Below are 72,089 nucleotides of genomic sequence, written 5' to 3'. Positions count from 1 at the left end.
GAAGACAGTTTCTACAGGAAGCCAGAAAACAGTCAGCACAGGACTTTCTACAGGAAGTCTAGAAATAGGGCAACAGAAGGAAAAATCACCTGAGGTTTTAGCCAGGGAGGTAGCAGCTGTGCTAGCCACCCTAAGCACATCTCCAAAGCAGAAAGGGAAGTGAAAGAGGGAGCCTTCCCTATATATTAAGGTAAGAAGGAGCGTGAGGATACAGACTGGCAGACCCCAGCCACTGTCAAAAGAACCAATCACGATTTTAGACACACTAGCTACAAAAAAGGAGAGGTCTCCCTCAAAGGCATCCATCACCTATGAACGGGGAAGCCCGAAGACATCCACCTGGAGAGAAAGAATGAAAATGTTGGACACAAAGGCCTCTCTACAGGATGCTGAGACAGTTCTATAGGAAGCTAAGAATTCTCTAGGAAAAGGAGCACAGGCAGTGGGAAGAAGCAGAGAGAAAAGCATGGTTTCATGACCGGGAATAGGAAATCACTTCAGAATCTTGGCATGATAGGGATGCCACTAGGGCCATCAAAGATGAGGAGATAGATTAGTTGCTCAGAGGATGAGCAACACTTTCAGTAGGGGGGTGATGATGAGCCCCAAAAATGGATAATTATATGGGCTCATTCAACCTCCTAATTCGACTTAATCCACCATTCTCATTAGTTTATTTCATGTTTTTGATTATATTTATGCTAATAGAGTGAATTGGGTTAGTCATTATGCCAACAAGTCTAATGGGTGCTTTGTGCAGATTTTTAGTCAATTTTGAGACAAAATCAAAGGTTTTAATGAGCACTTGGCAGCCAAATTCGTGGAAGAACAAGGGAGAGGATTTGTAGGAAGGTGTCCCCTTCATTTATGGGCCCTTACCTCGAATTCTCCACCATCAGCTCGGAGTTCAAGGGCCACCAAATCAATTATCACAAGGGCAGCCGAGCAAGTGCTAGTAAAAGTGTTGTTAACTACAAGTTTTGGCAGCCGAGTTCCTAAAGTTTAGGAGGGCTGTTGGGGTCCTCAATTTGTATAAATAAGAGGGCTTAGGGCCTCATTTGAGTTAGTCACTTTGTAGGCAGAAGTTAGCTAGTTTGTAGTTCGATTTTAGTCAGTAAATTAGCTTTGCATTTCAGCACATTTTCAAGCTTTCCCTTGTGGACAGTTTTGATGTAACTCTTCTTTTCTTGCTCAATAAAGATGAATCCAGCTTTGCACCAGCTCTAAATCTCTCTTAGGAGGCTGTAGCTCTTGGGGTTGGGCCCATCTCAAGTGCCTAGTACCTCCTTTGTTTACCTTTATGTGTTTTTGCTGCATTCTTAGAATAAAATATGCTATTTAGATTTAAATCTTGCTTTGTTATTTAGATTGCTTTTGATGATTAAAAAGGATTTTTATGTTTAGACTGAGTTGATAGGTTATTAACAAGGAATATCTTTAGAAAAAGGCCATCAAGCACCTCTGATTTCACCTCTCCCTCAGTGGGATCAGGAGCTGGGATCAAGGTGACCTTGCTACCAACAAAAACACAGTCTTTGCTTCGCCATGCAATCATTAGTGTTCGATTTTTATTTGTAGAAGATGGTTACATGTTTAGAGTCTTGATTTCTTAGTTTGCATAGCATTTCACATTATTTTGTTGCAAATAAACTGTTGTTCATTTTCCTTGCTGTTATTTAGGTCAAATTAGGTAAAGATAGCTAGATCTTGGGTTTGCATAGTCTTTGTTTGGTCAGTTTTAGAAAATTGTGTGCAGTTCACCTGTATTACCTCTCTATCTACCTTCCCTCCATCAGATAATCTGCTCCAACCCTTAATCGATGATTCCTACCCTTCATTTGCCATACTTTTCCCACCTTGCCCTAATTTCTACATTCTTGTGCATCATCGCTTCCTCCATCCTTGAACCAAATCCAATTGCTCCTTAGCCTCATGCGCTAGGTCCTAAACCCATTAACATCATTATCCAACCTCCATTTCCACTTTCCCACCATTTTTCCTCCATCAACCCTCCAAAATCCACTTTTCGGAACATCCTGTAGAAAATTACAGAACATCCTGTAGAAATTCCAGAACATCCTGTAGAACCCCTGCAGACTTCCTGTAGAAGCTCACAAATGAGGTTCCTTGATAGCCAAACTCTGTGAAACTCTATGGAAAGGTGTTAGGGACCCCTTAGGCCCTCTCTGAACCTTCCCGACTTCCTCCAAGCATTTCCTCTCGCCAATCCACCTCTGCACAGTAAAAAACAGTTAAAAGCACATGCATGATAATTCTGACAACTTATTCAAAAATACAAAAAGATGGTTTTTTTCAAATGTTACTATAGAAGTAGCTTAGACACATGAATTTTACCTTCCTAGAAGTCAATGGCATCTCTTTCAGTAGCTTGCATCCTCTTTCTTGCATCAGTAGGGCTAGCTGGTAAAATTAGGGTTTGCTAGGTTTGCATTTCCATTCAGCTTTTTAGTTTCTTCCTGCAAGTAGATTAGCCTTCTTTGAGTTAGCTTTCGTCCATCAGTTAAAAATCTTCTTATAAGAGCTCATAGAAGTTGGTTTAAGCTCCTAGTGGACTTGTGCCAGCTGATCAAGTGACAGCTGCGGCAAGAGCTAGTACTTGTGCATACAACACCGTCGCTTCCAAGTTTGTTACGAACTATCGAGTTGATAAAATTAAAGAAGGGAGTTCCAGGAGTTGCAGCATTATTGCTGCAATACTGGGGCTCACCACTTAACGTGAAATATAGATATCATTTTCCTACATATGTCGGAATATAGTTCAAAGTATATATAATATTTCGTTTTTTATAATGATTTAGAAACGTGTATAGAATATCTAAAGATATGTGAAATATGGATATGTAACATCATTTCCTTACATATGTCAATATAAAGTATTTATAATATTTTGTATGATTTAGTAATTTGTATAGAAAATCTAAAGGAAATTTCATGGTATCAATTATATTTATAATATAAAATTATTATTATTAAATTTTATTTGTGTGTTTATAAAAATATTTAAATAAAGTTTTAAGGGATAGTTTAATTGGCCGAGTTCCTATTGCTAAGTATCTTGCTTATTAGGAGGTCACAGGGTTAAATCTCCTTGATGCCCTTGGGGTTAGGCCTTGCTAGTTTGGCCAACGGGTAGATCCCCGTGGGTTGATCTACCTGGATTTAAAAAAAAGCTCTGAGGGATAACTTAATTGGTCGAGCCCTCGTTTCTAAGTACCTTGTCTATTGAGAAGTCACGAGGTCAAATCTCCTCGATTCCCTTGGGGTTAGGCTCGATATATTAGGCCACCTTTTATGGATCTGTGTGGATTACTGCCTGTGGACATAGCAACCACTCAGTGACCGCGAACCATGGTTGCCTTAGAAAAAAAAGAAAAAAAAAAGATTTAAATAAATTTTAAATTATTTTTTAATGGTTAAAATTATTAATATGAAATTGTTATGATTGACAAGGTGATCGAAAGGTGATTTTTGAAGGGTGGTCTGTTGAATATATATGGAATGGAGATAAGTCTAGGGTTAGTGTTCTATAACTGTAGCCATAGGCTGAAGGTTGCGACACTCTCCCCCCACCCTGACACCCCACACATTTTCCCATCCTCTTTCCATATTCTGCCATTGACATGGGACATATTGATTATTCAGAGGACCCACTTGAAGGAGTCCAAATTTGGGTCTCCCCCATCCATGTCAGATGGCGACAGGACTTACTGGTTCACTCTATTGACATTCTAACAACAATTGCCTGCTTGGTAGCGACAACAGTAACATCCTATCCTCGTATTTTGGATCAATCTGTATCTAATGTGGAATCTTGTGTCAGTACTACTATTTCTATTCTCAAGGAAGGGCTTGATCCCCATACAATTATTGTTTTTTACCCTTTCACTAGTAATTTCTCACATATTTTGACTCCTATTTACTCTTAGCGATCTCTGTTGGATACAATGACTTGGCACAATAATTATGTGGTGGAACCTATCGTTTCACTGACATATAGCTCAACACTTTCTCCCCCGATCACAATACAGTTTCCTACGTTTCCCGTTGACCATAGATATGTTAAAAAGTGGCAACAACCCAATCTGATGGTCTCCTCCTTTATATGAAAAATATGGACCTAGGTCACATAAAAAATGTGTCAAGGGAAAAGTTGAGGAGCCTTTCCTTGTTATGGGAGTAGATATCAAACTCTATGACATATCGAAGATGGAGCATTCAATGCCAGCTGATAGATTCACGAGCAAGAGATGCTTGATGGTGGCCCTCAAGAGCTAGAAAAACTAGCATTTCCTCCCTCTTTTGGGCTACTCTCCAAGGTGCATGATTCTATCAAAAGGATTGCTAGGGTGGATTAAATCCTCAATTATAAAAGATACAAAGAATATATTGAACACCTGTTGGGGTTGGGGCACACATAATATGTTTCTCAAAATAAATGGGTATTGGATTTCGACACCAGATTAGAGAAAATATTAGTTTTCCCAAATGGGTTCATTTTCCAGGTCTCCTGTCATTATTCTAGTCAGAGGATGTATTAAAGAGATAGGGAACATCTTTGGTTCTGTAATGAAGAAAATACGCCCTTTTAACAGATTGGCTATATGGAATTGGAAAGGATACTTGTGGGTGTAAATATTGTGTCTATTCTTCTTGATGTAAGGACAATCAAGCCTGGAAATAATTCTCATAGTAATGTTCTAGAATATGAAGGAATCTCCTTCAAATGTGGTTGGTGTCATGCTTGTGATCATATAGCAAAATAATGTAAAATGACCAAACATAAGTAAGTTTGGACAAAAAATACCCCTCATGTCCCTACAAAGCATAAGCTAGCTACTTTTCCTTCTCACAGTATCACATCAGGGCCTCACCCTCTTCCTTCAGTGAGAACCCCATGAGTAGATATTTTTGAGCCACCCCCAGTTCAAGAACATTGCCCTGCTAGCTCTTCTCTTCCTCATAATCTTAAACAACGATGGGTGCACTTGGAGGTCCCTAAACAATGTCGGTTATGGACTTAGATCGAAGGCTTCAATAAGTCCAAATATTTGGTATCTTCCCATTGTTTTGGAGGATCCCCCCTCCCCTCTTACTTTTCCTAATTTTCCTCTTCGCACTTTGGATTCCTCCCTCTTGGATTCAGATGACTATCTTCCCTCCCTATAAACTCTTCCAGTTGTTTTCTCCTTTGCGTCACCCCCTCTAATGTAAATTCTTTCTCCTCCCTTTTCCTCGATGGAGTTAAGCCTCTCCCTTTACTCCACTCTACTGTCCTTCACCCCCACAAAAGGATCTCTCAATGTAACCCCCCTATCACAATTGTCATTCTGCCTCGATATTCATTTCTTGGACCCCCCTTGCTCAGTCACTCCTATTCACTAACATCCCAATGAATCAAATTCACTGTTTCATCTCATTCTAGACTCAGGGGGAGGTCTCGGTGTTTTTTAGGAGGAATCTTCAAAACCTTCTAGAAGAGGAAGGAAATCTTTCCTCTTTATAGAACAAAAACAAGACAAATCCTAGATAATAATGGAAAAGAAAAAATTGATAATCATGGCCCTTAGAGAATCACCCTAGATATGTGTTATAGAATAAAATTCCTTTCTCTCAACTGCAGAGGGATTGCTAGTCCCCGCAAAATATTGGCTGTTAAAATACTTGTAGATTCTCTCCTCAAATTATCTTCATAGAAGAAACACTGATGAATGGATTTAAAGGTGCGTTGGTTTTGAAACAATCTCTCCCCTCTTGGTATTTTATATACACTAATGTAGTTGGGTACTCTAGAGGACATATTATAGGATGGAAAAACCTCCAGATTGAATACAATTATGCTTGGTCATTGAGATCTAATTTGGTGATGGAGGCACATGTTGCAAACTTTGATCAACTCTCTACTTGTATGAATGTCTACGAGCCGCATCTGGAAAGGAAAATATATTGAATTCCTTTTTTTTTCAAACTCCCATGTTTTTAGAAAAAAATATAATTGTAGGGGGTGAATTAAACTTCTCCCTAGGACACTCTAAAATCTGGGGGGCATGATCTCATGTAGACAACCTATCATAATTTTCCTAGATGCCTTGAACAAGATGACCTAGTGGATGTTCTTCCTGTAGAAATTCTTCCCACTCGAAGAAACAATAGAACTAACAGTTCCTGAATCACTACGATGTTGGATCATTTCTTGATTTTAGAAGAATTTTTTGAGAAAAAAAATAAGAATCTATTAATGGGTGAGCTCTGGGGGAGGATCAGACCACTCCCACATATTATTAGAAGTGGATTCCTTTGCAGCAAGACCAATTCGATCATTTAAATTTAATCCAGATTGGTTGTATGATCAATCGCTCATGTGTGACCTCAAGCAATCATGGATTCCCTTTAATTCTGCCACCAGGGAATCCCCCCTATGCAATTCCAAGAAAATGTAAGGAGGGTCAAATAGAGCATCTCAGAATGGGCCAGAGTTAAGAATGAAATAAATGCAAAACTTCTGGTGGAAATTGAATCACAACTAGAGACTATTCAAAGCTCCATTGACAAAACCAACTTCACTGAGAAAACAAAAGGGGATATCAAATCACTAGCAAAAAATAAAAAGAATCTTCTTCTAGACAAAGAAAGGGAATGACAACTAAAAATAATAAATTTCTCACTACAAGCAGGAGATGAAAACACTAAATTATTTCACATACTTGGAAATCAAAGGAAGGTATTAAAACCATATGGGAAATATCTAAATGAGATGGTTGAAAAGTTTCCTCTTTTGAGGATATTGCTTTGAAATGATGTAAATATTTTAAAGACATTTAGAATTAATGTCAAAGGACAAGCCATTGAAAAAATTATTAAAATTGCTAACTATTTCTTGAGATTTGTCTCTCCTGAGGAGAACTAGGATTTGATGAGTGAAATATTGAAAAGGGAGTTGGAAAATTCACTTCACAACTTTCAACAAGACAAGAGCCCGGGGCTGAATGGTCTAACTATTGAATTTTACATCAACTATTTTGACTTCATCAGGGATCATCTTCTTAGAGTAGTGGAATATCCTAGATCATCTGGTAGAATCTTGGTTCCTTTTAACTCCACTTTTCTTGCTCTCATACGTAAAGAGGGATCCCCATCCACATTTGACCTATTTAGGCCTATTTCAATTTGAAACTCTATTTACAAGATCTTTTCAAAAATAATAGCCCTTTGATTGAAGCTTATCCTTTCCAATCACATTTCTCTGGAGCAATTTGGTTTATTTGAAGGGAGACAAATCCATGAAGAAATTGGTCTCACTCAATAAGGGATCCACTCTATTCACATATCAAAACAAAAATATTTTAGCTTCAAATTTGATCTATATAAATCTTTCAACTGGGTCAATTGGCTATTTATTCATCTTCTCCTTATCCATTTGGGTTTTGAACGTTATTTTGTCTCCTATTTATATAACTACATTAATACTTCCTCCATGGCCCTGCGTATAAATGGAGTTTCGTAAATTTTTTTCAATTCTAATAGGGGACATAGATAAGGCTTTCCTCAATCCCATCTTATGTTCCTTGTTGTTGTATAATCTCTTAGCAGAGCTTTAAAGGATGTTAAAAGGAGGAAAATTTTTCATGGAATAAAGGTGGTAAACAACTATTATCTTAGCCACCTGATTTTTGTTCTAACACCCTCCTCCCACATTTACCCAAACTAATTGGAAAACTCGGGTAAACATGTGATGAAGAGTTACTATGTTATGATTCAACTCCCCATGTGAAATTAAGGAAGTGGAAATGAAAATAAAAGACCAATCTGACCTTTCTCAGGAGCTACATAACCTTCAGGAGACAACCAACCCTTCCAAGTGCCCAACCCCTGAGAAAACTTGATTTTTTTCTAAACTAGACCCCCAATCTCTTCCATGATAAGAATTCCATGTGACTGAGACCCTCTACTCACTCCCACATCAAGGAATCCATGCGGTTGTGCCATTTTTAGGCAGTTCTGTGCAAAAAAACTCGAATTCTAAGCCACTTTTTCAAGGTTAGGGCTCAGGCCTCTGCCCATAACTTCATGAAACTTCAAGAATTGATAAATAACATTGAAACAAGGCTATCAATTCAAAAGATTGAACAAATACTTACCTAGCCCCTACCAGCCATGATAGGAATTTCATAAACATATCAAAAACATTAAATCTACAAGTCATAACAACATATCTAAGCATAGGGGTGTCATACCTATCTAAGAATAATCAAGGAGAACTAATGTTTCCTCCCAATACCTGCATTTTTATATATTAGGTCATTCATTCATTAATATTTCATCTACTAACCAAAACATGATGAGAGGCATAGATCAAATTTATCATAAAACATGCTTATAACCAACAAATAACTAGAGATATATCAATGATGAAATAACCACTCAAGCCACATAATGACAAGCACATTTACTCATGATATACCAAAGCAAAAGAATCTTATATTAACATATGAAAATCCAACTAAGTCAGTGACTTCCACTTACCACCCGACCATAGATTGGGCTGAACCAAATCTCTATTTTAGCCAATCACACCCATGCCATATTCCAAACATGAACATAAGATATCATGGAAAAACCAAAACAAAACCAAACCAAGGCTTCCTAAGGCCAAACCACCTCAACCCTCAACCAATGATTCCACCTCATAGTCAGACATCACTAACAATAACCAGACCGATCTCTACCTAAGTTGTCTAGGGATCCAAAGTGTTTTTTCGAACTGAGCCTTCCAGGATTAGTAACTCAACCCACATCTACTGCCGGACTCCAGAGCATTTGTCCAACAAGGGCTTTCATGACTAGTAACTCAACTGACCAAGGTCTCTAGAGCATTTCTCCAACCAAGGCTTCTAGGACTAGTAACTCAACCCAAGCTATTATAGGGCTTCTAGAGCGTTTTTCCAATGAAGGCTCCAAGAACTAATAACTCAACCCACATCCATAGGGAACATGAGAAACAACCAGAAAATAAAAGGAAAAACTCATAATACCATGGCTATCTAGGAAATGGCAAGGCTAGGAAAAACCACTATCAATCTAGGCAATCTTCCATGCCAATGATAGATCATAACCAATAAACCACTTGCATGTGCCATGCATGCCAAAACTAGCAAGGAAATCATACATGAAATTTGGTACCTGTAAAGCAATCTAGCTCTAGCTACCGATCCCACTATCCCCTTGCGCTTTCCTTCTTTTCCTTTTCATTCTTGCTCCAAATCCAAGTATGCCACAATCCTCCAAGACTACTGTAAGAAAACTCTAAGTGTCCAAGAGTATGAAAGAGAGAGAATAGAAGGGAGAGATCTAATCTAAAACTGACAAATGATATGTACTAATCCTCAGAATCCTATTTATTAATGAGGCCTCTATTTTCTTAATTTTCCATTATTTTCCTTCAATTTCCTCCTCACATGCAACCTATGACCTTTCACCTTCCTTTTCTCCTATTTTCCATTATTTTTCATAATGAAAATGACAATTAATGGCTCATGCCTTTCCAAAGCCTTTTCCATTACCTTTGCCAATTTCCATAGCCATTTATTAATCACAAGTGATCCCCATCACTATGTTTTTTTTCAACATTCATCTTGGAATACGTGTCCCATGACCTTGGTTATTATTTTACCTTTACTAACTTTATTACATGTATTTTTTACTAGGTATGTTGCAAAACCCTTCCCCTTGGGGGAACAACGTCCTCGGTGTTCAGTGACACCTACAACTAGCAAGAACACTGAAAAGAAAAACATACTATCCATGGAGATTTATAACTTAGATCATTGCAGTATTTACAATGAACAACATGTTGGAAAGAAAACCAACATGAAAACCATACCACTTATTGGAGCTTTACAACACAACTCATGGAGATATTTACATCCATATACATATATACATATACCAAAACACCACACCAACGCATATACTAAAATACATCTGCTCAACTAGTGAATAGAGAAGGATATATAGCCCAAATCTAATCATTCATCTCCCATGTAGCTTCATTAGTCTGAAAGTGCTTCCACTGCACTTTAACCTACTCAATTGCTCGATTCCGGAGCATGAGCATATTTCTATGCAAAATGTACTGAGGTTCCGATTGGAATTCTCCTTTTGGCTCCACATGAAATATAGACCAGTCAATCACATGATCAACATATCTAACATACTTCTTAAGAAATGACACATGGAATACATCATGGACTTTTAGTGTCGGAGGCAGTGTAAGATGGTAGGCTACTAGTCCAATCCTCTCAAGAATATCGAAAGGTCCACAATACCAAGGTGCCATCTTGGCACATGATTCAATCCTCAAGGATCTATTTTTGAGATTGATGCACAAGTACACTTGTTCCCCAACCTGAAACTCCTTAAACATCCTGTTCTGATATGCATAACTCTTTTTTCTATCCTGTGCTGCCTTTAGATTCTTCTTGATTACTTGCATTTCCTATTCCACCTCTTCCAACATGTCCATTCCTATCAACACCCTATTCATTAGATCACTCCAACTGATGAGTGTATTACAAAACTGCCCATAGAGTGCCTAAAATAGACTCATTCTTAGAGACTCCTAATACCCATTGTTATAAGCGAACTCAACCAGTGGAAGATACTCTTCCCACTTTCGCTGTTGATGCATGAGATACATTCTCAACATGTCCTCCAAAATACTATTGACCCTCTCTGTTTCTCCATCTATCTGTGGATGATAAGTTGTATTAGAAGGCCAAATCTATACCCAAACCTGCAAACAACTCTTTCCAAAACCTAGAAGTGAACTTGGAATATCTATGCCATACGATCTTCTTTGGTACACTATGAAACCTCACTATACATCTGTGGAGGACCTATGCTACATCATTAGCTAAATAAGTAGAATTCACTAGAATGAAGTGCGCTACCTCTATCAACTTGTCCACCATAACCATGATAGAATCATGTTGTCTAGATTTCATCAGCAAACCTGTAATAAATTCCATTGAAATGACCTCCCATTTCCACTCTAGAATGAGAATCAGATGTAGTAATCCACCTGGATTCTTACACTCTTCTTTTACCTGTTGAAAATCCAAGCACCTAGCCACAAACTTTGCCATTTCCTTCTTTAAATTCAACCAATAATAGAACTTCTTCACTGCTGTCAATGTCTTCTGATATCCTGGGTGACCTAAATACAATTTAACATGAAATTCCCTCAAGATACACTTGTTGAGCTCACTGTTGTTTGACACATAGATCCTGTCCCTAAATCTAACCAAACCATCTACTGTGAGATGATAGTCCACATCCTGATCACCTGTACCTTGCTGTAACCTGTGCATAATCTCCCTATACCTGTCATATTGTTTCCCTTCGTGGAAGATCCGATCTTGTAAATATGTCCCATAGAAGCTCATAAGTGCTATGTGAATTACCTATATTGTCCTTCTAAAATTATCTTCCACCCTATTCTCTTTCTTTTTAATGTACTTGATCTCAAAGTCAAATTCATTGATCATGTCAAACCATCTAGCTTGCCTGACATTCAAATTCGGTTGGTCAAAAAAGTATCTCAATGCACTATGGTCACTCATTAGTACAAAACTTTTGCCAAGAAGGTAGTGCCTCCACATCTTCAAAACATAGATTATCACAGCCAACTCAAGATCATGTGTAACATAATTCTTCTCGTGCTCATTTAGTTTCCTTGATTCATAACATACAACTTGTACCTCTTGCATCAAGACCCCATAAAGTCCTTTCTTGCAAGCATCTGTACACACCACAAAATCTTTATCCGTATTTGCAATTTATAAAACTAGAGCATTGGTCAACAACTGCTTCAATTGCTCAAAACTAATTGCACATTCCTTTGTCCATTCAAATTTCTTACCTTTCCCATACAATGATGTAATGGGATAAGAAATTTGGGAGAAATTCCCAATGAACCTCCTATAATAACCTGCTAACCCCATGAATGATCTTACCTCATCCACATTTCTAGGAGCTGCCCATTCCATGATAACTTTTATCTTTTCTGGATCCACTGCTAAGCTTTCCTTGGAAACAACAAGCCCCAAGCAATGTACCTTTGTCTGAAAGAAATTGCATTTACTAATCTTGGCATACAACTGATGCTCTCTTAGTAATATCTGTACTACTGCTAAGTCTTCGACATGATCTTCCTCATTCTTGGAATATAGAAATATATCATCAATGAATACAATAACAAACTTATCCAGATAAGGACGCAATACACTATTCAACAAGCACATAAAAGTAGCTGGAGAATTAGTCAAACAAAATGGAGCTACAACAAACTCATAATGCCCATACCTGATCCAGAAAGAAGTCTTGTAGATGCCGTCTTCTTTAATGCGTACCTGATGATATCTGTATCCCAAGTCAATCTTCGAGAACACTGTTGCTCTCTTCAAGTGGTCAAATAAGTCATCAATCCTTGGAAACAAATATTTTTTCTTGATGGTAACCTTATTCAACTACCTGTAATTGATGAACAATATGAGAGTACCATCCTTCTTCTTCACAAACAACATTGGTGCACCCCAAGGTGATACACTTGGCCTAATGTATCCCTTATCTAGAATTTCCTTTAGTTGCAACTTCAATTCCACTAACTTTGGTGTACTCATCCTATATGGTTCCTTTTACATCAGTGCTTCTGTTGGTACTAAATCAATAGAAATGTCCACTTCTCTATGAGGCAACAATTATGGAATCTTTACGGGAAATTAATCCTAAAACTGCTCTTGAATTGGGTACTTGCTAAAAACTGACGCATCCTCAACGTCCTTACCTTTATCGTTGGAAATATGTACTACGAATAACACACACCCTTTCCTATGAATGCACTTTGCCTGCATAAATGTAACCATTTTGACTGTCATTTCCTTCTTACCCTGCAATATTCTTTGTTCCTCATTGTCATCCAAGAACTCAATGGCCTTGTCATAACAATCCACTTTGGTCCCGTGAATATAGAACCAATTCATACCCAAAACCATACTATGTGATCCGAATGGAAGAAAATTCAAATGCATTGATGTAGGCATACCATTCAACTCAAATGCACAAGCTGTTACCTAGTGATGAACTCTTTTCTTAGTACCTATGGCCAAATGCACTAACCAAGACTTTTCATGCACTTCTTTATTCAAACCACACTTATCCACCATGTTAGGATTAACATAACTATAATTAGATCCAGGGTCAATCAAAATAGAAACAAATTGATCACAAAGATTACCATCACTCTCAATAATAGATGCCTCGTGATTTTCCTACCTATTATCCAATATTGCATAGATCCGTGGAGTATTCTATCCAACATCCTCCACTATCTGTGCTTCCTATGCACTGTAGTTCTGAGGCCTACCACCCTAATGCTATGGACAATCTATCCTATGATGCTCTCCACCACAAGTACAACACTATAAAGGTTTCCTACCATTACCATTATTCATCTCCTCAAAGAAAATTCCCTGTCCTCTGTTAGGTGCATTGAACTTCTTAGGCAGTGCCCCATTCTCTTTATTACTCATGTCCTGAGGCCTTGTTCGCTTCTTATCCCATTTCCCTTTATTCTTATCATTACCTTTCCAATCTTGTTTAGTCTCAGATCTGTGCTTTGATTTCTCATAACAATGCTTTAGCTTCCTGATGGCTTCCTCCAATGATCTAGGCTCATCAAACTCAATCCTGTCCTTGAATGCTACCGACAACCCACTAATGAATCTCTGAATCTTCACTTTCTCCTCCTTAAGATAAGGCACATACCTCAATAGATCCAAGAATCTGCTAGTGTACTCCTCATCGGTCATGGATCCCATCTTCAACTCATAGAATTATTTTTCCCTATCATCATAGTATCTCTTCGATAGATACTTCTTCTTGAAAAGTCTCTCGAACTCACTCCAAGTCAACTCCTCTTCCTGAATTCCCCTGAAATTATTTACATCTTCCCACCAAATGTCTGCTTTACCTTTAAGACTGAAAGTTTCTATCCCAACCTTCATGTTCTCTGAGTAATCATGTAATCTGAATAAATTATTCATCCCAAGCAACCATGCTTATGTATCCCGTTACTTCTTCATTTCTCCATCAAATCTAGGTGGCTTTTATTTCTTGAAATCATCTAGAAAATATTCCCTGTCACTCCTCCTATAAAGATGATAGCGATGATGACCATTATACCCTTTTAAACCAGAACTAGAGTAAATCCCATGTCCACTTCCTCATCTATCAAGTGTATCTAGGAACCTTCCATCTCTCATCGTGTCATCTCTATCCGATATGTGCCCACCATGTGACCTGCTACCATATGCTCCATTAGTCCTGTCCTCTTGTCCATGACTAATTCTAAGCAGTCCTTGTCTCTGCAAGTCTGACAAGCTTTGAAGGATAACTGCATTGACCTCTGCTTGTTTCTCCTATGCTCGAATGATTATGTCATTATCTGCTTTGCAACTCCTTATTTCTACCTTCAAACTTCTCAATGTGTCTACTATGTCATGAGAATACCCATCACAATGCTGCTCATATGATTGGTAGGGAGAGTCTCTTGAACTGTAGACTACCATCTTTCTGTTCATATTGGATCTTCTCTTCCTACAAATATATCATGTCAGCTAAACCAAAATATAAACATAACCAACATACCTCAGTATAGTTTAGGGGAGGATGTCTCATCTACAAGACCAACCAAATTAGCACAATACATGTATAATCATAATCATCACAGTATATAGACATCGTCTCAATCATTATCCTAGTTACCATGCATAATGCCACCACCATGCATACCTAACAAGCACATAGGCCACAAGCATAATAAATATATATGAAATTGACATGTATGCATGACAACACATTCATCCAAAGAGAAAGAGAAACCAGACATCACCCAAGGAGAACATAAATTGGCTCTGATACCAATCTATAACACCCTCCTCCAACATTTACCCAATCTAAGTGGCCAACCGGGGTAAACATGTGACTAAGAGTTACTATGATATGATTCAGGTCCCCATGTATAGTTAAGGAAGTGGAACCAATAAGACGAGACCAATCTGACCTTCCTCAGGAGATACAAAACCTTTAGGAGACAACCAACCCTTCCAGGTGCCCAACCCCTGAGAGAACTTGATGTTTTTCTGAACTAGACCCCCATTCACTCCCATGAAAAGCCTTCCATGTGACAGGGACCCTCCAGTCTCTCCCATAATAAGGCATCAAAGCGAATGTGGCATTTTTTAGGCAATTCTGTGCCAACGGCCTCGAATTCTGAGCCACTTTTTCATGGCTAGGGCTCAGGTCTGTGTCCAAAACTTCATGAAACTTCCAAAATTGATAAATAACATTGAAACAAGGATACTAATGAAAAAAATTGAACAAGTACTTGACCTAACCTGTACCAGCCATGAAATAAATTTCATCAAACATATCATAAACATGAAATCTATAGGTCATAACAACAAATCGATAGGTCATAAGGGTCTCATACTTACCTGAGAATCATCAAGGGGGATTGATGTCTCCTCCCAATAGCTACATTTTTATCTATTAGGTAATTCATTCATTAATATTTCATCTACTAACCAAAACATGATGAGAGCCATACATCATGTTTATCATAAAACATGCTTATAATGAACAAGTAACCATAGATATATCAATGACGAAACAACCACTAAAGCCACATAATGACAAGCACATTTACTCATGAGATACCAAAGGAAAAGGAGCTTATATTAACATATGAAAATCCAACCAAGTCAGGGACTTACACGTAACACTCGACCGTAGATTGGGCTGAACCAAATATCTCTTTTAGCCAATCACCCTCGTTCCATATTTTAAGCATGAATGTGGGATCTCATGGAATAACAAAAAAAAAACCAAACTAGTGCTTCCACAGGCCAAACCACCTCAAACCTCAACTAGTGATTCCACCTCACAGTTGGACATCACTAACCATCACCAGGTCAGTCTTTACCCAAGCTGTCCAAAGCTCTAGAGCATTTGTTCCAACCAAGGATTCCAGGACTAGTAACTCAACCCACAACTCCTACCGGGCTCTAGAGAATTTGTCCAACTAGGGATTCCAGGACTAGTAATTCATCCCACCAAGGTCTCCAAAGCATTTGTCCAACCAAGGCTTCCAGGACTAGTAACTCAACCCAAGTTGTTACAGGGCTTCCAGAGAATTTGTCCAACCAAGGCTACAGGAAATAATAACTCAACCCACAACCATAAGGAACATGAGCAATAACCAGAAAAAAAAGGAAAAGCCCACAACACCATGGATATCAAGGAAATGGCAAGGCTAGGAAAAACCACTGTCAATCTAGGCAATCCTCCATTCTAATGATAAATCATAACCAAGAAACCAGATGCATGTGCCATGCATTCCAAAACTAGAAAGGAAATCATTCATGCAATTTAGTACCTGCAAAGCAATCCAAATGTAGATGTTGATCCCGCTATCCCCTTGCGCTTTTCTACTTTTCCTTTGCCTTCTTGCTCCAAATCCCAAGTATGCCACACTCCTCTAAGAGTGCTCCAAGAAAAATATAATTGTCCAAGAGTATGAGAGAGAGAATAGAAGAGAGAGCTCCAAGCTAAAACCGACAAAAGATGTGTACTGATCCTTAAAAGCCTTTTTATTAATGAGGCCTCTATTTTCTTCATTTTCCATTATTTTCCTTTAATTTCCGCCTCACATGCAACCTATGACCTTTCACCTTCCTTTTCTCCTATTTTTCCATTATTTTTCATAAATAAAATGCCAATTAATGCCTCATGGCTTTCAAAATCCTTTTCCATTGCCTTTGCCATTTTCCATAGCCATTTTTAATCACAAGTGATCCCCATCACTATTTTTTTTTCCCAACATTCAACTTGGAATACATGTCCCATGACCTTGGTTATTATTTTGCATTTACTAACTCTATTACAGGGATTTTTAACTAGGGATGTTACATTTGTGGATGATATCATCAATTTTTGAAATGGGTAGTTAGAGGATTTTAGAATTTTAAGAGAAATATTAGAGCTCTTCTTAAAATCTATTGGGAGGGTGCTTAATTTATCAAAATCTTCTCTTTTTGAAAATGGGTTATTGAAGGAGGAAAAAATCAATATTTCCCAAAATTTCCACCTTCATATAGAAGCTATGGGAAAATCCAAATATCTGGGAATTTTTACAAATCGCATAAACCACTCTAAATCATATTGGAACTGGCTATTGGTCAAGATTAATAAATGAATTCAAACATGGTGCAATATGTGGCTGAGTCTAGAGCTAGAAGACTTATCCTCTGTAAGGTAGTTATAGAAACCATCCCTATATGTTGGGCATCTCTATCCTATATTCCCTTGGGCATACTTCACAAAATTAAAAAAGGTTCATTACAATTTTGTTGGGATAGAAATAAGGATAAAATACCTTTTTCTTTCACTACTTTGTCCTCTATCACTTCTCCAAAGCTCCTAGGTAGTTGGGAACTAAAAAAGTTGTTATGGTTTTCAAAAGCCATAATAACAAAAGGTGTTTGAAGAGTTCTCCAAGGGGATAGAATCTGGGAGAAAATTATGTACAATAAGCATATTTATCCCTCATCCATTATATATTGGGTTAGGAATATGATTAAATCTCACAAAAATGGATCCATAGTTTGGAAAACAACCATATGTGCATTCACTATTATCGATGGATTCCGATGGAAAATTGACATTGGTATTCAATTTCTGATAGGAAAAGATCCATGGATTGACTCTCATAAAAACCATCTCTTATCATGTCATCTTATTCATCTATTGAATTATCAATGAATATTCACTCTACATCAAGCACCCATTGATTGCTAATTTCCTTCACAAGATGAATGGCTCTCGTCAGCTGATTTAAACTTGGAAGGTGAATAAGTAGAGGAAAGGTAAATTTGTATTAGTGATATACGTAGATCTCTAATTTTTCTAACTCAAGATGATAATCGTATAATATGGTCCTAGATTCCATTTGGAGACTATTCTCCAAAATATGGTTATCTATACTTGGCTCGAAAAATGGACCTTAAGGTCCTCCATGGTAGGTAGGAAATTATGGAAAATGGGTTTCATTCCAAAGGCCAAATTTTTCATGTGGCTTCTTTTAAAGAAAAAGGCCCCTACTTCGGGCATGCTGCAGAAACATGAATTTAATGACTCAACACTCACTACAATTGGTAGAAACCATAGGGTTATAGAACGATGATAACATAGTTGTTCTAATCTCTAATGTATCCACAAGGAGTCAATCCCAAGAGAATATTTAATAACTTAAAAAGGATTTAAAATCCACTTATTTGAAGTGAATATGAGAGTAATTTACTAAGAAGTAGCTTTGGTGGATAAGATCAAATAGTGGCCTAAACCCTAGGTTCAAGAGTTTGCAAGAAAGATAATATATTTTTTAAAGAAAACAAAAAAAAAACCCACTTGGAGTGCTTCAACACAATTTCAAAGGATTGATAGAGAGATGCAATGCTTTGTGAAGTCTTGGATATGGATTTGAAAAAGGATATAATGCTTTATCAAGGTTGGAAAAGACTATTGAAGTAGTTTTAGACCCCGATCCTTATTTTTTGGGCATAAAATGTTTAAGCCTAATCTTCCTAGAATTCCTAATAAAGACTTAGAAGCAATAAAAATGAAATAAAGAAAACAAATAATATAGTAAAGGGTCAAAATAAACCTAGTTTGGTGATCCTCAATATGGTTTCTAGTTTTATTTACCTAGAATTTCTTCTATTTCCAGAGTACTAATTCTCATAGGCTTGCCAAAGACATATAACAAACCATTCTTATGACCTTCTTAACCCTCTTGACATGCATGCAAAACAATCTAAAATAGAAAAATATATGGATGGATGACATACCTTATGGTGGAAGGTGGATGACTGATTACTCCTACTGGTTGGAGTCTTTGAGATTGAGCTGTTTACTCCATGCACTTGTAACTTGCAAAATAAACAATGAAAGTATACAAAACTCTACAACCTATAGAAATGTTACTATTAGAACAACCAAAACTAAACATGCACTTATTCAAATCATACAAATAAAAAATAAATGGGGTAGGGGGAGAGGGAATATTGTTTCTTATTATACCAAGATGATTACATAAATGTAACTCATTGAGGTGTTTTTCCTCAATGCCTCCTCTCACAAAAATTGATAATCATGATTACTATTAGGCTTATCTTATCTCAAGGTGGAATTGAGTTCTCAATACAATATCATTTACCCATGTTCACTTCCTTATTTTCCTTCATGGAGAGCTTTGTGTCATAACTCAAAATGACACCCTGTTGGGTCTACTATGGATGCAACATAGAATGAAGGTTGAAATACAAGAAAAATTCTATGGAAACCCTAGAAAAACTCAAATTTTCCTCTTCAACACCCCTTAGATACCATTAAGGAGAGTTGCAGTGTCCTAGATAGCTTATCAAGGAGAGTTGAATGCTATGAAACATCAACAATAAAGAATTGAAGTGGCTAGGATTTCCAGAACACATGGATAATGGTTGACATAGTCAAAACTAATTAGAATTATAAGACAAGGATGAAAGGAATGAATTAAAATCAAACAAGAAAGTGTCTAGATTCATATAATCACTCTTTTTAACTCATTTATAAAAGAAAGGCTCTCCATGGAGGAAAGGGAGAGAAGTCAATGTAGGCGAATGCTGTCGAAATGAGAATTCATATATAAAAGCAATGTTTTCCATGGAGGATAGGCAGAGAAGTGAATGCACATGAATTCCATTGAAATGAGAACCTAGTCCTTCCTTGTGATAAAACTACAAGAAAAAGGAGCTTGGTTGTGAGTTTAGGTGATAATAGGATTTGGGGAAAAATACCATAAGGAGTGCAACTATTGAAAGCAACTTTGGTATAATAAGAAAAATTACTTTTCCACTCATTTACAGATGTTTTTCATTTCCTTTTGATCATATATTTTGGAATTATTTATGCTAATGCTAACATTTCTTGCATGAGTTTGGATATAGTAGATTTAGTTGGATGTTTTATAGGTTATAGGTGAAAGGAGCTAGGAATTGGATATCAAAATATTCAATTCCCAACGACATCAATTATCCACCTTCGAAGCTAAGGTATATATACCATAATTTCCCATGAATATTTTAGTTGAGCATTACATGTGTGTTAATAGGGTATAAGTAGGTCTGTAGTATTATTTTTCATAGGTTTTGGGCAGGACTATGGTCATTAGTACTCTGTTCCTGTAGAGGAGTATCCGTATAAGCAATTTTCTTTTATAGATGAGTTAAAAAATTTATTAGATGAATATGTACATATTTTTGATTGTGTTTAATTTATCCATTTAATCCTTATCTTTGAGTTTTTGATCACTTTTTGACCTTGTAAGCCCTTATCCAAGTGCTTTAACAAATTTGACCATTTTATGATTGAGGTATTAGAGTATTCAGATCTCATTAATAAGCCATGCAGGGTGTTGTAACTCTCCTTTCTAGTGTTCAAGGGGAGTTTAAGAGGAAAAACTTGGTTTTCTTAGGGTTTCCATGAATATTTTTCCTCATTCCAACCTTCTTCCTCTGCTGCTTCTCTAATAGACTTAGAGGAGTTTCATTTTGATCTATAACATATGTGTAAAATGAAAATACATGAGTTAGAAGGCTTTGGTTTTAGTTCTAGGATAGGTGAGCTAGATGGTTAGGGATTGGTGCCTGGAAGAGAAAGGATTAGGGATGTTGTAAAGGATGGGATATTAAGTGAGTTGATGAACTTGTTTGTGATGAGTGAATGGCATGGGAATTTATGCATAAATAAACCAAGGTAATAAGAAAGGTGTAAAGTTTACATGAATTATTTTATAGAATATTTAACGTTGCCTCGTCACATTAGTGGAAGGGTAGGTGGTACATGGTGCTCGTAGATAGATGGGTCTAAGAGAAGACTTTATTGGTAAAATAAATCCATATTTTTGAAGGGTATGGTTTAGGATTGTTGAGTGGATGAGTAGGAAGTCACAATCCTACAAATTAGGTTAGTATTGCAATACGAGTAAAAGATATCATGGGTAATGTTATAAACATGTGGATATGAAGGTATGTAGGGAATACCTAAAGGTACCCCGAGTGCCTTGTATGATGTATAAAATATATACATGGAATTGGTATGAATGTTGACCTTTCTAAAGACTTATGCCTAATGGAGATTAGGATCTCCATGGGTAAGTTGGTGCAAGTGCTCACTTGGAAAGTAAGTAAGATTATTATATGTATATCATATTTATTTTATGAGAGGAAGGCCTCTTGGTTAGAGTGCCTATGGTAATTGTCATTAGGATATTAGTAAGGCCATGAAGAGGCTTTGAAATTAAAAAAGAAATTGCATGGCAAGGCTATAATAACAAGGTTAGATATTGGAATGCCATGTTGATGTTATCCTTGATATGAGAAAAAACTTGAAATATGGATGTAAAATAAGTTCTTTCATGTCAAGTGGATGTAGCTCAGGTGGTAGGGAGGAGTCACTGTTATCCTCCCCACTCGGATTCCAGTCGCACTGAGATTGACATGCTAACTCCTTAGGAGTAATTTCTACATGAAAGATAACTGGATCACCTAGACACGTGGGTTTTCTATGGAATTAGCCAAGTATTGATCTTTGGTACAATGAACCACACTAAAATAAAATTTTCTTTCACATAAATGATCATGGATACCAACAGAGTAAGTGTCGGCAAGGATAAGTGTTGAATGCCCTAATATTGTGTGAGAAAAAGAGAAAATATCTCAGTAGAGGAGCTAAATTTTATGAGCTTATAATGAAGCTATAACAATTAATTCTTATCCATTTAAAGAAATGAAATATACATATTATTTTCTTCCTTAAGGAAAAAAGTGGCAACTTAATATTTTAAAGCTAGTTGAATTTTTTAAGAAGTGAAAGTTGTGCATATTTTTATGTGAAGAATAGTTGAGTTAAGTGTTGTTTAAATCAAGAGACTAAGAGTTTTGATCCTATTGGATCAATAAAAATATAACAAAGTGAGATTACATAGAAGATGGTTCCCTAGGTGAACTATGGAAACATTTGTCGAGAGGATATAGTTATAAGAAAAGATATAAGTAATAGATGATCAAATAAAGACCAATTGTATCTTGAATGATCATAAAATTAAAAGATAATGGTAATGATATAATTTATGGTATATAAGGGGGAGCAACAATTAGATTGTTAAAACGAAATAATTGGGATATTGAACCTGTTTGTAATCATAAGAATTTAATAAAATAAAAGAAAATAAAAAAATTATTGCATATGATTGATATGCTAAAATTTTGTGCTGAACTTATAAATTCCCATGATAAGCTAAATGAGAGCACAAATTTGGATAAATAATCAATCATGGAGGATTTGACTAAGTCAATGTGGATAGTTGTATAGTGAAGTCACAACTATGAGAATTGTTAGGAATGGAGTCTTCCTTGAATGCTATTTATGTACTCACTGATAGGATTTAATAAAAACAAAAAATGTTACTTTGTGAAATAAATTAATTGTGATATCCCTCAACTTAAGTATTTTTTTTGTAATTAAATGTGTATAAGCATAAATCTAGTGTGCTTTTTTAAAAGACAGATAAACATTTAAATTATCAACAATTTTGCTGATAATAACTGTTATAAAGTTTTTGTAAATTTGTAATTATGTTTTTATTGAAGTACAAATGGTTGAAAGAGGGAAAATACCACAATTTAATTATAAAAAAATATTATCTATCAACAAGTCCTCGACATCTAATCTGGGTGATTAGATCTAATTATGGAATTATTATATTGACCAATTAAATGTTTCCTAGAAGACGGGGAGTTGTCTTCAAAAGTGGGAAACAAAATCTCATTAATGAGAAGTTAATTATCTTCCACTTGTTGGTGAGGTATAGGAAGTTAATAACCACCCAAAGAGTGGTAGATGGATAATATCTTTGTAATTTCTAGATTTTGTCTCAGAATTCAGGGAAAAGTGAATGAGAGAGACTATAGAGAAGTAGGAAAGAAGAGACAAAGAAAATAAAGTGCAGGCCTAGTTGCTTGGGGGGACTAGAAAAGGTTGAGTCAAGGTTGGGAGGATCCAAGTACTTGACTCTTAGTTTCCCAGAAAATTTCTTTAAGTTTGTATTTCTAACTTCATTATTTTCTCATTAAGATTTGGAATGTAGAATTGTCCATTCTGTTCTTGTTTGATTTACATTGGTACGAAGAATGAAAATAATATTTTGTTATATTGTTACAACTAAAAATGAGATATTTTGTCATATTTTATTCCTGTGTTTAGATTATTAAAGGAAAGTAAATCACAAATTAGGAGGATGAAATTTATCTAAGAAAATTACATTGCCACTTTAACAAAGGAGTGTTGAAGGTAGTACAAACAAAAGTAGACTGTGTATACGAATATAATTGCATATTATTTAAAACTATAAATACAAATTATAGATAGAGTGAAAAACGATACAGAGGAAAATGTAAGAGAAAGTGAGTATTAATATTTATTAACTAGGAAAGTAAATCATGAAACAAAGGAGAATTTACTTCTTTAACTATTCGAATAAGTTCAATAGCTATTTCTTTCTATTAATGTACAATTAATAATAACCAGTTTATATATATATATATATATATATATATATATATATATATATATATATATATATATATACAATCAAAACTATGTATATGTGCCACTGTATGTGTGAGGCGTGCTATAAAAGTAATTTATTTTAAGTATCATAATACGAACACTTGGAGAAAAGAAACACAAATCATTGTGACTTCGATTATATATATATATCTATAGTCATTGTCAGCAAAAGAGGAAGCTCTCACTGTAGAGTTATATTAAGTAAAATGTGGAAATAGTTGCAGGTAGATATGCGACAATATAGTGTAACTTAAAGAAAATAACAAGAGAGAAAAACTATAGAACATAAAGCGTATATATACTCAGTTATTAACCCTGTTGTAAACAAATTTGAAACAAAATGATAATGAAATTCAAGAAAATAATATTCTCTATAATATTTACTCAATTGACATATACTATTTTCTATTGAAATAAAATAGTAACATCGTTCCATCAAAATAAAATATTACATGTGTAACACATTACAAATATATTCAGTAAAAGAATAATATTTAAGAAATACTAAATTAACTTTATAAACCATTACATGGTCTAAAAATAAGTAGTTTTTTTTTAAACAACATTTCCCTTAGGGAATTAAAACTCCCGTAAATGTCTAATAAGAAGCCTAACTAACAACAATGTAAAACTATAATGGTTTTGTAAAACTATAAAATATGGTGTGTTTTTTGAGATTCTGGATTCAGATATTCCACAGTCTTCATTTTCATGTTATCTACGTTTCAAGTCTAGAACAAGACTCATCCTCAGGACTCTTAGTAAATATCTCCCTAGGAACGAGTATCTTATCCTTTTTTCCAATGAAATCCAAAAAGGTTTGAAGGGTTTCTAACCTAGAGAGGATCCATCCCTCAAATTAGAAATTCGAGAACCCAGATAAAACTTTAATAAATAACACTATATCTTGAAATAGTTTATGAAGTATATACCTATTACAGTAGAGCATAAATATAATATCAGAAACGACTTGGGAAATAATTTGAGTAAATTTAGAAATTAACAAATTAGAGTTTTATTCCCACAACTAAGCAATCATATTACCTTGCGTGGCTAGAAGGTCTTTGTGGAATATACTTTTGTATAGAGAAGTGAAGAAAACTAGTCAAACATATATAAATATATATTGTAGTAATTAAATAATTGGAAAAGTGAACAACAAACTATGATGGTGAGAAAAATTGTTATGACATATAGATAACTATAAACTTGGAAGCCTACGGATAATTGGAACAAACTGTAAGATGGAAAAGGAAAGAAGTTTCACAGAGAAAAATCCATACAACTCAGAAAATTTGAGAAAGATAAATATCAACGAAGTAGAATAATTAATAAAGCCTAGTATCCTTACTACAAAATTTTAACATATGCATTATAAATGAAAAATAATTCTTCGTGAAGCGAAAAACCCTAGTGTACAAAAGGGAATAATAACCCTCTTTGAAAGCCATAGAAATAACGAGAAATATTCCGTAATTTATGAGCTAGTCGCTTGAGAAAAAAATAAACATATATGCCTCATCATTTTATAAGTAAGAATGAGAGAGAATTCAACCATTAAAATTACTTGTTTTGGAACCCCATCTTATACTGGGAGAGAGCTCATTCATTCCTCTCAAAAATCAGTGAGAACACAGAGACTTGTGGTTCAAAGTCTCAAGAAAAGCTCATGAAAAATCCCCATTAGAAACACTGGCAATAATACCGGATCCTTCATTAGAGCACTCAAATGCAATGACAGAAGACCATTACCTCTAGTTTGAAGGGAATGGTGCTGTATACCTACAAAAGGAAATAACAATGAGTATTAAAGTATTTGCTCCATGGGGTCGACTTACCTATAGACTCCAATGAGATTAATTGGTTTTTGGTTCCCCACAAAAAGCTCTCCACGCCTACCCTACCATTGACACTCAGGCAGTCTACTATTATCCAGTAAGGTGGTTCCCCCCCTCTCTCAGGTAGGTAAAGACCGTCCCGTCACACTATGGGAGATGGCCATGCCCCAAGTCGCTACCTTAACCGCAAGGAGGGGATGCCGAAGGCTGTCAGGACTAGGTGGTGGTGAATAACCAAAAGCATAGGTAGCTGGAGCAAAGCAAGCATCAAAGTAAGCGCATTGTTCAGACCGCTTTATATATAGAATCGAGTGAGTGTTCATATAGTTCCGACAGACCAATTCATTCCTCTCACTTTGCAATGAATCTATCTATGGTGAACTGATATACATGAAGAGATCGAACCTCATCCAGAGGGAAAGCCACACGGATAGAACCTCCCCGGATAGATACATACCCAGAGCGAGGGAGGGGGAAGCACCTACTAAAGAGAGCAGAGGGCCTTATCTGTGGATGTAACCTCTTATTGGGCCATGAGAAGGGGAGCTTATCGGGACGAGAGCTGGGAATGCTGGGGCCTTGAGAGGGGGAGTTTCTCCAAATCATCATTCTTTCTCTCCCATCAAAGAAAGAATGACCTTCCCTATAGGGAAGGTCATTCTTTCAATTAGTCCTTGTGATCGTCAAAAGGATCCCTAAGTAACAAATGCATTTTCAAACAATAATGGAAACCATAAGTGAAAAAAGAGGTCAAATATAAAAACCATTACCTCTGGTGCAACCTTTGACATGTTCCAAGCGAGAACATAAAAATTTGATAAACATTAAGTCAACTAACTTTTTTTCTATAGGTGGAATTATCATGTCAAAGTAGAGATAGTTAGATTAAATCTGGAGGGTGTGCACTGATGATAATGGCAGATTATTGTTAAGAAAGAAAAACTTGGCACAAAGCGCCATCACAAAGAAATTCAAGTGAGAAATGATCCATAAAACCCTAGCAAGGTCAAAACCCAGTGATCAAAGCCCTAAAGCTTTCCTCGCCATTGATTTTATCATCGTTAATCCAAACCATTGGATGGGTAGGTGTAGTGGAGTAGATGTGGTGGAAGGGAGGAACCTCTCACCTTCACAAATAACTCTCCAAGATAACTCCATCATCTTAAGTGCCCTAGGATGGTTAATAAAAGGATTTATACCACATTGATATATATATATAGATATATATCTATATATATATAGATATATATAGATATATATCTATATATATCTATATATATAGATATATATATATCTATATCTATCTATCTATCTATATATATATATATATATATATATATATATATAAAAGACTGTATACCATTGCAACCAAGTTGGGAAAGCACTCAAACAAGGTGTATCATATATAACAATAATATGTTATGTAATGTTAGGTTTTGATTAATTGAAAATAAAAATTGGAAAGCCAAGACTGTATCCCGTTGCAACCAAGTTGGGAAAGCACTCAAACAAGGTGTATCATATATAACAATAATATGTTATGTAATGTTAGGTTTTGATTAATTGAAAATAAAAATTGGAAAGCCATGGATATACTTTGAAGTAATATTATAATAACACGCAATAATGTGAAATAGTGTGGTTAGACTAAAGTTCAATAATGTGGTTGGATTTAAGACCAATTCTTTTATACGAGGACCACATGAATATACTAAAGGTACTCAAATTATTAGTTATGTAATATGTAAAGATACTCAATGTCAAAAACATTTAAGGAATATCTATAAAGGTAGTGGAATATACAAGTGATGCATTCATTCAAACAAAGTAAAAAATGCACAGTTAAGGCATAGTTTTGAAGATATAAAAGACTGTATACCGTTGCAACCAAGTTGGGAAAGCACTCAAACAAGGTGTATCATATATAACAATAACATGTTATGTAATGTTAGGTTTTGATTAATTGAAAATAAAAATTGGAAAGCCAAGACTGTATCCCGTTGCAACCAAGTTGGGAAAGCACTCAAACAAGGTGTATCATATATAACAATAATATGTTATGTAATGTTAGGTTTTGATTAATTGAAAATAAAAATTGGAAAGCCATGGATATACTTTGAAGTAATATTATAATAACACACAATAATGTGAAATAGTGTGGTTAGACTAAAGTTCAATAATGTGGTTGGATTTAAGACCAATTCTTTTATATGAGGACCACATGAATATACTAAAGGTACTCAAATTATTAGTTATGTAATATGTAAAGATACTCAATGTCAAAAACATTTAAGGAATATAAATAAAGGTAGTGGAATATACAAGTGATGCATTCATTCAAACAAAGTAAAAAATGCACAGTTAAGGAATAGTTTTGAAGACTGTGTTGGAAGGAAATCGCTATTAAAAACTCATCATAGATACAAACCATAGCAGAAATAATATACTGTGAAGATGGCAGTAAATTATTTAAATATAAACACTATAGTGTACAAAAAAAAGTGAAGAAATGTGGTGTGAAATAAAAACATTCATTACATGAAGAGCTATAAGAATTACTATTTTCTGTATAGATGAACATGAGGAAATCTAATGAGAATTTTAAACAATGATTAATAGAACTAGAATTATAGACAATATAATATTGCTATTGTTTCTATATATTAAAAAAATGGTTAGTGTTAGATAGGGTCTTTACGAATGGTATCTAAGCTATAGTTACAACATTGGGCCTCCTTTGGGTCCTAAAAACTAAAAACATTTATACTTTTCGCTAACAGATTACACAAAAGAAGTAAAAAGATGAAAGATGGTAGAGGAATTTAATGGAAAAACTTCTGTAGGATCACCAAGAGGTGATGCAGAACATGACACTGAATTAAGAATGGTTCGAGGTGAAACTAGTAATGCAAAAAAACAAGATTTTGAACTGTTGCAAGTAATAAGGAGTCTGAAAAACTGATCTAGATGATATTAAGGCTAATCAGGAGAGGTTAGTCAAAAATAGAGAAGAACAAAAGGAAATCAATGAATACATGTTAAGGAAATTGTAGGATGAGAGAGTCAGCAAAAAGACTCATAAAAAAAGGCCTAGAAGTAAATTTGTTAACACCACAAGTTGAAGTAGTTTAATAACTTCTAGTGACCATCAATCAAATGAATCTAGTGATCAAGAATAACAAAAATAAAGTAGTAGCACTCCCTTACCCAGAAAAGGAATATGATTGTCTTAGTTGCAGGGAGAGTTTAAGAAAATCAAACATCCCAATTTCGATGGTCAATCTGAAGAAAGAGTAGAGGCATGGATCCTCAATATGTCAAAATACTTTGAGGTAAGGAATACCGATATCCAACTAATCTTAAGGCAAGGTTGGCCACCTACCAGTTGAATGGTAAGGCAACCTTATGTTGGGAAGAAAATAAAAAGGCAAAAAGAATCAGAAGCAAGAATTTAACTTGGAAATTCTTCAAGGAAGAATTTAAAAAGAAATACTTGACTGAAAGGTATTTTGATGAAAAGGCTAGGGATTTTCATGAGCTAAAGTTGGGGAAACTTACCATGGATGGGTTTGTTAAGGTATGTTCCATACTTGAAAGAGGAGAAGGAAAAAATCCAAAGATTTGACAACTGTTTACCTTTCTCTTATGTAGAAAGAATTAAGTTTGATCAACCAAAAAGTTAGATGAAACCATTAGAAAGGATAAATGATGCTCTAAATAGAGAAAACAAAAAGGGGGAAGTTATAAAGGATGGGTGTCAAAGAAATATAAAAAATTCAACAACAAAAGAAAGGGGTTTAAAAATCCCACTTTTACTAAAAGTGTACAAGCAAGAAATTACAATAGAAATTTCAATCAATAGAAAAGTATTGGGAAGAAGGGAGGATCTATTACAGGAAGCAATAATTTCAATGATATTATAAACCCACCTATAAAATGATAGGGCAGTGGTGAAAATAAACTGTGGAGAGACTATCCATAGAATCCATTAAAGAATAATACAATATTAAATCAGATTCAGGAAGCATCAACAATAAATGATGTAGCCTATAATATACCCAAAATCAGTGTTGCATTGGATGGGAGGCAGGTAGATCATCAATCAACTATGGTTGAAGTCCAAGGTAAGATCTTGGACAAAAATGTATATGTACTTATACATCCAGGATCTATCTTGAGTTATGTTTCCCTTCCTGTAGTTGAGAAGTTTAAACTTAGAAAGGAAAAGTAGCATAAGCCTTAGTTAGTACAGTTGGCCACAAGAACCAAAATAAAAGTAACTAAAATTAGTAAGAAATGCACCATGGATCTTAATGGAATGTAAATTTTTCTCAATTTTCATATTTTACCATTAGGATCTTATGATATCGTTATATGAATGGACTGGTTAGAAGCACTTAAAGTGATATTAAACTATTTATAAAAGTCCTTTACCTATGTTGATGATGAAGGAGAAGCTTGTATGGTTCAAGGAATCCCAAGAGAAATTTATGTTAGAAAAATTTTTGTTGTACAAATGAATAAATATGCTAGGAAAGGTTGTCAGTTGTTCACTATTAAAGTACAATATTTTTCTGAAAATAAACAACAACCATCATTAGAGGAATATCCTATACTAGAATAGTTTAACGATGTATTTCCAGAAGAAATACCAAGACTTCCTCCAAGGATAGATATTAACTTTACCATTGATCTTATACATGGTACTGTTCTAGTTTCCAAGGTCCCATACAGAATGAGTATTTCTGAACTAATGGAGTTAAAGATTCAATTGTAGGAATTGTTGGACAAAAAGTATATAAGACCAAATGTGTCCCCTTAGGGAGAACCTATTTTATTTGTGAAAAATAAAGATGGAACATTGAGACTCTGCATAGATTATGGACAACTGAACAAGATGACCATTGGAAATAAATATACCCTGCCAAGAATAGATGACTTATTTGATCAAGTTAGAGGAGCTTCCATATTCTCTAAAATTGATTTAAGGTCAGAATATCATCAAACCAGGATTAAAGATGAAGACATCCTTTCACACATGCTATGGGTGCTTTGAGTTTGTAATGCTTTCGTTTGGGCTGACTAATGCACCTACTACATTCATGTGCCTCATGAATAGTGTATTAAGGCCATTCCTAGACAATTTTGTAATTGTCTTTATAGAAAATATTATGGTATATTCAAAGAGTAAGGAAGACCATGACCAACATCTGAAGATGGTCTTCTAAATTCTAACATATAAAGAACTATATGCTAAATTTAGCAAATGTTCATTCTACCAACAATAAATTCATTATCTAGGACATGTAATATCAAAAGAAAGAATTATTGTAGATCTTGAGAAGATAAAAGCAATTATGGAATGGAAAATACCCAAGAATGTGGAAAAATTTAGATCCTTTATGGGCATCACAGGCTATTATAGGAGATTCATAGAGGGGTTTTCTAAAGTTGCTTATTCAATCACTAATCTACAAAAGAAAAGAATCAAATTTGAATGGAGTAAAAAATTCCAAGCTAGTTTTGACAAACTAAAAAAACTTTTAACTACAACTCCAATTCTAAAACTAGATGATCCTAGTAAGGAATTTGTGGTTTGTAAAATGCAAGTAAAGAAGGTCTAGGGGGGGTTTTAATGTAGGATGATCATGATATTTTTTATGAATCTAGAAAATTGAAAGAACATGAGAAGAATTATGCTACTCATGATTTAGAATTGGCAACAATTATTCATGCATTCAAGATGTGGAGACATTATCTAGTAGGGAGAATATTTCAGCTATGGACAAACCATGTTAGTCTCAAATACTTATTTGAATAACCTAATTTAAATGCTAGACACACAATATGGTTAACATTTATTAATGAATATGATTTTGAGATAACACACATCAAAGGGAAATAAAACAAGATAGATGATGCCTTAAGTAGAAAAATTAATCAGATTTGTGCTACATCAGTAATCAATTGGTCAACATTTTGATAGAAAAAGTCAAAATAGTTGAGAAATATGATTTATAATATCTTAAAATTAAAGAAAAAGTGCAGAAAATTGACAAACTAGAAGAGGGGGAAGATTATTTTTTCAGTTATCAACCAAGATTTATGGTTGTTTAAAGGCATAATTTACATACCTTATGACATAAATTTAGAAAAAATTGTCCTAGATGAGATGCATAAAAGACCAACAACTGGTCATCTTAGTTATAAAAAGTTGATCATTGTGTTAAGAAACGATTTTTATTGGCCAAATATGAAAAATGTGATAGTTGAATATCTAATAAGATGTATTCAATGCCAAGAGGTTAAGACATCTCATGAACACCCTGCATGATTGTTTCAACCACTACCCATCCTAGAATGGAAATGGGAGACCATTTTAATGGATTTCATCACCAAATTTCCAAAACCAAGAAAACAACATGATTCCATTATGGTTGTGGTTGACAAGATTAATAAAGAAACATATTTAATTCCAGTCAAATCTACTTTTAAGGACATAAATATTGCAAAAATCTTTATGAGAAATTTTCATATTTCATGGGATACCTAAGGTTGTGATTTCAAATAGAGATGCAAAGTTTACCTCTAAATTTTGAAAAGGTTTATTTGAAAATATGGGAACTAAGTTAAAATTTATTACATCCTATCATCCTCAAACTGATGTTCAAATAGAAAGGACCAATTATATATTAGAGGACATGTTAAGGATGTATGTGAAAAATAAGCAAACTAAATAGGAGGACTATTTGCATTTAACTAAATTTGCCTACAACAATTACTATCAAACCTTTTTAAAGACGAGTCATTTTGAATTTATACGTGGAAGAAGATGCAAGCTACCATTATGTTGGGATCACCTTGAAGACAAATTGATATTAGGTCCAGACGTGTTAAAATAAATGGAAGAAACAGTCAAGCAAGTCAAACAAAAGTTAAAAATAGCCCAAGATCATCAGCAAAGTTATGGAGATCTGTAAATAACTAAAAAGGAATTGAATGTGGGGGATCATGTTTACTTGAAAGTCAAACCTAAAAAAAGTACACTCAATCTTGGTATTTGTGCTAAATACTCCTAGATATTATGGACCCTTTGAAGTGTTAGCCAAAGTTAGACCTGTTGCTTATCAACTAGCTCTACCAACCAATATTGAGATTCATAATGTGTTTCATGTTTATTTATTGCAAAAGTATGTACATGATCCATCTCATGTAATTGATTGGCATGTTGTATAGGTGGAACCAAAGGGAGAGTTCCTAGTAGAACCACTATGTATTCTAGACCAGAGGGTGGTTACACTCTGGAATAGAGATGTAGTGCAGTTGAAGGTTCAATGGAAACATTTCACTCTAGAGGAAGAAACCTAAGAGTTGGAGGATGATTTCAAGGAAGCTTATCCTTATATGGTTTAAATTCTGAAATGATTTAGAAAAAGAAAGCACTGATTAGGACACTAGGACAATGCCAAATTCAAGTGGGGGAGGATGTAATATCCCTCAGATTAAGGATTTATTGTAATTAAATGTGTATAAGGTTAAATTTAGTGTGCTATTTTAAACGACAGATAGGCATTTAAAGTATCAGTAACTTTGATGATAATAACTATTATAAAGTTGTTGTTGTAAATTTGTAATTATATTTTTATATTATTAATAAAGACAACTAGGAAATTAATTATTGAAGTATAGATGGATGAAAGAAGAAAATGATGCAATTTAATGATAAAAAAAGATTATCCATCAATAAGTACTAGAAATCTAATATGGTTGATTAGATTTAATTTAGGAATTATTATATTGGCCAATTAAATGTTTCTTAGAAGACAAGGAGTTGTCTTCAGAGGTGGGAAATAAGCGCTCATTAATGAATAGTTAACTACCTACTACCTGTTGATGAGGTGGAGGCAGTTAATAACCACCCAAAGAGTGGTAGATGGATAATATCTCTGTAATTTCTGGATTTTTTTCTGAGAATTTAGGGAGAAGTGAATGAGAGAAACTACATAAAATCAAAAAGGAAGAGACAAAGAAAATAAATTGTAGGCCTAGTTGCTTGGGGGACCAATAGAGGCTGAGTTAAGGTTTGGAGGAGCCAAGTACTTGAATCTTAGTTTCCCATAAAATTTCTTCAATTCAGTAGCTCTAACTTCATTATTTTCTCATTAATATTTGGAATATAGAATTTTCCATTATGTTCTTGTTTGATTTATATTGGTATTTATCTAAATGGAAAGTGGCATCTACCCATGGTATTCACCTAAATGGAAAGTGGCATCTACCCATGGTATTCATCCTCCCATGGTATTTATCTACCCATGGAATTTACCCATGGTATTGTAAATGGTATCCACCCATGTTATTCATCTACCCATGGTATTTATATACCCATGGAATTTACCCATGGTATTGTAAGTGACATCTACCCATGGTATTCATTCACCATGATATTTACCCATGGTATTGCAAGTGTCATCCACCCATGGTATTCATCCATCCATGGTATTTATCCACCCAAAATATTTACCCATGGGATTGTAAGTGGCCTCCACCCATGGTATTTACCCACCAATGGAATTTACCTATGGTATTACAACTAAAAAAGACTATAAGTAACAATTCACATATTGTAAAAGGATAGATTATCCATCACAATGTAGCTTTTACAATGATTCTCTATTTTAATAAAAAAGTTTCTTGGTGGTTTTGTTTACTATGTATTCTCATTTTTTTGGGCATTTCAATTTTTCAGACCTTGGGGGCCTACCCACAAGATCTAGATTAGTGGTATCAAAACAGGTTATGACTCCATGGGAATGATGGTTTGAAGGATATTAAAGTTTCAACATTTTGCAACAGTATTAAAAAAGATTCATGCAAGTGCTATGACCTCCACAAATCATTTTAGAAGGTGCAAAATATATCATTTGAAAGGATTTTTTGTTAGCTCAAATGGTTTTTTATAGAATTTGATTTTGTTTCATAGTTTGAGAGATATGAATAATTGAAGTTGCATACGTCTAGACCATTACACGGCTACACGCACCATGGGTTTCAAGAATAATTTTATCAATCCACAGGTCATAAAATTTCAAATATCTTATATCAATGGAAATATCTATTCAATACCTCAAATGGGTCTTTGACAGAATTTGATTTCATCACCTGTAGTAGAAGTTATCAACAAATTTGCAGCAATAGGTCTATTGCTAAATAACAATAATAATAATAATGTGAAAAAAGCCTTTACAACATCTCACTGGATATGAGAATCTACCAGACAAACCACTACACTTTTACCAAGAAGGATGACAAGCATCATGGTTATGGGTCACTCCCAAACCCAATGTTATGGGTCCACTGCACAAAACCCTTGTCATCGAAGTCCATTTTCTAGGCCGCACACTGTTGGTATCATAGTTTGACACAAGCATTACATGATATCTCTATCATCGGATCTTCATTTTTCATGGCTATGGGTCATCCACAAACCCACACTTCATCGGAGTCCATTTGCTAGGATGCACATTGTTAGTATCACAGTTGTTCACAAGTATTACATGGTATCTCTATCCTCATATCTTCATTCATCATGGCTATGGATTAACCACACAAAACCCAAGTTTTCTTCAGTGGCTCTTCATATTCAACAAAGGCTTCTCAGGAGGGAACTTCACGCAATGGGGACCACTGCTTCTTAAGGAGGGAGGAATGATCTGAATGGAAAGTGACATCCACCCATGATATTTATCCACCCATGGTATTGTATGTGGTATCCACCCATGGAATTTACCCATGGTATTGTAAGTGACATCCACCCATGGTATTCATTCACCCATGATATTTATCCATGGTATTATAAGTGGCATCCACTCATGGTATTCATCCAACCATGGTATTTATCCACCCATAGAATTTACCCATGGTATTGTAAGTGGCATCCACCCATGGTATTTATCCACCCATGGAATTTATCTGTGGTATTGTAACTAAAAAAGGCTAGAAGTAACAAGTCACATTTTGTAAAAGGATAGATTTTCCACCACAATATAGCTTTTACAATGATTCTCTATTTTAATAAAAAGGTTTCTTGGTGGTTTTGTTTACTATGTGTTCTCATTTTTTTCTGGCATTTCAAATTTTTAGATCTTGAGGGCCTCCCCACAAGATCCGGATCAGTTGGAAAATATTTCTTTTTACAAAATGTGACTTGTTACTTATAACATTTTTTAGTTACAATACCATAGGTAAAATCCATGGGTAGGTAAATGCCATGGGTGGATGCCACTTACAATACATGGGTAAAATCCATGGGTGGATACCACTTACAATACCATAGGTGGATGTCACTTAATACCATAGGTAAATTCCACAGACGGATAAATACCATGGGTGGATGCCACTTTCCATTCGAATCATTTATGAAGAATGAAAATAATATTTTGTTATACTGATAGAATTGAAAATGAAATATTCTGTCATATTTTATTCTTGTGTCTCGAAATTGTTAAAGGAAAGTAAATTGCAAATTAGGAGGATGAAATTTATCTTAGAAAATTACAACTCGACTTTAACAAAGGGGAGATGAAGGTAGTGCAAGAAAAAGTAGCCCGTGTACAAGAATAGAATTACATATTATTTAAAACTATAACTACAAATTATAGATAGAACGAAAAACAATATAAAGGAAGATTTAGGAGAAAGTGAGTATTAATATTTATTAAGTAGGGAAGTAAATCATGAAAGAAATGAGAATTTACTCTAGCTATTCAAATAAGTTCAATAGCTATTTCTTTCTATTCATGTACGGTCAATAATCACAAGTGTTTTTATATGTGTGTGTGTGTGCGCGCACCACAGTATGTGTGAACTATGCTATAGAAGCAATTTTTTTAAAGTATCTTAATACGAAAACTTGGAGAAAAGAAAAATAAACTATTGTGACTTCAATTATATACAAATATACAATCATTGTCAACAAAAGAGGAAGCTCTCATTGTAGAGTTATATTAAGTAAAATGTGGAAATAGTTGCAAGTAGATATGCAACAATATAGCGTAACTTAAAGAAAATAGCAAGAGAGAAAAACTCTAGAACAAAAAGCATATATTTACTTAATTATTAATCCTGATGTAAACACCTTTGAAACAAAATGATTGAATTTGACAAAATAATCTTCTCTATAATATTTACTCAATTGACATAGAGTATTTTCTCTTGAAATAAAATATTAACATTGTTAAGTCAAAATAAAAGATTACATGTGTAACACATTACAAATATTTAGTACATGAATAATCTCTAAGAAATACTAAATGCAATTTATAAACCATTACATGGTCTTTAAAAAAAAGTCCCTTAGGGAATTGCAAATTTTGGTAAATGTCTAATAAAAATCATAAATAAAAACAATGTAAAAATTTTAATCACTGTCTCCCTAGGAACAAGTATCTCATCCTTTTTTCCAATGAAATCCAAGAAGGTTTGAAGGGTTTCTAACTTCGAGAAGATACATCCCTAAAATTAGAGTTTTGAGAACCGAGATAAAAATTCAATAAATAATAATATATCTCGAAATAGTTAATGAAGTATATACCTCTTACAAGAGAGCATAAATATAATATCAGAAACTGCTTGGGAAATAATCTGAGTAAATTAAGAAATTAATAAATTGGAGTTTTATTCCAACAACTGAACAAGCATATTACCTTGTGTGGCCAGTAGGTCTTCGTAGAGGATACTTCTGTACAAAGAAGATAAGAAAACCAGTCAAACAAATATAAATATGTAGTATTTAAATAATCAGAAAAGTGAACAACAAACTATGAAGGCGAGAAAAACTGTTATGGTGTATAAATAACTAAAAACCCGGAACCCTACGGATAATTGGAACAAACTGTAAGATGGAAAAATAAATAATTTCCACATAGAAAACTCCATATGGCCTAGAAAATTCGAGAAAGACAAATAGCAACAGAGTGGAATAATTAATAAAGCCCAGTATCCTTACTACATAATTTTGACACAAGAATTATAAATGAAAAATAATTCTTCACGAAGTGAGAAAACCTAGCATACAAAAGGGAATAAAAACCATCTTCGAAAAACCTAGTAATTACAAGAAATCTTCTGTAATTTATGAGCTAGTCAATTGAGAAAAAAATAAACATATATGCCTCATCATTTTACAAGTAAGAATGAGAGAGAATTCGATCATTAAAATTACTTGGTTTGGAACCCAACTTATACTGAGAGAGAGGTCATTCATAGTTCCTTTCGAAAATCGGTGAGAACACAGTTACTTGTGGTTTGGAGTTTCAGGAAAAACTCATGAAAAATCCCCACAAGAAACATTGCTAATAATACCAGATCTTTCATTAGAGAACTTAAATGCAATCACAAAATACCACTACCTCCAGTTCGAAGGGAATGATACTATATACCTACAAAAGGAAATAAAAATGAGTACTAAAACAAGTGATTGTTCAACTGTAACATAAAAAAATACATTTTCCAATAATAATGGAAGCCATAAGTGAGAAAAGAGGTTAAATATAAAAACCCTTACTTCTGGTGCGACCTTTAACGTGTCCCAGGTGAAAACATAAAAACTTGACAGATAATAAGTCAGCTACCTTTTTTAATAGGTGGAGTTATCATGTAAAAGTAGAGCTAGTTAGATTACATATGTAGGGTGTGCACCGACGATAATGGTAGATTATTGTTGAGAAAGCAAACCTAGCCACATTACCTAGCAAGGTCAAAGCATGGTGAATGAAACCCTGAAGCTTTCATGGACATAGATTTTATCATCATTTGTTGAAAATAAGAAGAAGAAATGTTAAAAATAACATCTAGAAATTCCAATTTAATTTGTCCTTGAATTAAGATGTGAATTAAATTGTAATTCTTTTCTCATAGCAATTTGTAATAGTTAACCAAGTTAAGTTCACTTAGTTAAATTAGTAATTTTACGTTGGAAGTCTATCTGGAGTCATGTAAGTGTGATCCCTAAGTTTTAGTGGTCCAGATTGAGTTTATTGGATTTGTAATTAGATAACTCAGTTCAACTGAGTTATATTCAGTTTAACTAGTTCTAACTGTTGGAGGAACTAATAGTGAGTTGGTGCAATAGTGCATCCTTACTGCCACACCTGCTAAGTAAAGATTTACTAAAGAATAAATCATGCATGTCGGTTAAGAGGAAGACCCAGTTGAGATTAGAGTGTAGTGACAATGTATTATTAGTTGTATAATTTTCCGAGTTCTACAAATGGTGCATGCAATCAGTTGAGGACCTATGTTTTGATTGCATAGTTATAGTGTGAGGATTTCCCTTTAAATACAGGCTAATTCTCCCAGGAATTGTGCAAAGAATTATATGCTTAGGGCCTTGGAAATTTGGCTAAGTATTGGCGGTGAGCGCTAGTATTGCAGCAAGAATGCTGCAACTCCTGGGCTGCCAACTTTACTTTTATCAACTCGGTAGTTTGTAACAAACTTGGAAGCGTCGGTGCTGTATACACAAGTACTAGTTTTCACTGCAAGTTGTCACTTGGTCAGCTGGCGCGACATCACTAGGAGCTCAAGCCAACTTCTATAGATTTCAGAAGAAGCTCTATGTGTGATGAAAGAAAGAAAGATTACTCTATAGAAGCTATTCTAATTGCAGAAAGGAAAAAGACTGGAATGTAAAGCAAAACCTAGTAAAGCCTACTTAACAAGCTAATTCTACTTTTGCCAAAAACACTATGAAAACCATGAAAGAAATGCCATTACCTACTCAAGGAAGTAAACAATATCTAACCATGCTATTTCTGGAAGTAAATAAGCAAAAAACATATTTTTGGATTTTTATGTGTTTTTATGTGAATTTCACATGCATCTAATTTATTGTGTATGAGTGTGGTAGCGAACAGGTGGTGTTGGAGGGTGGTTTTGGAGCTTGGGAGGATGTAGGATGGTGTGGATGGGTCCTAGGAGGTCTTAGGTGGCCTTCTGGAGGCTTTTCCCACACTCGGCCTTCAAAAGAGAGCCTACAGGAAAAACTACAGGAGGACACACGGAAACTACAAGAGGAAAACAGGGAAGCTACAGGAGGCCTACAGGAGGAGGCTAAGAGCAATTTCTGCTATTTTGAGGGTGTGAGAGTGGGTGGAAAAGGTGGCTGAAGGTTGGGGTGAGGTATTAGGGTGCCTAAGGTCTACCATGAACCACTAGGAGAGAGAAAGATGATTGGGTTTGCTCAAGGAGAGAGGAAGAAGTTATATGAAAAATGAAGGGAACTAAGGCAGAATGGAGGTGAAATTTGGGAGACCTATAGGGCATGGATAAGATAAAGGATGTGATTGCTGATAAGCTAGCCTGTTGCTGGAATAGATTTGCAGCAAAGGAACTGACAGTCAACCAAGAAAATCAAGCAACAAATGAAATGAATGCATTTAGGAAAAACAGAGTTTTGCATTAAAATGGTCTAAACTATGATCTATGAAAGGAAACGCTGAGAAATGTTGTAGGAAAGGAAAGCATGAAAGAGGACTATTGAAAATCAGGAAGTGAACATGATAAAGGAGTTTTGGAGCAAAGAAAAACTGGACTATTAACCTACTAAAGAGCTACAAACACTAGAAGTCCTACAAATGAGGAAGATCTGTGTTTTTGGGGCAGAAAGAGAGTCTTTGCCTCAAATCATGGTCCAAAGGGAAGAAGAGAGGCCGAGGCACTATTGCTAGCCTTTTGAATATTTTTTGATCGCTGCTTAACCTGTTACAGAAAGCACAAATGGAAGCAAACTACTAAATCATCAAAAGCAACCTATTCTTAACCATAAAAGAAATACATCTAACAACAAATTAATCTACAAACTGAAGTAAAGAATACAAATACAAGTAAAGAGAAGCTTGGATACTTGGATTGGGCCCTAACCCAAGAGTTTCAGCCCTCTGAGGTAACTCAGTGCTAGCTCAAAAAGGATTCCATCTTCATTATCAAAAAATAGCAAGATTACATAAAACTGTCACAAAATAGTAAGCTCGAAATTTGAGCAGAGTTTACATAAGCAAAAAATCTGACCCTAGTGAGGCCCTAGGCCTCTCTACTTATACATATGAAGCTACCAATAGCTTCCTTAAAATCAGGGAGGCTTGGCTCCCAAAACTCGAGATAACTATCAATCATCCTCCACTTGCTCAGCTTCCTTCTAGTGCATGATTCAGTTGCCTGTACTCTGAGTTGAATGAAGGGGAATTCGAAGTGAGGAGTAATAAATGAGGGGGATTCCCTCCTATAAGTCCTCTCCTCTGTCTACTTCGAGTTATTGCTGCCATTTAACCACTGGATCCTTGATTTTGACCTCAAAATCCATCAATAATCTGCATTAAATACATGTTAGACCACATGGCATCATAACTAACTCAACTCACTCTATACACATAAATATAATAAGAAAATCATACAATAAGCTAAGAGAATGGTTGATTTGACTAGGTTAGGAGGTAGAATGAGCCCATATAATTACCCATTATGAGGCTCATCATCACCCCCTACTGAAGGTGTTTCTCATCCTTTGAGCAACTTAGTCAATATCGTCATCTTTTATGGCCCTGGTGGCCTCCCTAGCATCCCAGGCTTCTGATGTGGTCTCCTCATTTTGGTCATAAAACCCTATTGTTCTGTCTATGTCCTTCCACTACTCCTTCTCTTCTTCTTCTCTTCTACCTTATAACATGCCTAATGGGAGTGGAGGACTCAGTTTGAGGCCAATCCAGTTGACCTTCAGCCTTTGCATGGAGTGCTTGTACATTGACACTCCTTTCAATGCCTCCCTCAGCCTCATTGGGGAATGGTATTATCTGATTTGCAAGCTATGAGGTAGGGTGTTCCATCTTCTCATGCATGCATGCACACAATCATCCCCAAGTAGACTTTGCATATCTTCAAAATGTGCAATGGCTTGTGCCTAATTGGCTAGATATTTAGGGGCAATATGAGGGTCATTAGCAAGCAGGTTGTGTGTGCTGATGAGTGCCATAGGATATGATGGCTCAGCTCTTATCATCAATGGTTCATTTTGCTATTTTATTTTCAATCTCTTCATTTTTGCTGCCCTCAATTCTTCATGGTTCATCCATGAAGCCTTGGCCATTAATTGTAGATCCCTTAGCTTGGAATTGGGGTCCCACACATTCATGTCTGTGAGGGCCATGTTGTGTAGGTAGAACTCTGCCATCTTTGACTTATCCTCTGAGGTGCTTTGGTCACACAAATCCATGAACTGCCTGTAGTCTTTGAAAGTCATTGTGCCTCTTTGTGCCAAAGTCTTTATTTGGAATTGAAGCCATTGATCCTTCAAATAGAGGCCATAAGATTTGGTTGGTGTTTTGAATTGTAATGCTTCCATGGATAAGCTAGCCATGTATGCCAGTTGAGTCTCTTTCTCTTGCAGCTGCCTCCTTAGTAGTTCATTCTCATTTTCAAGGTGGCTTCTTGTAATGGCCTCTCTGTCTCTAAGAGCACTCAATTCTCTGCCCATTTCCCTGAGTTTGTTTTTGATATGGACAATATCCTCAACTCCTTTGGATTTGGCTATCTGCATCCACCTATGTGTTCTCACTCTTTCTTTATCCAATTAGAAAAACAATGGAATTGCAAACTTCTGTGGGACTATTTTGCCTCCCTCAAGTTGATTGTAATAGGAGGCAAGACTACGCTGGGGGTTAGGTTCTTGTAGCTCTTGTGCTTCCCCCTTCACCTCTGGCTATTCCTCTATCTTTTTTTAAAGCTTTTGGGTTTCCTGTAGTTTGGACATTGTCTCCTATAGGACTGTCTGAGCCTCCTATAGGTCTAGTTTTGGGTCCTGTAAAATTGCCTTTCCCTTCCATGTAGAAGATCTTGGAGTCCCCCTCTCGTAGGTTATAGGTGTCTTGGAAGGAGATTCTTTCACCTTGGTAGATGGTGAATCTTCAATGGTAATGGGAACTTTTGAAGAGGGTTGAGGCTTGCTTGTTTTAATTCTTGTGCTCTTCCTTGCCCTGAAATACATGGAGGTATTTCTTTTCCTGTTTTGCTTTGGCTTGACTGGTGTACTTAGGGTAGTGAGGGCAATTGCTGCTTCTCTTTCCAAAGTCTCAGGGGACTCTTCTCCTTGCTTTGCCTTCTCTGCCTCCTTTTCTCCCTCTTCTGTCTCTTTTTCTATCTCTTCAACTTTTCCCTCCTCTGTTTCTTTTCCTTCCTCCTTCCTTTCTTACTCTGCTATGTCACCACTGGCTTCATCTTCTCCTCCTTGCTGTTCTTCCTCCTCACTGCCAGTAGGACTGACATCATAGGTTAATGCCTTTATGTCATCCTCAGCTGTCATATTTCAGAAAACTTCCCATGCTATAGGGAGTGTAAAGTTATGGAGGGATTCCTCTACTAGGATTTTGATTAAGCCATGGTGAGCCAACTGCCCTGAATTTCCTACTTGTACCTTAGTGCTAGAGTCAATAAGGGACTGAAGGAGGAAGTAAGGGATACTGAGATTTTGAGGTGCTGGGGTATCTATGCCATATATTAAGTCATGGAGGATTTTGAAATGATATTCATAGACAATGTTGTGCCTCCCCTCACAGGAAATGTATTTGATGACTTGGTAGTTAACCTCATCCCAGAGATATGGTATATTAGCCCTTTTAATTCCTTTTTTATCTTCCACGGGGGTTTCATTATTTTGGAAAAATTTCTTCATGGCAGCTTGGCCAATTGGTTTCTCATCATTACTCCAAGGTAGCCTAAGAGGAAGAGTAGTGACCCTACTAATGAATTCAAGGGTTATTTCAATGTAGAGGCCTCTAATGGTTATAGTGGCATGTGTTCTTGTGTGAGGGACCAGAGAGAGAGAGCAAATTCTTGGGCAATTTCATCATCAAAACCTCTAAATTTCTCAAAGAAATTCATCTAGTTTTCCCTTGTGAATATGTCTACCACTTGAGGATGTGCATGGAGCCTAGTGGAATTAGTGGGTTCATTTCTCATAAACCCTCCTGTCATAGTGCCTATACTTTTTTTTTAAAACCCAAATATGGAGGTGGAGACAAAGAGTTTTGAGAAAAATAAAAAAACAGAGGAGACTGTGTTTTTTTAAATAAACAGAAAATTTTTATGTATTTTTTGCCCTCCTAAAGACTTATTTCACCCTCAAATTGAGACCACTTCTTTCATATATTGATATTCAACAGGGGGCATGCATGAACCCTACCTCTTTAGACTAAAATTTGTGCAAAAAATCGTGGTTTCTCCCTTCAAAATGACTCACTGCCCCTCCTGTAGAAGCCCGCTGTCCCTCCTGTAGATTTCCTGTAGGTGCTCCTGTAGAAAATGCCAAGAGCAAAGATAGGGAGGAAATCGATGGAGGATGGTGGTTATGAGGCTGTGGGGGCACAAGAGGACTGCTGTGACTGAGTTACGAGGAGGAAATGAAGAAAAGGTGGTGAGAATACACGGGGAAGAGTGCTCATTACTCTTTATGGATATTTTTGGTTATGAGTGTTGAGTTGGCAAGGTGTACGTTGGCCATATTCAGACCATTGGTCCCCACCTACTTGGTCATCATGGCCCCTCCTCGTAATCATCTCTCATTATTGCATCAGAGTTCACACTTCCTCCCACTACCTGTCCTTGGCATCTTGTGCTTGAGTTGACTGTGCACACGTGTGGGTGACATCTCGGATAAGTGGAGTGACGAGTCAATTAAATGAAGGTAGCCAAGTTAACTCGTTACATATCCCTCGTTTAATATCAACCATCTCATTGCCTTCATATGAATTCTAATTACACAAATGCAAATAGAGAAGTGACTTAGTTACTTACCTGTGATCTGAGTGTATTTGCTATGAGGTGTTGTGGCTTTCTCTGCTGCATGCCTTCATTTCCATTTATGCATGCTGTCTCTGCTTGCTGATGTGTGGTTGTGTGCTTGTGCAGGTTCTTCTCTTGCTGGAGCTGAGCTTCATGTGCCTTTTCAACCTACATGTGTGCACTCTCTTGCTGCTGGTGCTGGACTTCTATGGGATCAGCTGCTACAGGAATTCCTACAGGAGCTCTTGTAGCTGCTTCTCCCCTAGAAACTTCAACTTTTCCCTGTGCTTGGAGCTTGAGAATAATGCCAGAGGTGTCATGAATGATGGAGGGATGGTAGGTAAGCTTCAAGTAAGGTTATTGGTGCCTTTTCCTCTTTTTATTTTTGTTTTTTTTCAAAACCAAAAAATTTGTTTTTTGTTTTTTTTTTTTTTTCTTGGATAGGAAGAAAAAAAAATAATGATGCTTGGGGTGTGATGTAGGCTTGGAAATAATGGCAAGGAGGTTTGAAGATGGTAAGAGGGATTATAGGTTCCTCATGAAGCTTTTTTTTCCCTCAAACTGCCTTCTGTAGACACTTTTGGCTCTCTGTAATTCCTACAAGAGCCTCCTATAGAAAACACAGAGCCTCCTGTAGAAAAACAGTTTTGGAAGAAAAAGGTACAGTGGGGCGAAAGTGATGCCAAAAATGATGGAGGAAGGTGTGGAGAAGGTGATATGGATGTTGGTGTGAATGTCAGTGTCCCCTTGGGACCTTCTTTTGCTCCCTGTAGTCCTCCTACAAACCTGCAATGCAATAAAAATTCATTTTTTCTTTTCTTCTTTTTGTTTTTTTGGTTGTTTTTAGAAAACAACTAGGGCGCCTTAGAGAGGTTTTCACCTTAATTTCTTGCCCTGGGGGCCTCCAAGGGAGGTTTTCACCCAGAGTCTTATTATTTTTTTCCTCTTTTTTTTGACATCACTGGGCCGCCTCAGAAGAGGTTTTCAATCCAATGATGGTACTCAAGCACCTCATGGAGGTTTTCACTTGAGTCCTTATTTTTTATTTTCTTCAGTGAGTGGGTGAAGTGGAAGCTAAGACATGCTCCACTACCATCATTTTTTTATTCAGATCTTCAATAAACTCTTGCTTGGAGAGGGGTTTCTTGTAGAATTTCAACCGATGTCCATTGACAAGCATGGAGATGGCTTCCTCATCAATGGTTCTGATCAGAACTGAACCATTTTCATTGCATTTCTCCACAGTGTAGGGTCTTAGCCATCTTGCCCTCAGTTTTCCTTTGAAATCTTTGTATCTTGAATCATAGAGTAGTGTCCAATCTCCCTCTTAGAATTTCTTCTCTTTGATATTTCTGTCATGCCATATCTTTGTCTGAAGCTACACTACCTTTGTATGGAGAAGGGCTTGCAATCTGTATTCATCCAATCCATTGAGCTGAAGTAATCTCTCCTTCTGTGCATGGCTGAGGTCTAGGTCCAGCTGAGTTTCCATCCTTAGGGTATTTAATTCAAACTCTATTGACAACAAAGCCTTCTTCCCATAGACTAGTTCATAGGGTGTGAACCCGGTGGTGGTTTTCCATGTTGTGTTGTAGGCCCAAGTGGCCTCAACTAATCTGCCTACCCAGTCATTTCCGCTGTTGCTCACTACCTTGATTAGGATCCCTTCCAATGCTCTGTTAGTGACCTCCACTTGCCCATTGGCTTGTGGATGGTGAGGGGTGGAAGTCCTGTGTTTGATCTTATGATGTGTGAGTAGGTCTTCAATTAGGCTGGAAGTGAACTGACTGCCTTGGTCTGTGACCAAGTCTCTTGGATGCCCGAATTTGTAGAATATGTTTTCTTTCAAGAAATCAGCTACTTTTTCCTCTCTTGCTGCTTTGATTGCTTTTGTCTTTGCCCACTTTGTCATGTAGTCGGTGCACACAATGATGTACTGCTTCTGCTTTGAAGGGGGGTTGATAGGCTCCACAAAGTCCATGCCTCACTTCTAAAATGGCTCAAAGGTCACTTGAGGCTGCATGGGCATTTCATCCTTCGAAGTGGGTTTCCAAATCCTCTGACACCGATCACACTGGCTCGAGTATCTCCTCACGTCCTGATGAAGAGTGGGCCAGTAGTAGCCTACTTGCAACATCTTGAAGGCATATTTTTTTGCTGCAAAATGACCTCCACAAGGCCCATCATGACAGGTCAGGAGGATGTCAAATACTTCCTCCTCCCTAACAAATCTTCTCAAGATATGATCTAGGCCCAGTTTGAAGAGATTGCCTCCAATCTAGGTGAAAGGGGCGCTTTTCCTTACTATCATGCTCTTCCCTTTTGAGGATAGGTGTGGCGAGAACTGTGTTGAAACCAAGTAGTTTGCTATATCAGCAAACCATGGAGAGAGTACTGATATAGCAAATAGGTGTTCATATGGCATTTGGTCATCCACAATTCCTTCTTCACCTGCAGGAAATTTTCTCTAGACAAAAAGTCAGCAACAACATTCTCTTTACCAGGCTTATCAATAATTGTCAGATCAAACTGCTGTAGTAAAAGAAACCATCTAATAATGCGAGCATTTACATCTGGTTTGTTCATTAAATATCTAATTGCAGCATGATTAGTGTGCACAAAGGTTTGATGGCCTGTGATATAATGTCTGAATTTGTTTAAGGAATGCATGACAGCTAAGAATTCCTTCTCGATCACTGTATAGTTTAACTCTGCCTTCGACAAGTTCTTGCTTATAAAGTATATGGCACAAGGTAATTTTTCATCAACTTGTCCTAAGGCTGCTCCTATCACTTTGTTCGAAGCATCTGTGTGAATGTGAAATGGCAGGGCCCAGTTTGGGCCTCTAAGAATTATGGCAATCACTAGCTTGCTCTTCAAGGTATCTAAGGATTATTGATAGTTTTCTGACCATATGACATCAACATCTTTGCCTAGGAGGCCAAACAAAAGAGAGGCTATCTTGCTGAAGTCTTTAATGAATCTCCTGTAATATTCGGCTAAGCCTATGAAACTTTTGACATCTCTCACCTTTTGAGGAGGTGGGACCCTTGGATGATGGCAATTTTGTTGGGGTCCACTTGCAGTCCTTGTTGAGATATTGCATGACCTAGCACGGTCCCTTCAGTCATCAAGAATTCACATTTTTCCAGACTAAGGGATAGGTTCATCTCAATACAATTATCTAGAACTTTTCCTAGGTTAGATAAAGCTTCCTGAAAGTTAGAGCCATAAGGAGTAAAATCATCCATGCATATTTCAACTGCATCATGAACAAGTTCAAAAAATATACTTAATACTGCTCTTTGGAAAGTGGTTGGAGTGTTGCAAAAACCAAAAGGAAGGACCTGGTATGCAAAGGTACCCCAAGGACAAGTGAAAGTGGTCTTATCTTGGTCTTTCGGGTTGATTTGAATCTGATTGTACCCGCTAAACCCATCTAGGAAAGAGAAAAACTTTTTCCCTGCCAGACCGTCTAACACTTGTGTTAAGTTATGGTATGTTCTATGCTTATAACAGTTTACTTCTTTTTCTTATTATATTCCACCGATTAGCAATCACATGTATATAAAGTAAAGTGCAGATAGAACATTAAACGATCAACAGAAAACAAGCCAAGATAAGAGACACAAGATGTGGCGGCTAGCCAGGGACAAACCCCACAATGTGTGGGGAAACCCTTTGATCAAATCTTCTTTTATCTTCAATAATTCAGCAGAGAGAAATAGTACAATAAATCTGATTCATATCAGCAGTAGCAAACCCTAGATCAGTAGCATCAGCATTAGCGGCTTCATTATCAAACTAGGGCATACCATATCTCACAAACCTATAGTCGGATTGACTTCATTCCACCACCAAAAGTTTCGGCTTCCAGAGGAGGTTCAGATGAACCTATAGTGCAGTTCAGATGAGGAGATCTTCTAGGCCACGCAAGTCAATCTTTACTTCTGCAGTTGCAGCTTTAGTTTCAGTAGTTTCCGGCTTCAAACTAGGGCAGTCGATATCTTGCAAACCGTTCGTCGGATTGATTTCATTCCACCACCAAAAGTTGCGGCTTTCAAAGGAGATTCAGATGAACCTACAACGTAGTTCCAAAGACGAGATCTTCTAGGCCATGCAAGTCAATCTTTACTTCTGCAGTTACAACTTCAGATTCAACAGCTTCCGGCTTCACATGTGTGAGAGAGAGAGAGACCCATTTCAGCGTAGTAGAGAAGAGACTCATATCTGCGCAGTAGAGAGAGAGAGAGATGTGATGAGATGAGTGAGTCTAAATGAGGAAAAGTCCTCTTATATTTATACACAACGTTGGTGGGTGAATAGATGCGACTGTTGGGCTTCTGAGCCTACATAAGTTGTAGGTCGGCTTGATAATAATTCCATAATCAAAATAAATTCATACTCCATGAATACTTATCGGAATTGGATGATCTTTATATCAATCCTACACCTCTTGACGAGAGGAATCTAATAAAAATATTATTAGCCATGAATAAGATGACCCACATGAAGTTTTGCCCTAGTTGCCAATTTTAACACTCCCTCTCAACCATGGAGAACTTCATCTGCAATCTGTCTATCGGTCATTACTATTCATCCATCAAATGCACTGCCTTGTACAGCCTGACCCTTGCCCTGCTCTGCTCTATTTTGCCTGTTCTGCTTTGTCTTGTTCTGCCCTGCACTGATCTGTACTGTTTTGTTCTGTTATGCTCTGCTCTTGCATTGTTCTGTTCTACTCTGCTTTTGTCCGAATTATGAAGAAGAAGAAATGATCGAGGATGTATCATACTGACTCAAAGTCAGTCTCAGAGTATGTACCACTGGTCTTAGACCAGTCTCAACCAACCCAAAGTCAGCGTCATAGTGAGTACAACTCCAATGGTCCCAGACCAATATCATCCTCCACTAACTCAAATTCAGTCTCAGAGTATGTACCACTGATCCCAAACCAATCTCAACCGACCCGAAGTCAGCGTCATAGTCTGGTACAACTCCTACCACTGGTCCCAGACCAGTATCATTGATCCCAGATCAATGGAGGTCATCCTAGTGTAGGGAGTACGGTAGTTACAACGATGCGTCCATCGGTACTACTATGGTCCCTAACTTCATTTCCCTGCTCATTAATCAGATGAGAGGTACTTCCCATGAATCCCAGACTGCATGGGTAGGATGCCTCGACAGCAGAACTAATCAATCCTGTCCTCACAGGAGAACACATCAATCCTGCTACAATTGACATGGAGAACACATCAATCTAGGCCTCATAGGAGAACACATCAATCCTGCTACAATTGCCGTGGAGAACACATCAATCCAGGCTGCCATGGAGAACACCTCAATCCAGGCCTCACAGGAGAACTAATCATCCTGCTACACAGGAGAGCGAATCATCCTGTTCCACAAGAGAGCGAATCATCTTGTCCCACAAGAGAGCGAATCATCTTGTTCCAGTGTGCATCACCAGGGGAGGGTATGTCACCCTGTGGTCATATGTTGCTCCAGTAGGAACCGCAAGCCCTTAGAGCTCCCAGAGCTCAATGTATGCAACATGCAAGACCCTTGTACAAAGGTTTCTTGCCGACTCCAAGTCGTTTGGGAAAATCACAAATTAGATCTTTCCTCGGGGCTTTGACAAGGTGTATCAACCTGTACATCATCTTAATGCGATGGAGCCTCCTTGCTCATCAACTTACCATATCCAAGATGATGTCTATCTGCTGGAGCAATCGACGAATACAGGATTCCTCAATAATCGAATCCCACCTCTGGTTGTTATAGAGAATCACAGTGGTATCCAATGTAAATCCAAACAGCTCACTGAAGAGCTTTCGCAACCAGACTACCTCACACGAGGTTATGCTAGCAACAATATATCCTGCTTCGGCGGTGCTCAAAGCCACCGAATTCTGCTTCCTGCTCATCTAGGATATCGAAGCAGATCCCAAGGTGAAACAGTACTTGGAAGTGCTCTTACGGTCCACCACACTGCCTGCCCAATCAACATCAGTATATCCAAGTAGTCTCACATCTCCAGCAGTATATCTTAATTCATGAGAGATTGTGTCCTGAAGACATCTCAGAAGATTCTTGGCATTAATCCAGTGAGGCTCAACCAAATATGAGCTCATAATGCTAACTGCAAAACATATGTTCGAATGGAGGTTCACCAAGAACATCAATGCAAATGAGTTTTTGAAACTCAGAGGCATTTCGCAAGTCTGGTCCGACATCACTACCATATAACTTCTAAAAGTTAAGATCCTCGAGGTAGTCACAGGCTTGCAGTCCATCATACCGAATCTTTCCAATATATTTACCACATATTTTCCTTGAGATAGGAAAATTTCCCTTGGCTTCTACCACACTTCAAGTCCTTGGTCCTTCATTTCAAATTCAAAAGCCATCTCCCTCTAACATTTGTGAATGAGAGGGTTTGCACCTGTTAGAAATAGGTCATCCACATACAACACCAGTATGAGAGGCTTGTCATCTTCAACCTTAAAGTAAAGGTTAGGATCAGCTTCACTCCTAGTGAATCCCAACTTCATCAAGTAGCTATCGATCCTCTCATACCATGCTCGGGGTGCTTGCTTCAGCCCATAGAGGGTCTTATTCAACCTGCATACATGAGATTTTCAATCATAAATCTCAAATCCTTCAGGTTGCTCCACATAGACCTCTTCTTTGATAGAACCATGCAAGAACCTAGTCTTAACATCCATCTGATGTAGGTTCCATCCTTGTGAAGCCACATGGGCTAAGATCAAGCGCATGGTAGTATATCTGGCAACAGGTGCAAATATCATAGTCTATACCTCCCTTCTGGGATAAACCACAAGCAACAAAATGAACCTTATACTTTTCCATACTTCTATTTGCCGCATGCTTTATCTTGTAAAGCCATTTTGAAGTAACAATTGTCTTGTCCAGGGTCTGGGAACTACTTCCCAGACATCATTCTCCATAATAGACTCATATTCTATGGTCATAGCATCCTTCCATAGTCACTGCTTGATGACATCTGAGAATGATGAAGGTTCATTTTGTATGATCGTGCTCATGATGGTCAGGTATCCCTGATACCTGTTAAGTTTCTTACTTTGATGGGAGGTTCCTCAGGGTGTAGCATGTCCTTCAGCATCCTCAAGTATCCCCCTAAGCCATGAAGGCCTCTTCCTAGAAGAGGAAGGCTCATGTGAATGAGGATCAATCGGATCCATGGGTTCTTCTACATCAGGCATTGATTCATCATCCTTTTCTTTCGGTTCCCTGGTGTCGGCTTCTTGAGAGCTCCTCAAAGTCGGAAGATTGATCACCTTGCTGAGAGCCATATATTCGTAAAAGGTGACATCATGGCTAATTATGACTTCCCTTTGACCGGCTACATAGATTCTATAGCCTTTAGTATTTTCACCATAGCCCACGAAAATTCCCTTCTTTCCAGATGCTCCCAATTTATTTCTTTTCTCTTTTGGCACATGAAAGTATACAGGGCTTCCAAAAATTTTAAAATGAGAAACATCAGGTTTCTTACCGGTGAATTTTTCTTCAGGAGTCTTGGAACCCAATGCTTGATGAGGGCATCGATTTTGTACATATACGGCAGTGTTTGCAGCTTCAGCCCATAGAAACTTAGGAAGACTTTAATCATGTAGCCTCGCCCGGACAACTTCCATAATTGTGCAGTTCTTCCTTTCTGCCACACCATTTTGTTCAGGAGTATATGGTGCAGTAGTCTCCCTCTTGATGCCAGCCTCTTTACAAAAATCATGGAACTCATTAGATTCATATTCAGTCCCATTGTCAGTTCTTAAGATCTTGATCTTCTTTTCGGTTTGATTCTCGATTAGGGCTTTGAAGTGTCGGAACCAAGGGAACACTTCATCCTTCTTTTTCAAGAAGTATATCCAGGTCTTTCGAGAATGGTCATCTGTAAAAGTGAGATAATATGAGTATCCTCCCAAGGAGTTCACAAGCATCATACCTGATATGTCTGAGTGAACTAGTTGTAATATATCAGAGGTCTTGCTTTGACTTGAAGGGAATGGTCCCCTTTTTGAGCTTTCCTTCGGCACATCCCGGACATACACCTTCATTCTCTATTCAGAATTCGGGCATCCCTATCACCATTTGTCTTACACCGAGTATAGCTTTATAATGAAGGGTGGAAAACCTCTAATGCCAAATTTCGGACTGAAGAGATGTGTCATAAGACATGACACCTAGCAGACTTCCATCGACCTGATATAATGAATCAACACTAAATCCAAGAGTAAAGGCATCTTTAACATTATTTTTCCATATACATACCTTGCCATCGCTGAAGGTTACCTTGTAGCCTTTGTCTTCCGTTCCCGAGATGGACACTAGGTTCTTTTTGAGGTCAGGTGCATTTAATACATCCTGGAATTTCTGGCCTTCTTGAATGCTTATCCTCTTCCTTGATTCCTAGCTCTCCTCTTACCTTTACTGTTGAATTTGTCATTCCTTTGATTATCATCAGAGGGATTTTGATCATCGTCCTAGAGTGAGTCCTTTCTATCAGGGCACTCCCTTGCATAGTGACTTGCTTTATCACAAATGTAACATCGTCATTTTCTTCTAGCCTTAGGTCCAACCTTTCCTTTTGATTTAGTCCCGGAATTATTTCTTTTCTTTGCATGAAAAGAAAAGGCAGCAGGAGGACCTTTAGGCATGGGCATTTCTTACACTTCTTCCCTTGTTTCTTCTTGAATGCATCTAGCCATTAATTCCTCGAAACCAGGAATTACATTATAGTTCAGAAGAGTAGTCCTGAACACATACCATTCAGATGGTAATCCTTCAAGAGTTGTGAGTGCCATTTCTCTATCAGTAATAGTTTCCCCAATAGATAGGAGATCGTTCTTGATCTCGGTGATTCTTAAGAAGTATGCTTGCATACTTTCATCTTTACCCTTCTTGATTTCCCTTAGCTTATTTCTAAGAAACAAAACTTGATTTGCATCATTAACTTTAAATAAACTCACCAGTCTGTCGTAGATTTCCTTGGAGGTGTCTAGATCAGAGATGTAGGCCACCAAGCGCTTGTCGATAGAGTCCCGGATGATCTTCTTTGTTTTGACTTCTCCATTTTTCCATTTGTTCTAGGCAACAGCAGATGCATTTGATGAAGGCTCAACAATATTGCCTCTTACATGGTCCAACACTCCTTGATCTTCAAGGGTTAGATCGATAGACATCTTCCATCCGTGATAGTCAGCTTTCTCACGGAGCTTGTCTTCGGCAGGAAAGAGTGTTGAGGACCCCATAGTTCTTTTAGGATAACCTTGCCAATCTTCTCTTCAATGATTGCTCTTGCTCTTGCTCGGGCTTTGTCTTCACCTCAGCTCTGATACCATGTTAAGTTATGGTATGTTCTATTCTTATAACAGTTTACTTATTTTTCTTATTATATTCTACCGATTAGCAATCACATGTATATAAAGTAAGTGCATATAGAACATTAAACGATCGACAGAAAACAAGCCAAGACAAGAGACACAAGATGTGGCGGCTAGCCAGGGACAAACCCCACAATGTGTGGGGAAACCCTTTGATCAAATCTTCTTTTATCTTCAATAATTCAGTAGAGAGAAATAGTACAATAAATATAATTCATATCAGCAGTAGCAAACCCTAGATCAGTAGCATCAACATTAGCGGCTTCATTATCAAACTAGGGCAGACCATATCTCACAAACCGACAGTCGGATTGACTTCATTCCACCACCAAAAGTTTTGGCTTCCAGAGGAGGTTCAGATGAACCTACAGCGCAATTCATATGAGGAGATCTTCTAGGCCACGCAAGTCAATCTTTACTTCTGCAGTTGCAGCTTCAGTTTCAACAGTTTCCGGCTTCAAACTAGGGCAGTCGATATCTTGCAAACCGTTCGTCGGATTGACTTCATTCCACCACCAAAAGTTGCGGCTTTCAAAGGAGATTCAGATGAACCTACAGCGCAGTTCCAAAGAGGAGATCTTCTAGGCCACGCAAGTCAATCTTTAGTTCTGCAGTTGTAGCTTCAGATTCAATAGCTTCCGGCTTCACATGTGTGAGAGAGAGAGACCCATTTCAGCGCAGTAGAGAAGAGACTCATATCTGCGCAGTAGAGAGAGAGAGATGTGATGAGATGAGTGAGTCTAAATGAGGAAAAGTCCTCTTATATTTATACACAACGTTGGTGGGTGAATAGATGCGACTGTTGGGCTTCTGAGCCTACATGAGTTGTAGGTCGGCTTGATAATAATTCCATAATCAAAATAAATTCATATCTCCATGAATACTTATCGGAATTGGATGATATTTATATCAATATTACACCTCTCGATGAGAGGAATCTAATTAAAATATTATTAGCCATGAATAAGATGACCCACATGAAGTTTTTCCCTGGTTACCAATTTTAACAACTTGATCTATGAAAGGTAAAGGAAAATGCTCCTTTTTATTGGCTTTGTTCAATTCCCAATAGTTGACAAAGATTCTCCACTTACCATTTTTCTTTGGCACTAGCACCAAAGGAGAGACCTATTCACTGTCAAAGATGGTATAGATGAATCCTACATCAAGCAATTTCTGCAGTTCTTCCTTAACAATATCTTTAAGTGCTGGATTCATCCTCCTTTGAGGCCACCTGAATGGTTTGCAATCTTCCTTGATTTATATATGATGAGTACATATTGAAGGGTGCACTCCCTTCATCTCCTTATAACTCCAGGTGAAGGCATCTAGATGTTTTCTCAGTAGGCTGCATAGCTCCTTATCCTGTGAAGTAGATAGGGATGGATTAATTTTCAATGTTCTTTTTGGGCTGAACTCTATATTTTTGGCACAGAGAGAAGTAGGATTAGCCACACAAAGGTCAGTTGAGGAGTTGTTTTAGGTTTCTCTTACTATGTCTTCTAATGGTGATACACTGGGAGGTGGATTCTGAATCAAATTTTCAATCATATCATCCTCATCTTGCGGTTTTCTTCCCATTGCGATTTCTAATGCACAAAACGGTGTAGAATAAACTTCATCCTCCTCCTCCTCCTTCAACCAGAGAGGTAGATCATGTTCTAGCAGGGGTTGGGCAGGAGGATATAGGGTTAACTACTTGGACATGTGCCCATTCTTTATGGTCATGTTCCCAGCTCGACAGCTAATGTAGGCATTGGCTATAGCCAACTAGGGTCTTCCCAGAATGAGAGGATACCCAGTGAGCTTTTCCTTTGGCTGGAGAACTAAGAAATTCGCAGGGTACTCCTAAGAATCAATGGAGACCATCACATATTCCACAATCCCCTAAGGGGTCATGGTGGAGTGGTTTGTCAGTTGCAGCACTGTCATGGTCTTCCTCAAGGAGTCTTGGAGATTAAGTTTGAGCATTGTGTCCTTTGTCATCACATTAATGGAATCTCCCAGATCAATCAAGGTATGTGGGACCATTGTGCCATTGATGTGGACACCGACTACTGGGCTTCTAGGGTCCAGATATTTTGGACAGATTATCTACCCCAACATCAGGTCGGACAATTGTCCTATGGCATTGATGGTTGGGGCATCTCTCTTGCTCCTTCCTGGATGCCTAAAGCACTTCTCTTTGATCAACCTATTGTAGATTGGAACATCTTTTATGGCTTGGAGAAGTGGTATATTCACACATAAATGTTTCAATTCTCCCACGAGTTCAGTCTCTTCTGGGGTAGGTTGGATTGTCTTGGATAGTCTCTCAGGAAAGGGTGGATTTGCTTTAGGTTTTCTTTCCTCTTTATCTTCCTCAACCTCCCTGGGTGGAGGCTGGCTATCTGGGAGAACTTTCCCAGATCACAAGTTGATTTCTTGAATCTCCACAACATAAGTTGGGCATGATGGTTCCCCACTATACACTTGCTGAGCCTGTCTGTTGTTCGGGTTCAGATTTGGCTGGGCAGGCATTTGGGGTTGCCTTGGTGGAGCAGAAGGTAACGGTTGTGGTTGGGCAAGTGGTGGAGGCAGAAGAGTGGGAAGAGAGTTGTATTGGGGACTCCACCCCTGATGAGGCGCATTCCACTAAGGTTGCGGCTAAGCATAGGGTTGAAATGAATAAGTGGCTGGTTGGGCATGATATTGAGATGTGAAGGACGAAGGAGGTGGTGTGGACCAGGAAGGATGAGTAGGGGGGCCCCAAGAAGGTATGGAGGGGACTTGGTTGGGGTTGTAGTGTGCCTGAGATGTCCCTTTCATCCCCTGCTGGTATGGTCTAGGGCCATGCGGCCTCCTTTGGTTTATGTAATAGATCTCTTCAGTGAATCCCTCGGCCCCTTGGTATACAGCTTTAAGTCCGGGCAAGGAAGGGCACTTGTCTGTAGAATGATTTTCTTCACAGATTGAACAAACCTCTATAGAGTTCAATGGGCATTCATTCCTAGGATGCCTCCTAGTGCATCTAGGGTAAAAAATAGCCAAATCCCTCTCTGTTTCCTCTTGTTTTCTTTTGATATGTAAGGTATCCATTTGCATGGAAAGAGTCTGTAGTGTCTCACTTTTGAAGTCTTCTAGCATGCTTCCAATTTCCCCTTTAATGGATGAATTGGAAGAAGAGGTATTGGCTATGGGTTGACTACCCCTACCTTTCTTTTTGGCTACTCTAGAATGGTTTCTAAAAATAGTCTTTATGTCCTCATAGGATAGTTGGTAGATGTTTCCCCTGGCCAGTAGATGGAGGGTGTCTAGAAGGTCTTCTCGAATTCCCCTGAGCAGGACCAACTTCAGAGACTCAGGGTCAAGTGTACACCCGACCCTTTTGTAATTGAGTTGGAACCTCTCTTCATAGTTTTCCAGGGACCCTTCATTTCCCATGGTCATTCGGAAGATTTCTTCTTTAGTATCTTTTGACCTACAATAGTCATGATACTTGTTATTAAAGGCCTGCTGCATCTGAGCTCAAGTTGTGATGTTATTGCTAGGTAATCCCATGAACTAGAGTAGTGTTGCATCCTTGAGAGTATAAGGGAACAATTTCAACTTTTTCTCGTCTTCTGCATAGTCATAAGTTCGACAGATGACAACAAACTCAAACAAGAAGGTGTCAGGATCTTCTGTAGTCAGACCATGGAAGTGACGTAGGGCTGAAGGGCTTATACTCTTCATTTTGGTGTCCCCATTAGTGTCCTGAATGGGAAAGGTACCCTCTATTCTCTCTCTATTCCCCCTAGCATTTCTATTTTCAGCCATTGGCTCCAGAGGAATGGTTTCTTCTTCTTCTTCCCCTATAGGTTCTTCAAATATGTTTCGTTGTTCACCTAAGGGTTCTTCTTGATTGCAGCCACCAAAGAAGAGAGAAGGTTGGCTGTGTAAAGCAGTGGGGGTGTTGGGCAAAAATTTTCCTGAGTTATCTCTATTCCTACGAGGCATGAAAGGAAATATTTTTGGTTGGTTTTTTGTTTCTTTTTCCCCACACTGATGGTACCTGCAGAAATTGAAATTGTGATTGAACAAAACAAATTGCAACTAGCTAAAATGAACTCGCTGAATGGAAATTTGCAAAACTGAAAAGGAAAGCAAGGAAATGCAGAATTGAAAGAAAGGAAATGACTAATGTACTTTTGTCGAAATGAACTATTAGCAGAATGTTACAATAGGAAATAGAAGAAAGCAATAATCACAGAATACTCTGACTCTTCTCCGGCAACGGCGCCAAAAAGTGGTGAGGACTAGTATTGCAGCAAGAATGCTGCAAATCTTGGGCTACCAACTTTACTTTTATCAACCTGGTAAGTCTTAACAAACTTGAAAGCATCAGTGCTGTATGCACAAGTACTAGTTCTCATTGCAGGTTGTCACTTGGTCAGCCAGCGCGAGATCACTAGGAGCTCAAGCCAACTTCTATAGATTTCAGAAGAAGCTCTATGTGTGATGAAAGAAAGAAAGATTACTCTACAGAAGCTATTCTAATTGCAGAAAGGAAAAAGACTAGAATGTAAAGAAAAACCTAATAAAGCCTACTTAACAAGCTAATTCTAATTTTGCCAAAAACACTACGAAAACCATGAAAGAAATGCCATTACCTACTCAAGGAAGTAAACAATATTTAACCATGCTATTTCTGGAAGTAAATAAGCAAAAAACATATTTTTGGATTTTTATGTGTTTTTATGTGAATTTCAAATGCATCTAATTTATTGTGTATGAGTGCGGCAGCGAACAGGTGGCGTTGGAGGGTGGTTTTGGAGCTTGGGAGGATGTAGGATGGTGTGGATGGGTCCTAGGAGGTCTTAGGTGGCCTTCTGGAGGCTTCTCTCACACTCGGCTTTCAAAAGAGAGCCTACAGGAAAAACTACAGGAGGACACATGGAAACTACAGGAGGAAAACAGGGAAACTACAGGAGGCCTACAGAAGGAGGCCGAGAGAAATTTCCGTTATTTTGAGGGTGTGAGAGTGGGTGGAAAAGGTGGCTGAAGATTGGGGTGAGGTTTTAGGGCACCTAAGGTCTACCATGAACCACCAGGAGAGAGAAAGATGATTGGGTTTGTTCAAGGAGAGAGGAAGAAGTTCTATGAAAAATGAAGAAAACTAAGGCAGAATGGAGGTGAGGTTTGGGAGACCTATAGGGAATTGATTAGATGGAGGATGTGATTGCTGATAAGCTGGCCTACTACTGGAAGAGATCTGCCGCAAAGTAACTGACAGTAAACCAAGAAAATCAAGCAACAAATGAAATGAGTGCATTTAGGAAAAATAGAGTTTTGCATTAAAATGGTCTAAACTATGATCTATGAAAGGAAATGCTGAGAAATGCTGTAGGAAAGGAAAGCATGAAAGAGGACTATTTCAAATCAAGAAGTGAACATGATAAAGGAGATTTGGAGCAAAGAAAAACTGGACTATTAACCTACTAAAGAGCTGCAAACACTAGAAGTCCTATGAATGAGGAAAATCTGTGTTTTTGGGGCAGCAAGAGAGTCTTTGTCTCAAATCATGGTCCCAGAGAGAGGAAGAGAGGCCAAGGCACTATTGCTAGCCTTTTGAATCTTTTCTGATCGCTGCTTAACCTATTACAGAAAGCACAAATGGAAGAAAACTACTAAATCATCAAAAGCAACCTATTCTTAACCATAAAAGAAATACATCTAACAACAAATTAATCTACAAACTGAAGTAAAGCATACAAATACAAGTAAAGAGAAGCTTGGCTGCTTGGATTGGGCCCTAACCCAAGAGCTTCAATCCTCTGAGGTAACTTAGTGATAGCTCAAAAAGGATTCCATCTTCATTATAAAAAAATAACAAGATTACATAAAACTGTCACAAAATAGTAAGCTCGAAATTTGAGTAGAGTTTACATAAAAAAAATTGACCCTAGTGAGGCCCTAGGCCTCTCTACTTATACATCTGAAGCTACCAACAACTTCTTAAAAATTAGGGAGGCTTGGCTCCCAAAACTCGAGATAGCTATCAATCATCGTCCACTTGCTCGACTGCCTTCTAGTGTATGATTCGGCTGCCTGTACTTCGAGCTGAATGAAGGGGAATTCAAAGTGAGGAGTAATAAATGAGGGGGATTCCCTCCTATAAGTCCTCTCCTTTGTCTACTTCGAGTTATTTCTGCCATTTGACCACTGGATCCTTGACTTTGACCTCAAAATCTATCAATAATCTGTATTAAATACATGTTAGACAACATGGCATCATAACTAACTCAACTCACTCTATAAGCATAAATATAATAAGAAAATCATAAAATAAGCTAAGAGAATGGTTGATTTGACTAGGTTAGGAGGTAAAATGAGCCCATATAATTACCCATTTATGAGGCTCATCAATTGGCCAAAGGAAGTTAGTCAAGTAGAGGATAGAGAATACTTGTGCAGTTTGAGCTCAAGGTTGAGCAATGCATATTGTATTCATCCAAATTCTTTGACCAAGGGCACAAGGAGATAGGGGCTTGGGAGGCAGTGGAAATTGGCTAAGTGTTGGCTAAGAGCAAGCTTGTGAGGTAGAGAGTTGAGCATATTTGTGCGAAATTATTCTAGTGAGAACAAGCTTTGTATCTTCACTCATATTTCTAATTAATGCAATATAGATAGTAGGGGTTTTGAGCCGTGGCTTTCCCCGGATACTTATTGTGTTATGTGCCATTGATTTATCTTCTTCTTATTCATATTGTTTTCATTGATCTATTGGCTTCTGTTGGTTGAAAGTAGAAGTAGATTCTTGTCCTGTTCTTTACTAAATTGCATGAGCTTGTGAATCTACAGGAAAATCTACATGGTATCAGAGTTGAAGACAATATACTATAGGAGATTTTGAAGTTTTGAGTTTTTGGGTTAAAGGTGAAATTCAAATTTGCAATACATACTTCATGATCGATAGATGATGTTCTATGGTTTGCGGCTCGAGTATGCCTTGGAAGGGAACTCGAATTATATAGCTTGGAAGGACAAGATGGAGGATGCTTGAAGGAATTCATTGATCAAGAAAATGCTAATCAACCAACGCTGGATGCAAAAGATCTGACCGAATGGAAGAAGTGTGTAGCAAGGGTGAGGCATATAATCCTTGAGGGAGTTCAATACCACATTATCTTGAGTCTTGATGGAAAGGAGAGTCTGCATGCTATGTGGAAAGAATTAACAAACATTTTCTAGAACAATAATGACCATAGGAAGTTGGCACTGAAAGATAAACTTCGAAAAATCAAGATGGAGGTGGGTGACTCAATTCAAAATTACTTGACCAAGTTCACTCATTGTTGAGATGAGCTTCGAAGTGTTGGAATCACTGTTGTCGAGGATGATATGGTGAGCCTAGATCTTCTAGGAGTTCCCAAGAGTTGGCATAGTTATCAGGACTTTGTCAATGGGAGGGAGAAGCTGCCAGATTGGGAACGATTGTGGTTGGATTTGGTACAAGAGGAGTTTCGATGGAATACCAGAGATGGGACCTATTCCAAGGAAGTGGAAGAGGATTTTTCCTTATCAAGTAGGACAAAGAAGGACAAGGGAAATAATTCCCAAGGTAAGGTGGGTGGCAAGAAGATGGACTTGTCAAAAGTCAAGTGTTTTCATTGTCACGAGCACAGGAAATATGCCATGAATTTCCCATAGAAGAGAGCAAGCAAGAAGGATCCTACAGTAGCTGCAGCAAGTGAAGCTCTAGCTTCATATTTTGAATTTGATTTCACTCTCATTACATGCATGACCAACAATGTCATGGGAGGTGTATGATATCTTGATAGTGGTGCCTTGTTCCATATGACGGGGAACATAGAACTCTTTAGTGATTTTGAGGAGAAAGACCTCAAGCAAAGCATAGAGTTTGGAGATGACGAGAGGTACATAGCTACTTGGATCGGTATGGTTACCTTTCAGAGGGAGTTGGCTCCCCTCTCAGGATCACATATGTGATGTATGTTCCAGGACTAAAGAAGAATCTTGTTTCAGTTGCGGTATTGGAAGACTTAGTAAGGGAAAGGTTTTCCTTAGACACATAGCCACGGGATAGGTGAAACAAATCGGTGCATGAGATAAGAACCTGTATGCTCTTGAGGTGAAAGATGCATGCAAAGCCTTAAGGAGCAAGGAAAAGGTTAGTGACTTGGTGATTGAGAGGGAAAGTAAATTACCTCTCAACATGTAGCCCTAGAAGAAGCCTTAGAAGTAGTCTCAGACAATTGTGGAGTAGCCACAATTGGAGAAGTAGAGAGGAGACTGAGTGGAGGCATCCACTCATGTAGAGACCTCTATTCAGGGGAAATTTCGAGCCAAGTGGGTAGAGGGAGCACATGCACCATACCTCCAAGTATGAAGTGGGGTGATGTGAAGTGATAGTCTAAGGAGGGATGAATTGGGCAGGGTCTATTGAGAGGTTTTGTCTCATGGATTGTACCTTTATACGAGAGCCCAAAGTACATAATGGCAAGATGGAGCAGTTATGATTGATGCAATTAGAGTTCAGAGTGACAAAGGCTAGAGCAGTGAGATACTAAAGAGCGAAGAGAAGAGTTAAAAATAGTGCAGAAAGGCAGAGTCAGCAGAAGCACAAAGTTTTCAATCGACAGAGGCAGTAGTAGTCAGAGACTTTGGTGACAGATGCATCATACTGGTTCAGGTTGGATATTTTTTTTCGGTTTCAGGAGTTGTTGTAGCAACAACACTAGAGAGAAGTGTTGCATGCAGAACATTCCAAAGGTTCAAGATTAGGATAGGGTTGAATTCCTTTCTTGTTGAGAGGGAGTGTTGAAAATAACAACAAGACATATTAAAAATATCATCTAGAAATTCCAATTTAATTTGTCCTTGAATTAAATTGTAATTTTTTTCTCATAGCAACTTGTAATAGTTAACCAAGTTAAGTTATCTTAGTTAACTTAGGAATTTTGAGTTGGAAGTCTATCTGGAGTCATGTAAGTGTGATCCCTAAGCTTTAGGAGTCCAGATTAAGTTTATTGGAGTTGTAATTAGATAACTCAGTTCAATTAGTTCTAACTGTTGGAGGAACTAATAGAGGTCTAGTAGTGAGTTGGTGCACTAGTGCATCCTCAGTGCCACACCATATAACTGAAGATTCACTCAAGAATAGCTCATGCATGTCAGTTAAGAGGAAGAACCAGTTGAGATTAGAGTGCTGGGACAATGTACTATCAATTGTATAATTTTCTGAGTTTTATAGATGGTGCATGAAATCAGTTGAGGACCTATGTTTTGATTGCACAATTATAGAGTGAGGATCTCCCTTCAAATACAGACTATTTCTCTTAGGAATTATGCAAAGAAATAGAAGCTTGGGGTCTTGGAAATTTGGCTAAGTATTGGCCAAAGGAATTCAGTCAGGAAGATGATAGAAAATACTTGTGCAGGTTGAGCAAAGCATATTGTATTCATCCAAATTATTTGACCAAGGGCGCAAGGAAATAGGGGCTTGGCAAGAAATGGAAATTGGCTAAGTGTTAGCTGAGAGCAGGCTTGTGAGGTAGAGAGTTGAGAATACTTGTACATAATTGTTCTAGTGAGAACAAGCCTTGTATCTTCACTCATATTTTCGATTAATGCAATATAAATAGTAGGGGTTTTGAGCTGTGGATTTCCCCAGATACTTATTGTGTTATGTGCCATTGATTTATCTTCTTCTTGTTCATATTTCTTTCATCGATCTATTGGCTTCCGCTGGTTGAAAGTAGAAGTAGATTCTTGTCCCGTGCTTTAGTAAATTGCACAAGCTTGTGAATCTACATGAAAATCTACATCATTAATGCAAACCATTGAATGAGTAAGTGTAGTGGAGTACATGTGGTGGTAGGGAGGAACCTCCCACGTTCATAAATAACTCTCCAAAATAACTCCATCAACTTCAATGCCTTTGGAGGGTTAATGAAATGATTTACAATACATTGATATAAGGTTTTAAACCTCATATATATATATATATATATATATATATATATATATATATCTATATATATATATATATATATATATATATATATATATATATATATATATATATATATAAAATTCCAACCAAGTTGGGAAAGAATTCAAATAAGGTGTATCATATATAACAACAATCTTATATGTAATGTTAGGTTTTGATTAATTAAAAATAAAAATTAGAAAGCCATGGCCATACTTCAGAGCAATATTCTAATAACAAACAATAATGTGGGATAATGTGGTTAGCCTAAAGTTCAATAATGTGATTGGATTTAAGACCAAATCTTTTGTATTAGTACCACATGAATGTAATAAAGGCACTCAAATGATTAGTTATGTAAAATGTAAAGATACTAAGTATGAAAACCATTTAAAGAATATAAATAAAGGTAGTGGAATATACAAATAATGCATTCATTCAAACCATTTAAGGAATATAAATAAAGGTAGTGGAATATACAAATGATGCATTCATTCAAAGTGTTGGAATTCAGAGGCAGAGCAAATCAAAAAAACAAATAACACAGCAGAATTAATCATGCACAGTAAACACAACTTTTAACGTGGTTCACCCAACCAATCTGGGCTACGTCCACCAAACATAGGCATCAGGAATTTATTAATCAAAACAGGAGATTACATCAAGAAATCCTCACAAAACTCTCACACTCTTAGCAAACATCTGAATGGTTGCCTGTTATATAGCATAGAGAATCTAACAGCCTCATTAACTCACTCACATCAAATATAGGAGGCATTAACTCCCTCCCAACAACCTGGAGCTAATCTAGGAACTGAATTTCTATTGTTGTCATCAGCTGAGATTTTTCCTATTTCATTACAAACAGAAAATCTCAACAATCTCCACCTTGACAACAATTCGCCTGATGCCCTGTTATTATTATTTTATCTTTTCTGCAAGCCAAGAGAAGCTAAACACCAGTGTAGCTTCTCCAACAAAATTGGTTTCGTGAACATGTCTGCACAGTTCTCCTTTGTATGCACCTTTTCAAGAGAGACTCCCCTTTTAGTGATAACCTGTCTTACAAAATGGTACTTAATTGGAATATGCTTTGATTTACTATGATAGGCCAGATTCTTAGCCAAATGTATTGCACTTTGACTATCACAAAGTAACTTGATGTTGTCCTGTAACCTACCAAACTCACCAAGCAAAACTTTCAACCAAACCGCCTCTTTGCAAGCATGCAAAGCAGCAATGTATTCTGCTTCAGTAGTGGATAAAGCAACAATATTCTGTAGCTTTGACATCCAGCTTATAGCTCCACCTGCAAGAGTAAAGACGTACCCTGAAGTTGATCTTCTCTTATCCAAATCACCTGCAAAATCGGAATCAACATATCCGCAAACAAATTCACTACTCTTATTGTAAGAAATACAATAACTACTTGTGCCTCTCATATACCGAAGCACCCATTTTACTGCTGACCAGTGCTCTTTACCAGGATTTTCCATGTACTTGCTGACAACCCCAACTGCATGTGAAATATCTGGTCGCGTACACACCATCGCATACATCAAACATCCTACTACATTGGCATATGGAATTCGAGACATATAATCCTTTTCTTCATCTGTATTAGGACATAAACTCGAAGAAAGCTTAAAATGGGAAGCTAAAGGGACTGACACAGGTTTCACATTATTCATACCAAACCTCAAAAGTATTTTCTCAACATACTTCTGTTGTGATAGCCACAGCTTACCATTACTCCTGTCTCTGAAAATCTCCATGCCCAAAATCTGTCTTGCCGCTCCTAGATCTTTCATATCAAACGTCCTTGCCATCTGAGTCTTCAACTTGTTGATTTCTTCAATGCTTTTGCTTGCTAAAAGCATATCATCAACATATAATACTAAGATAATGAACATGCCATTATTTAACTGCTTAAAGTAAACACAATGATCATATTCACTTCTTACATATTTCTGACTCAACATGAAAGAATCAAACTTCTTATACCACTGCTGAGGCGACTGCTTCAGGCCATATAATGACTTCTTGAGCCTGCAGACAAATTTCTCATTGCGATGCTGAACAAACCCTTCCGGTTGTTCCATATATATTTCCTCATCTAAGTCTCCATGTAGAAATGCAGTCTTAACATCTAATTGCTGCAACTCTAAATCAAACAAAGCCACTAATGCTAACACAATTCTAATTGAAACAATTTTAACCACTGGTGAAAATATCTCATGAAAGTCTATGCCAGCTTTCTGAGAAAACCCTTTTGCAACCAGTCTCGCTTTCTACCTGTCTTCCGTATCATTCACACCCCGTTTCACCTTGAACACCCACTTGCATCCCGCAGTTTTCCTGCCTTTGGGAAGTTCAACCAGATCCCACGTGCCATTCTTACCTAAGGCCATCATTTCTTCCTTCATGGCTGCTTTCCATTTGTCACTATTTGAACCTTCTACAGCTTCCTGATAACACAAAGGTTCATCATCATTAGCGATCAAAGCAACTGAAGTAACATGATCATCATACCTTCTCGGAGGGCGTTTGATCCTTGTAGACCTCCTTAAGAATGTTTCTGGTGCTTCCACAATTGGCTGTCTATCATCTGTAGGAACTTCTTCATGATTGCCATCTGAGACCTGTTCATGACCTCCATCTGAACCCTGTTCATAATCTGATTTTGAAACCTGTTCATGACTAGAATCTGAACTATGATCATCATGACTATCAGAAGAAGTGCTGTCAAACTGAATATGCTGGAAATCAGATACATCATCCTGTTTCAATCTTCTATCTACATCTAACTGTACAAGAGAGAATTCATAAAACTTTACATCTCTGTTAATGATGATTTTGCGGGTAGTAGGATCCCACAATCTAAATCCCTTTGTTCCATCACCATACCCAACAAAGACATACCTTTTCGATTTCGGATCTAATTTAGTTCGCTGATGTTTAGGCACTAGAGCATATGCATCACAACCAAACACTCTGAGTTTAGAATAGTTACAAGGGTGTCCTTTCCATACCTCTTGCGGAATCTTGCAGCCTATTGCCGTTGATGGAGATCGGTTTATCACATAACAAGCTGTTGCCACCGCTTCTGTCCACAACTCCTTTTGCAACCCAGCGTTACTCAGCATACACCTTGCTCTCTCTAGAAGAGTCCTGTTCATGCGTTCAACAACTCCATTCTGCTGAGGAGTATAAACCGTGGTCTTATGTCTCTCGATCCCTGCATCCTTGCAATAGCTGTCAAACTCCTTGGAGGAAAACTCACCACCATTGTCAGTTCTTAAACATTTTATAGTTCTACCAGTGCTGTTTTCTACCAATGCTCTAAATTGCTTGAAAACTGTAAAAACATCAGACTTCTTTTTCAACATGTAGACCCATACTTTCCGAGAAAAGTCATCAATAAACGATACAAAATACGACGAGCCACCATACGACGCTGTAGGGGCTGGACCCCAAACATCTGAATGAATATAATCAAGTATCCCTTTACTAGTATGTTTGCCTGTTTTAAACTTTTGTTTACTTTGTTTTCCAAACAAGCAATGTTTACAGAAATCTAACTTTCCAGATCTTAGATTAGGAAGTAACTTGCGGTCAGCCAAAATTTTCAACCCTCGTTCGCTCATATGGCCCAACCTTTGATGCCATAGGCGAATGGAACTACTGTCTTGTTCAGACACCGACACATGATCTGACCCAGTTCTACCTTCTAATTGAAAAAGATTTCCTACCTTCTTAGCCTTCATCACTAGTAAGATACCTTTATAGATTTTCATAACTCCACCTTGAATTACAGTTTTATATCCATTCGTATCCAGTGCTCCTAATGAAATTAGATTTTTTCTTAGATCTGGTACATGTCTCACATCAGTTAACATTTTGGTTGTGCCATCAAACATTTGTAGTTGTACACTTCCTATTCCAATAATACTGCAAGTGACATCATTACCCATGTACACGACTCCATCATCAACTGATCTATATGTTTTAAACCAGTCTTTATGAATACACATGTGGTTAGATGCCCCGGAATCTAACAACCAATGTTGATCATGTTTTGAAACATTAACAGACAATACCTCATCACTCATACCTGAACCTGATACTGAACCTGTATCTGTGGTGTTGGCTTCCTTCTTTTCTGTCGAAGAGTCTTCTTTAGCAGCCTGCTTTCGCTTCCAGCAATCCTTTTTCAGATGTCCAGCCTTGCCACAATGCCAGCACTTCACCTTTGGCTTCTTTCCTTTGGACTTTGAAGTGTCTCTCTCGTGAGCGACCTCTGGCCATCATTACCTCTAATGTAGAGGTGTCTGCATTCGACCTCTTCCTCGTCTCCTCAGCCAACAAGGCTCCAACAACATCGTCAAACTCAAGGATATCTGATGTACTAAAGCTTATGGAAGTAACAAAGTGATCCCAGGATTCAGGCAATGAACATAATAGAGTTATTGCCTTATCCTCTGAATCAAATTTCACATCTAGACTGTCTAATTGCACCAGTAAGGTATTAAAAACATTCAGGTGATCAGCAATCGAGGTACCTTCTTTCATCCGCAAACCGTAAAGCTGCCATTTCAGGAGAATCCGATTTGTCAAAGATTTCGTCATATAGAGCTTCTCAAGCTTCGACCACAAGCCTGCGGTGGTTTTCTCTGACACAATGTTGAACAGAACATCGTCCGCCAGACATAACCAAATTGCGCTCAAAGCTCTATCGTCCATCTCATCCCATTCATCCTCCGTCATGGAAGGAGGTCTTTTGTTTTTCCCCAACAGTGCTTTCGCCACACCTTGTTGAACCAGCAGATCGTGCATCTTCACCTTCCAGATCTCAAAATTATTCTTGCCATTAAATTTCTCAATTTCAAACCGGGCACTTTGAGTTTTCGCCATTTGTATCAAAAAACACAATAATCTCCAAAACCAATACTTTAAATACTAGCAATTTAAAACAAACTGCCTATGCCTTTGTTTTTACACAACAAAAAAAAACTGACTTATTTCTGTGCAGAATTACAGTTCAAAATACCTCCGCGCCAGCATAAAATAATACCTCAGGGCAGATAAACAACCTCAACAGTATATCCCCACCATATACATACGAAACACAACGCATCTATCCGCAGTGTTTAAAACATATAAGTACGCCGTGAGTTTTTAAAAAAAAAATATATATAGATATCTCCACGCTGCCGGTTTGAAAAATATATTTCCACGCTGTTGTTTCAATACACATCCACGCTGTTTATATCACCGTGTTTTATATCACTGTTTGAATATATATTCACGCTATTTTATATCACTGTTTGTTTCAATACACATCCACCGTGTTTTAAAAAAAAAATACATCCATTACCATCGTATGCAAACATTGAAACACCGTTTTACAAAGCAGCAATGATCCACATCATTTAACATCCACTCAGCATTAACACGCAGCATATTCAGCGCTCCTCGTATGAGAGACATACCTTCTCGGCGCACCGCATAGCAAACGCACCTTCAGCCCACGCAACACTTGGTTATCAATACGCTTTGTCACTTGTGTTTGAAACCCCCTTACGCAGCAGCTACAGGGCACTCAACAGCGCAGTTCTCCACGCAGGTGTCAGATATTCCAACGTTTTGTTTAAAAAATATATATATATCATATATCCACGCTGATATATAACATAACCACGCTGATATATAACAGATCCACGCTGTTTTTAACATATATTTATTTCACAACGTAAGTTACCTGCACCAGATCGGATTACCTCCACCACGCACCAGCACCCGAACGACTTTAAGGTAGCCAACGCTCCAGCACGGTTTGTTCAGCAGACATACGCTGCCTAAGCCACGCAACACCTCCAGGCAGCAATCGATCTGCTCACCAGCAACCAAACCAACTCCGCGCTCCACCTCCAGCAGTGCCGCTCCTCCAACGTGCTCTGATACCACTTGTTGGAATTCAGAGGCACAGCAAATCAAAAAAACAAATAACACAACAGAATTAATCATGCACAGTAAACACAACTTTTAACGTGGTTCACCCAACCAATCTGGGCTACGTCCACCAAACATAGGCATCAGGAATTTATTAATCAAAACAGGAGATTACATCAAGAAATCCGCACAAAACTCTCACACTCTTAGCAAACATCCAAATGGTTGCCTGTTATATAGCATAGAGAATCTAACAGCCTCATTAACTCACTCACATCAAATATAGGAGGCATTAACTCCCTCCCAACAACCTGGAGCTAATCTAGGAACTGAATTTCTATTGTTGTCATCAGCTGAGATTTTTCCTATTTCATTACAAACAGAAAATCTCAACACAAAGGAATTATTGCATTGTCAGGGTAGAGTTTTGAAGACTATGTTGTTAGGAAATCACTATTGAAAACTCATAATATACTATGAAGATGGCGGTAAATTATTTAAATACAAAACACTGTCGTGTACAAAAAAATGTGAATAAATGTGTTGTGAAATAAAAGCGTCCATTACATGGAGAGTTATACGAATTACTATTTTCTGTTGAGGAAATCTAATGCATTAGACCATGATTAATAGGGAAACATAATATTGTTATTGTTTCTATATATATATAAATTGGTTAGTGTTAAATAGGGTCTTTACATTAAACTTCAGAACAATTGATTAGATATTAATATAAAATGCATCGTAAAAAATGTTAAAAAATGTATGAGTGAATACACGAAAATTAAATGTATTAAAATGTTGATTGTGAGTGTTATAGCATATGTTTTAATGGATTAATTAACAACTGACGTGTGGACGATGATGTGCACTAAGAAAAAGCACGTATGTTCTTATGAATTTGATATTAAAGGCCACTTATTTGAAGAAAAAGTGCCTTCATCTATTGAAATACCTTGAGGACAATGACAAGAGGACATTAGTTAGGAATCAAGTATACACAATGATGGAAGCCATGTACTTATGGAAATAAACCATGCAACATCAAAGAGTATTTTGAAGGAAATGGGTAAGAATCCTTTCGGGCTAAATTTATATTTTGATGAAGTGTTTCTTCTTTTTGGATGCATGAATGGCATGGCACCCCAATTGAGATATGATCAAGGCAAGAAGCTCCCAACATACCAAATTTGGTAAAAATATTAATAATATGTGTATGTGTGAACTATGATAATGGACACTTATTAAATAAGTGAATGGTATTTTTATAGGTAAAAATTATATGTTTGATAATACATTGGAAAATGCATAACCGTAGGTGATGTATGAATTGAATGAAATGAATGCAATGTATGCATGAGGTTATGGGTAATTACCAATAGATTTTAAATTTGTACCAACAATTTCATCACATAGTGATAAGTGTACAAAATGGTACCATTTACATGAATGCTTGAAGGTTATAGGCTGATGTGAGTGACCATGGAAGTTGCCAATGTTATGAGCATGGGTTTATCACATGAACATGCATTTCTTTATTTGTCTTTAATTCATTATAATGTTCATAAGACTACTACTATGTAAATACTTATAGGGAATTAGTACTTATTGGTGTATAATAGAGGAATGAAGCTCTTAGTATGAAAAAATTGTTGAAAATTTTGATAATGTCTAAGCTTGATGCACTGAATAAATACATGATTTTGTGGGACAAGAAATTGCATAAAAGAATGAATGCTATGAAAATAAAGGAGTATTAATTTTTGAGAAATGTCTAAGCATTAAAGAGAATGGTATGAAACCCTCACCCTACAAGAAATAAATTGGAAAAATTAATCGCGAATAAAATTCTAAGATAGCCATCTTAGTAGGGAGAGTAATTATGACATTCATAATGTCACATAATTATTTTATTTGATAAAATAAATTCTTAAATGCATATTGAAATATTGAAATGGATGAAACAAAAACACATGAAGCAATAATGATTATATGTATAACACAATGAATGTTTCGTTCCAATTTGAAATGGTATGCAACTAGACATGATTGGAATTATGTTTTCTGGATGTAGTGAATAAATATTATATTGAAAGGCAATTATGCATGAAGACTGATAATTGTTTAGCTGAGTAAAAATGCATATTGTAGGTAAAACGACCATGGGTATGGCATTGAATGAAAACCCACAAGAAGGTTGGTTATTATTCCAATAAAAGAGTCAAACATTTTGAGAAAGAGTCTCATATTTGTGAAATT

The sequence above is a fragment of the Pinus tabuliformis genome, chromosome 6, assembly GCF_031772625.1.
Source record: "Pinus tabuliformis cultivar Carrire ecotype Pingquan chromosome 6, CPIR1, whole genome shotgun sequence".
NCBI classification, from domain to species: domain Eukaryota; kingdom Viridiplantae; phylum Streptophyta; class Pinopsida; order Pinales; family Pinaceae; genus Pinus; species Pinus tabuliformis.
The sequence above is the reverse complement of the archived record's forward strand: the minus strand, read 5'-3'. Positions refer to the sequence as shown.